The following is a 72,089-nucleotide window of genomic DNA, read 5'->3' as shown; positions in this document are numbered from 1 at the left end:
ACAGCAGGTTAGTACTTCACAACACTGCACACTAATTACAGATGAAGTTCTCATGATGTTTCATGGAAGCCAGAAAGCAAAAGTTACAGCACAGGGAAATTCATGTCATGAGTTATCTTATTCCCTCAGCACGCATTAAAGATGACAAGGGGATTTTAATAAGTGCATGTGACAAAATAGCAAAACGGATACAAATGAGCAAGTGCACTGTTTTATTTTCTCAGCAGAACTAAGAATGTGCATGTACATTAAAAGGTGCCCCATGTATGAATTTTAAGATACAGCTTGATCATATCCCTTCCTCAGCTCAGTGATCTAATTCCTATCAAATCCTTATTCAGTGTGCAGCTGGGATGGACAGGCTTCACAAATTTTATTACCTTACCAGGATGGGCAGAAGATTTAATAAATAAACACTCACACATCCCTTTCTTTTTAAAACTGGCTCCATTATAATTGATTTCTTTTTAAAGCAATACTTTCCTAGAGAACTGGTAACCAATATGTAAAACCACAGGTAACATTTATTCAGCCTCCAAGTATGGAATACTTGGTATAATGTAAGTGCTTTTACATATACAGAGGAGAGGTAAAGGCAAGAAAGTGATGAAGAAAAGGCAAGCAACCCACGCTGGCATTTACTGTTACACTGGCACATGCCATCCTCAGAAGACACCACAGATCTGCAAAGACCAGAAGCAAACAACCACATGGCTTGCTGAGGAAGTAGGAGGTCGGGGTTGCATGTGTCCATCTTCCACGTAGTCGTAGAAGTGATCTATTTTCACATTTCAGGCACATCTGCTAAAGCTTTACACACAACCATATGTATGAGATTCTACCATCAGTTCCCTATGGACCGTTCTTCCATCCCTCAAATACCCAACCTCTTCCTTCAGCTTGTGAGCTCACAACCCAGGCTTACTCATAACCTTGGTACTAGACAACTGAACAAGGTTAGACTTGGCAAGCAAGAAGAGATAGTACCTTAAAATAAGATCACAGTATCACAGTATCACAGATTTCTAGGTTGGAAGAGACCTCAAGATCATCGAGTCCAACCTTCAACCTAACACTAAGTACTCCACTAAACCATATCGCTAAGCTCTACATCTAAACGTCTTTTAAAGACCTCCAGGGATGGTGACTCCACCACCTCCCTGGGCAGCCCGTTCCAATGCTTAATAACCCTTTCGGTAAAGAAGTACTTCCTAACATCCAACCTAAAACTCCCCTGTCGCAACTTTCGCCCATTCCCCCTCGTCCTGTCACCAGGCACGTAGGAGAACAGACCAACCCCCACCTCTCTACAGCCTCCTTTAAGGTAACTGTAGAGAGCGATAAGGTCGCCCCTGAGCCTCCTCTTCTCCAGGCTGAACAAGCCCAGCTCCCTCAGCCGCTCCTCGTAAGACTTGTTCTCCAGACCCCTCACCAGCTTGGTCGCCCTTCTCTGGACTCGCTCGAGCACCTCCATGTCCTTCCTGTAGCGAGGGGCCCAAAACTGAACACAGTACTCAAGGTGCGGCCTCACCAGAGCCGAGTACAGGGGCACAATCACTTCCCTAGACCTGCTGGCCACACTGCTTCTTATACAGGCCAGGATGTTGGTTTTTTTTTTTTTTTTTTTTCTCCTTTCACGTGTCTTTAATAGAAAGAGCTCAGCACGCAGCCGCCAGCAGCCCCCGCGTACAAAAGCTGGGTGGAGGAATCGCGTATTGCATAGCCCTGAGAGCGCGAGCGGTGCCCCACTGCCGGCCGCCCTGCCAGGGAGTCGCCTCGTACAAAACAAAACCGTCTCTGCATAAAACTCTCTCCGTACAGAATAAATACTCCTAGCTCCCGACATCCCTCTGCCCCACGGCCCCCACGCCCGCTGCCTGGTGCTCGCTCCCAGGTAAGGCGTGGGTTGGGAAGGCGCTTGGGGCCGTGGTGCAGGGCATGCCCAGCATGGGGTGCCCCCGCTGCGGGGTGCCCAGGTGCAGGATGCTCCCTTGTGGGATGTTCCTGGAGTGCCAGATGTGCAGGGATGCCCCGATTTCGGGCACCCCAGTGCACGATGCCCCCAGCACCATACACCCGGGTGCGGGATGTTCATGGTGCAGAAATGCCCCAAATGATAATGCAACCTACATCACATTTTTTAATCTTATTTTTTTTCTTCTTTATTACAGTGTCTAGTTGATCCTTTGACAAATTTACCCCTTTGATTTCCAAAGTATTAAAGGATGATGCTATTTCTCAATCATTTTTATCAGTGCCTATTCCTCTAGTCCTGTATCACTCACATTGTGCAATGGGTGGAGCCACAGGTAATAAGAATCCTGCTTCTCTACTTCTTCCCTTCTTCTTTTTACTCTTGTTGTCATTTGTGAGCTTTGTTCTTTTGGGTTAATGTGGCATGTCTCCCACATAGCCTTGGAAAATAACTATAATGTGATTTGGGTTTACTGTCATTAAACCTGATTAGCAAGAAGTGCTCATGGAAATTCATAATTACCTCACAAAACAAAAAAGACATTTTTTCCAGGGAACTACAAAGAACTTCAATTTAACTATTTGGAGTACTCAAGAAAAGTTATTGTCACATTTCTTCCCTTCTGCACTTTTCTGTGCCTTGGAAATATCATAAAATACCAAAACCTGCTGAAGACATCAATCTTCTCTCAAAGCAGATTTCTTATATAAAACCAAATATACAGTCTTTATTTTAAAAATATATAAAATAAAAAGCCCTATAGAGCATAATGCATCTTGATGGATGGGCTAGCACTTTGGATACAAGCCAGACTCTGTGACTAACTTATAATAGTTTATAAAAAAAAGTTCCAGCTGGCCAATATCAGCACAGCAAACATCCACATAGCTGAACTGTTTTACCTCCCAGAATAGGAATGTTGATGTTGCAGAGGACATTGTCCAGTAGTTCAGAGTTTCACCCCAGCTTCACTAGGTTTTTTTTGGATTCTGTTTTTTTGGTTGGTTGTTTTTTTTGTTGTTGTTTGTTTGGGGTTTGTTTTTTTGTTTGTTTTTGATTTTGTATTTGTTATTTCTTGGGAAGGGGAAGATACCACTCTGAACTTTGCAAGTGGAGCCGTAAGAAACCCCAGTTGAAGACCTGATCTCAGGTCTGTTTTCAGGTGCAAAGTAAGCCGAGATCAGTCTGTACCAACCATAGCTTGAAAACCTCTGTAAGAGTAAGGAAAGTAAGAGCTTTTCTCCCCCATTGCATCTGGAAAAGGGTCTAGGGCAGCTCTACTGCTGCATTTCATGGGGAAGAATGTCCAAAAACCTGTCCCCAGAGCTTTGCTGAGTGTCGAAGTGTTCTTGCTTAATTTTTCCAGTATTGCCATCCTCCAAGAACAAGCTTACCAGTAGCTGGCACAAGCAAAAAAAAAAAAATGTTTTCCTTTGTACTACAACGTTTTACTTTGTACTCTTTGTAAGAGGTTTCCAGTCTCTGCAGTTGTGTTATATTGGCAGATTATGTGCCAACAACCCTGTTTTTAAGCTAGCGGTTTTCTCAAGCTATGAATGCCACAGATGGCTTCCCATAAAGCTCTTATATCTGTTTCCAGGGCTGTTCACCACAGGTTAAGTATTGCCCCAACTTCTACAAAAAAAAAAAAAAAAAAAAAACAGCAATGCCTGTGCATGCTTGCTGAACTCAACTCCATTCAGAGACTTGATTAAATGTCCTTTGCCTGAACAACAGTTGGGTCTGTAAGCTAGGAAGCTGCCCTTGAAGCGCTCTAACATGCAAATGTAGAGATGTAGGTGGAAATATGTACAGTAAAATAGTACTTGAGGAACTCTCCAGCCATAGGCAGTGAAGCTAAAAAACACTGACAATCTCAGTGGTAAAGTGAGAAATGTAGAAAGTGGAATAAAGTCACCTTCATGGTGTATGAGAGAAGTAAGCAAACTCTGTTGATTATATTAGCAGGTAAAATTCTGCTCACACATTTGCCCTCCACATGTAGGATGATCATGAAATCTAAATGTGAAAATAACAAGCTTACTTCAGAAGGTCTCAGCTTGCCTCTCATGCACATATATGTAGGTATATGCAAGCACAACCAATAAACTAGCTAGCTGAAGCTCTCTGCTATTCCCCCTCATTCCAATTTTGATTAACCTACTAGAGACAAAAATCTGCATCTTCCCTTCTGGCCAGTCCCTTTCTAGCTCCGTCATATCAGAGGCTTAAAACTCAGTAGCCAGTTTAAAGCTTCACAGAGCTGAAAACTCTACCATCAACCCTGAAACCGAACAAGACAGACAAAGCATTTGTGCATTTATTCACCCCCTGAACACCTTCAGCTCCAGAAGAGGTTTTAAAGACACCCAGAAAACTGTATGGAGGCTTATGCATTAAAGTACCAAATAATCAAGAGCCTCCATCTATTTTCCAGTGAAGAGACTGCAAAATGGGGGCCCAATCAGGCACTACCTTACAACATTAAGGTGTATATTACAAACCTGAAGAGCTTTATCACACAAATTGAGTTGATGGAAACATTCTTTACACTCGCCACTTCTCTGTCATCTAACACTATTAAAAACAAATGAAAAACCAACCTACTGGATTAATGATGAACACAGGCAAGGGACAATCTCTTAATTTAGTAGAAATAGAAAGTTTAAAACAACCTTCAAGTGTCATCAGCAAAGGCAGTGCAGAAATTCTCCCTCTTTCACGACACAATTCTGTCAATTAGCCAGAAACAGCAATTACCAGTTCTTTTCTTTATTATTTGTGAAGAACTAAAACTTTCTGAAGATGATAGATGGCTCCTTGGAAAATGCAATGCTCAGTTCTGCTAAATTTGCACTTCTCTTTTTTTTTTTTTTCTTTTTCTTTTTTAAACCATTCTTTCACACAGTCCATGAAGAGAAAGAAGTAGGGGCTGCTGGGGGAAACAGGAGCAACAGGACACACATCACGGAAGAAAATGCCAAGGAATAGCTTGAAGGAGATCACAGAGCTTTCTCATTTAGCTCACTGACCAGGGCAAAAACGTGTTCCTACACTTTCGTTAATTAAACAGAAAAGTTAACATTGTTAGCAACATTAGGAACAAAACCTCATTTAAATTGTTCCAAAACAAAATAAAAAAGCAGCCGATATATTCAGAGGATGACCTTTGAGAATTCTGGCTTCGTTAACATTTCAAACAGCAAAGCACAAACTTAAGACAGGAAATAGAATTACAGTGCTATTTGACTGCAGAAATGTATATCATTAGCATGTCCATAATTAACAGGATACCAATGTTTGTCCCATTGTCTCTGTTAATAATGGTGTAACATGCAAATGGGATTTCTTCCAAGAAAGTTGAAGGGGATGTTTAAGTTTATTGCACGTGTTAAGCACATGAGTAAAGCCAAACAAGCCCCTTTCTGCTCTGAAAGGAAGGGATGCCTCCGCACCTGCCTGCCCTCCCAGCCTCCTACAAACAATTGCAGAAGGTAGAGGCAGGTTGCACTTAAAACACAAAGTCGCCCTTCCCCATCACACCACAGCAAGCTAGTTGCCTAGGGAACCACCAGCAACCTGTGTAGGTGTTAGAGAAAGAAGTTCAGAGGCTAACATCACCCCTTCCACATGATGCCATGGGGGATGGCAGATCCCATTCCTCTGAAGGGGATCGTTTTCTCTAGACGTACCAGCAGTGCCTCCTCTTGGATGGATTAGTGATGATATCCATCCCCGTGAAATACACTTGGGCCCATTCCTTAGACTGCAATCAATCAACTAATGCACAAGTCACCACTTAAATAGGTTAGCAAGCTGCTCCTCCTTGAAAGGGCAGTATGCACATTTGTGGGTTTGTTTTTTAAAAATACATACACACACCACACACATAAGAGCATTCTGCTGTTTCCTCAGATGTATTCTGCAGTCAGTTAGACCTCACTGCTGGGAAACATCACTCTGATATTCTGTCTACTCTCAATTTCATTCTCTTTTCCCATGTTAGAGTTTTTCAAACAAGTCTCCACCCTCCACAGTGTTTGTATTCCCAAGCCATGGCACCTGTAGGCCGCTTGGTCATAAGCTGGCAGGTTGTAGGACTTATCTCACCTATGTCAGACCAGCCTGACAATCTGCAAAGACCCATCTAATGCCTTATGATAGAGAGGCAAGGCACGGTAATGAGTTCCTGGAAGGGTCCTGCCTCTTCTCAGGGTACAATGAAGGGCTTGGCGCAATGAAGTCATGAAGTGTCACTGCCATCCCTACAGTTCTGTGATTAAACCAAGTTAAGTATTTTCCATCCGTTCCCTTGTTATCCCTTTCCCATGCAAGGGGGCTGAAGTAGAAAGGAATTCAATTTACTCTCTTGTAAGGATTAGGGGGTGTGGGGGGGGAATTATTTACAACCTCCCTCTCCTTGAATTAAGACATCATTTAGATTATGAGTTTGCTTACAAACTCCTTAAAAAATCAGAAGGATGCTTATCTGGCCAGTTGTTTTGGTCACATAATAAACATGGACAAAAGTGTCATCATCAAGCTGTTATACAATTACTGTTGTGCTCCAGATTATGGCACAAACCTCTTCAGGGTTAAGGAAATAATTATGGTGGGGCTGAGAGACTTAGTAAACAGTGGAAGATCAAGGATGAACCAGATTTGTTGATCCCAGCAGAGAACTACAATTAAGATGTAATATTTCCTTAAATGTTTGTTTCTCCCCCCCACTCTTACTGTTTATCAGTATTAAAAAGGCAATTTATAATTTGCAGTTCTCCAGATCGGCCAGTGTATTTCACAGCAGGCAGGTAAGATTAAACTGTCTATCACAACAAGCTGTCCTTTCCCTGTTCTTATATTATCAAAGCCTACTGAGATTAGAGCCATAGGAAACTGGAGGAAATTTGCCTCAAGTTTATGAGCTTATGAAGTTAGATTCCTATACACCTGTAGTCTTCATTAATAAAAAAGCAAAATCCCTGAGGTTCCCTCAGTGGCAGGGGAAGAGTTTAAGACTGAGAAACATTATATGCATTTGCTGAACTTTTTCAGGACATCACAAAATATCTTCACAGAATGCCCTAACACAGCAGATAACTGGAAAAGAAAGCAAAATCTCTCAGAAACATAGGGCTGATCTGTTTAAAGAGGGAAACTGCTTACCCCAGTCAGCAAGACCACAAGAAAGGCTTTGAGCCACTTTCCTTTCCACAGGACTCTTATCCAACCTCTTGCCTACTGCTGTGTGTGGGAGGTGAAGGACATTTCAAAATGCTTGACTGGCTTCACACACCAGCATCAAAACCACCACCACCACCACCACCGCCACCCCCCCCAAAAAAAAAAAAAAAAGATGGTGTTTAGCACCTTTCATTAGGAGTCAATATTACAGCTTCTCTGTATCAGTTACACATGATGAGTGATACTGATCTCAATAACATGTACAAGGTGCTTCTAGATTCGTTATTAATTGATATACTTCTCACCCAGATCTGAAAACCAGGACATGTCACTGTATCACGTAGCCATCTCCTGCTTGCTCCCCAACCTGATATCTCTGTTCTCCATTCACTTCATGAACACCCTTTAAGCAGCACCTACCATGCCAACTCTAAGTAGTCTAGGATCAGAGTACCTACAGGACTCCTCCCATGATGCATCACTCCTTGCCAGTCAGTTGAGCTGATCTCTGGCAAAGGTCTGGGTGCTTTCCCTAGGGTTTGAACCAAGGCTATGAAGCAAGGGATGACCACAGATTGTCAGCTAGCTCCATGTGGCTGTCACCTTCTCACTGACAAGGCCAAGCACTCCATATCTGACCAGAAGCAAACATGACTTGTGTTGTGGTTTAACCCAGCCAGCAGCTAAGCACCACACAGCCATTCACTCACCCTCCCCCCTCCCTCTCTGGGATGGGGGAAAGAAACAAGAAAATGAAGCCTGTGGGTTGAGATAGAGACAGTTTATTAGTACAGAAAAGAAAATGCTAATAATATGTACAAAACAAGTGGTGCACAATGCAATTGCTCACCACCCGCTGACCGATGCCCAACCTATCCCCGAGCAGCCGACCCCCCCCACCCTGGCTAGCCTCCCCTATATATTGTTTAGCATGACGCCAGATGGTATGGAATACCCCTTTGGCCAGTTTGGGTCAGCTGTCCTGGGTCTGTCCCCTCCCAGCTCCTGCTGCATTCCCAGCCTGCCCGCTGGCAGGACAGGGCAAGAAGCTGGGAAGTCTTTGGCTTAGTGTTAGCACTGCTCTGCAACAATTAAAACATCAGCATGTTATCAACATTATTCTCATCCTAATCCAAAACATAGCACCCTACCAGCTACTAGGAGGAAAATTAACTCTATCCTAGCTGAAACAAGGACAACTTGGCTCCAAGTGGTGCTGAATGCCTGGGGTAAATCACAGATGTTTGTGCCACAGAGCAAGCCAGCTAGTTGTTATATTCAGGTAAACCACTCAGCATGAGCTAATTCAAACTGCAAAAGCCCCGGGACATCCCAACACCATGATGATGGGAACAGCCTAAGGGACCAAGGGAAAAATAAGTAATCACACAGAAAACTGCTGCTGGGAGCAATCCATGGAGCTCTGTGTCAGAGCCCAGGTACACCCCACAGTTTTGTTTGCAGAGTAGATAAAGTCTACCTCTTTCTTTATGGACCTCTGGTCAAAACCAGAGAAGTCGCCCTTCTAACCATAGCAGCGTAAGGAAAGAAGGCCTTCTAGGTCGCCCACATCCTTCTGTACTGTCTCCACCAAACTCTACCTTTGGATGCTCGCTGACACAAAGCCCTATTAATGCACAGTTGAAGGAATTTAGGGGACCGTATTTCTTAGAAGCCTTTACTGGATACCCTTTATCATTCCTAATCTAAAACACCTTTCTTCCCACTAAAGCCCCCTGCTACTTAAAAACCAGAACTGCCTGAGGACAGATGTGTCCCTACAGAGAAAGCACAGAACACAAACTTCCTGTCCATCCCGTGACTGATGAGTCACATTATCTGGGGTGACAGTCAAACACAGAGAAATTAAGAGCTTTCACAGCTTGGAGAACAGAATGAAAAGGCAGAAATGTGAAAGAGTGAAGGGCTGAAAATATTTGCTCCTCAAAAGGATTGATTTTTAAATCCTCTGCTTCACACATATTAAGCAGCAGCAGGAAATCTTGCATACCCAGATGTATGTTTCAGGCAAGAGGAATGGGCTCAATAAATCCAGTAAACAGGAAACTGTTGAGGACAGGTAGACATAATTCTTTTTCCAGCTCCAATCTGCTAACTGATAAAGTACATGGCTGTTCGCAGTTCATTTTTCTCATCCATTTAACAAGAATTACAGCTACACATTCTTATAAAACTCCTCAGCAGCTGTAGACTGCAGAAGAAGGGGACAGAGGGAGGGAAGCAATGCCTTCCAGCTTCATAAACAAATTAGAGCTGGGAGAAGATGTAATTCAGTACTGGCTTTTATTTTTGCCAGCCCTTTAGACAGGATCTAAATCTGTTTCAGAAGTGGACGAAAGTTACATCCTTTTGCTTTGCCCACCTCCCCTCAGCAGCTTCCCTCCCACCCCTAGGTCTGGTAGTTCACAGCGCAGGCTCTGTTTGAGGACATCTTTGGTGGGAATAAACAGATCTTGCAGCAATCACGTTTGGGTTTATTGCTGCTATAGTACTCAAGCACAACATTGACCTGAAGTGCCCACCGCGCTTTCCTTTGAAGCTATGCTCACTTAGAACTCAAATGAGAGGATCTATTGATGATTCACCAGCAAATAAGCAGAAGACCAAAGGTACTAAATGGGTTCCTCAGACATAATCACATTTTCTAAAGCGAGCTCTGCAAAAGCATGAAGATGAGACTAGCTTTCAGTAACAGTACAGCAAGATGTATTGGTGAAAAATATTTTCAAAGGATTAATTTTTCAGAACAAACAAGGACTGATACAACAGAAATCAACTTATACAAAAAGTTATGAAGAATAGCAGACCTTTTTTCTTGGCAGGATTCAGTAAATGATATGTTACTCACTGCAATACATATAATTGCTCATGCTAAGCACAAACAAAAACAAGGAGACAAAACCAAGGAGAGACTCCAGTGCAAGTTTATAAGGAGCTTTTTGCATAGCAGGGGGATGTGTTTGAGATGAACAGAGAAGCTGATGAACAGTAAACCACCTCTCTATACTTACAGCAATGTCAAATCTAATGCACAGAGGCAACACCACAGCAGCAATCCACAGAAAACCACAACAGCCATGGGTCCCAGCAAAGACCCCAGACCTCAAGGGACACAAGCTAAGCATGCTCTGAAGCTTACCACTAATCCCATTTGCCTATCCAACATTTTTCAGCAGTGGTAGTCACTGAAGTAGTCTATCTACCTGTTACAGTACACAGACAGCAACAAGAGAACCAAAATCTGTTTCCAGGAAGATATGTTACAAAAAGAAACAAACCCAGTAGTAAAAAAAAAAAAAAAAAAAAAAAAAACCCAACAAGCCCTGCTGAGTACCAGTCTCCCTGCATAGATATTAATGGGCAATAACAAAGAATTTTAATTCCCACAGACTTCATGTGTTTAAACTTAATCAAATATATTTACAGCAACGTAAGGAATGAGAAGGGAGAAAAAAAAACACCGTGTTGTGACAGACATCCACAACACTCTCCTGGTCAGACTAACAGCTGGACAGCCAGCAAAGAAACCACCTGGGAGGCAACCAAGCTTGTTATCCTGCAGCAAAGCTGCCGTAATTTAGCAGGCACTGAGAGAAATCAGCAAGATTTATTTGAGACACCTGAGACACCCCAGATACTTTGTGGCAAAGGAGGAAGAAAAATCCTGATTTCTCAGTGATGAATGGAAGGGGTAAGAGTGGGGCAAACACCTGCAGACATGAGCAGCTCTGCAGTCACCAGCCCTTCACACCTGTTGTAGGAGCCACAAATTAATCCACAAGGAGCTCACATGCAGGAGCAGTGGATACAACCAGAGCTCTCTAGCTCTGAAGTAAACTATAAAGGACTAATTAAAGGCCAAATAGTATTACCATTACTCATGTTGCCTGTCATCTTACGCTGTGAGTGGTCCCTTTGGCTTCAATTAGTTACTATCCTGATGGGTGCTGACTAAATAGCAGACAAATGCCCAGTCTTGGCAAGTTGAGAAATACTGCCTTTTTGAGCAAGTTTTCTTAACTAATGCCTTGTTGCTTTGCAGCTCATTACCCCACCTGAGATGAGCAATTCAGAACTCTGAAAGGTCTCAATACTACACTTCTCATTTGAGAAGTCTGCTTTTTCCTGGAGACAAATGCTGTGAGACACACCTGCATGAGTCCTCAGCAGGACCTAGAGGAGCAGCTGGCTTCGGCACATCCTCAACAGAGAGGCTGTGAAGTTCATGGAGTGCCATCCCTCACCTCCTGCTAGGTGCCCCCACTGCCACCAGGCAGTGGTGGCTGAATTATGGCTTGGGGGAGCACACTGGAGAAAACATTTTTGATGTTTCAATTTTAAAGAGAGACAGGGAGATGCTGCTATGTCAATTACAGCAGAGCCCGTGTGCTCAGAAACCTCCCAAAGAGGGATTTTAGAGCTGCTCTCATCTTACATACGCCCTCTGCAGAGGGCTATGTGGGTGTCAAACAGTCCAAAATAAAAATACCCAAAATATATATAACCCCGCAGCAAGAAAAAAAAATCATAAGAATCAGCTGTTATTTTTCATTTCATAGCTTTTTAGAAGCTCAGTAGAAGTTTGTGGGGTATTTGTTTTTAAATGGCTTCTTGTAGCACGTTAAAGACACCAGATGCCTTGTATTTATTACACAGCCATCCCAGCTTGCATGGGAACAAGACATTATTTTGTGTGAAGTTTTTCTCCTAATATCTCTATTTATATACAGCACTGATCTTGCTCCATAACAAGACCAGATTGACATTATGTTCTGGAAAGCTTCATGTCTTCCAATTTCAGGAAAAATAGGACCAATTTCTTATCAGTTTTTCCTCCTCCTCCACCCCCTCCTCAGCAGAAAAAGAGGTTTTCCTATGACCCCTGTGAGCACAGGCTAGCTGAGGGTCATCAGGAGAGCAAGCTCAGGGGCAACAACATTACAGAAAAAGTTGAAGCCTTTGATGAGAAGTTCCCTTTTTTCGTCTGTAACTTTAAGCTGTATCAATTGCTCAAACTGCTTTTGTCACCTCAGCTGACTTTGCTGAGCAAACAGGACTTGCTCAGCACCAGAGTGCCTGGAAAGATACCAAAAGCCCCTGTAAAGATCCAAGCTACATCTCCAACACCAGAGAAAGCAAAGTGTGCTCCCAGTAACACCTGCAAGGATCAGCAGGGACCAGATGGTCATGCACAGCTTGTCTCATTTCCAGCTCCTCTGCTGGGCTTACCTGACAGTTAGGTAAGAGGATTTATCTCCCCTGTGGTAAATAGGAAAGTTACATGGGAGCTCAAATTACAGAAGGTTTAAATATCTCATGAGCTTTTTCCAGCTTGAGTCTTAACCAGTTGTCAGCAAAGAAGCAGGTGCCTCCATTGGCAAAACACAGGGGGAGAAGGAAAAGGGAAAAGCATGAAAGACAGCCCAAGGGTAGTGAAAGGAAAACAGGCTTTGCATTCCACGTGCCATCTTCAGGTCTTTACTGGTTGTACCATTTGAGGCCAGGCTGGCTATGAACTGGAGACAGCAACCCAGATCACCAGCCTCACCTTGGAGCCAGTGACTTTTTAGTTTGTGTGTTTTTAATGACTGAGGTAGCAGTCAGAAGAGCTACTGGTGTAGATCTAGAAGTCATGTTAGTGACATCACCTGGGTTGAGGGAACAGCTAATATATTTGCGTGTAGGTACATCTACAAGAAATCAGCAGAAGCTGAGGGAATGAAGGAGGGGAAACACATGAGTTTTTAAAAGCATGAACCAGGCACTTCCCTTCCTGAGCAGTCAGTCATGGAAATAAATCATCTTATTTTGATTCTCAGCCATTTATAATCAAAAAGAAGTGTCCTGGTTCCAGTTAGGACAGAGTTAATTTTCCTCATAGTAGCTGGTAGGGTGCTATGTTTTGGATTAGGATGAGAAGAGCGCTGATAACATGCTGATGTGTGGCTCTGTGGTGCTTAGCTGCCAGCCAGGTTAAACCACAAGAAGAAAGGAAGTCTTGTTACCTTTGAAGCCTGTAACCATTTAATCACTCCAAATGTCATCATTCTACAAAAACCCAACTGACTGGCTCCTTTCCTCAGCTGGTCTTTCCCCAAACCCTGAATGTTGATCTACGCGCACATGCTCAGTCCAAAGCAGTAAGGCCTGAACAACCCCAGCAACAACCAAGCATCCTCCTTACTCCCATAAGACTTCGGATGACCCAGGTAAGCTCATAAAACAAGAAAAACATAGCAGAGATTTTCATAATTAAATGGAGACCATCAAAAGTAATCTAAGTTCTTAAAGAAATGTTACAGTGTTTATAAAGGGAAGATGATGCTGTTCAAACTGCTCCTGAGAGGACCATACAAGCAACAAGTTTTCAGCATCTAGAGTATGTTTGTCTACTAGATACTTAGCAATATATCTATGTACACTTATAAAAAGTGAAAATATACACAAACCTTGGCAGTGGAGATACCCGCTATAGATTTAACACATACCGCTCCCAAGTCTATTTATTTTCTCACATGCCTAGAGCACTCCCAACAAAGCCCAGAAGGCTTCAAACAAAATCTTCTACGGTGCAATACCACTGCCACAGGCAGAGGTAGAAAATAAATGACTTCAGGTGCTTTGGGAACATTAGTGGTGCTGCAGGCAGAGAGGCAGGCAGTGGAAAATAAATACAGCTAAGCAGTAGGAAGTAGATTACTTTCACTCCTTCAGGCCTCCCACAGGGGAAGTGAATGGCAAATACAAGGCTAGAAAGGACTCCCAGAGTTACCAACACCCCCAGTTTCCAACTTAGGAAGTTAGACCCTCTCCTTTTAAATTCTTCATCTGACCCTGCTAACATTATGAAAAGAAAACGGCAAGCTCCAATGAAGTCCTGCACCACTACCACTGCCCGTGCCTCAGCTGGCAGAGAACAGCCACCTCCAACTTGGGACAACTTGGTCAGCAGGAGAAGACGACGACCTCAGGTGAAGACCCCTTGACTTACAAAGATGACACAAAGCATCATCTGACCCTTTGACTAGCTTGAACACAGCTAGACTATGACTTGACTATGACAGCTAGACAATGACTAGCTTGAACACAACAAGCAGGCAAACACCAGCCATGCAGCGAGTATAATGCAAACCCCAATACAAGACTCACATGAAGGGGTGACACATGATTAACTTTTGCCAGCCAGGCCAGGGCTAGTACAGAACCAGGTACGCACCAAAACATCATTTAAACACACACCTGCAGCAACAGAAATCAGCCACCCATAAAGGCAGGCTCTGAGAGGAGCTGAAATGGAGCTGCTGGGGCATGGGCAGGGATGGGGAAAGGCTGTAGGTGTGACCCTTCAGGGCCATTAAGGGCTGGAGAGGCCTTGTCTTCACCTAGTGCTCCTCCTTTGCTGGCCGTGATCTTCAACCAGCAGGGCCCTAAAACAAGGCTCATGGCCTTTTGAAGTTAAACATCAGAGAAACTGCAATCTTCTTGGTGTGTCCATGAAAACTGCCCTGTGTTGGCCTGTCCCTAGAGAGGCATTTGGAGAAGCAGGAGCCATGTTGACCACAAGCGCTGTTGGGAACCATTTTGTTTCCTCAGTGAAAGCTGGATCCCTACAGTCTGCTTTCCTCAGGAATTAAAATTCAAGACCCCAAAACTGGCTTGGTACTTCTAACTGCTCTGACACTTAAAATGCTCAAATCCTGTTTGTGAAACTTTTTCCACCTATTTTTACTTTGAAAATTAAAAATATCTTAATGATATTGGAAATGTTTTCCTTTCTTTCATGTATGTTCTGCCAAGTATTTCCAGCTCGTTGAATGTAAGGCACATAAGAACTGTTAAACATTCAACATCAATGTTAATCTGTGCAATTGCCCCAAATCAAAGGCTCTATGCATTTGTTAAATACCACTAAATGAAGAAAAGCTTTTGAACTACTCTAGCACTACAAAAATTCATGAAGACAAATCTTCCTGCACTGACAGCCATCCTATGTACCTGTCTGCTCATCCAGCACTGTGCGGGGCCTTAAGTCTTCCCTCTCTTAAGGCTTTTTAAGTCAGGTAATCTCACAGGAAATCTAGCTATTTTTTCAAAAAGAAATGGAGAGAACATCGTGCAAACATCCATCCCTCCAGGCCTTAAAAATACTCCCACATACACTTCAAAACCCAAGGAGAGGCCAAGAAGAAACAATTTGTGTTTTATTTTTTACATCTCATGCTAGAACAGCTTTTGGAGTTGGCAGCATGCTCACAACTCAGATAACAGCTGTGTTGCAGGCAAGAGAAAGACAAAAAGAAATGCATAAACTCCCCTTAACTTCTTCCTGTGCTCCTAAGATCTGTGGGTGAATCATTAAACCAGTGGCTTCTCTATTAAAGTCACATTTGACTTTTAGCCTTCTTAATGGAGACATTTCTGAAAGAACACTGTAAAAACACACAAAAGAATTTTTAAAAGTAGCAGTTTGCATTATTAACATTAATGAATTTTAAAACTCCCAATTTACTTTTAACTTCCTTGCATTTTCATTATTAACTTTCCCATATGCTCTACTCAGCATAGCCCTATGTAGAAATATGCTGAAGTAATTTAATATGAAGATGGAAAAGGCTTGGATAGCTAAGGCAAGTTCACATCCATCCGTAGAAAAAACGGTCTTGTCTTTTTGACAACGAGGAATGAAAAGAACACCCTGGCATCTATTCTTATCTGAAGATCTGGGAGTAATTGAGGGTCTTGCAAGACTGAAGAGGGAATCATTGGGCATGATGCTAAGTCAGAAGACTAGAAAGCAGCACAGTCTGTCCTCCCAGGAGCTGCTGAGCCATCTTCACGCAGAACAAGGCACATCATCCTGTGCAACAGGATGGGCCTGAAAAATGAGGCTCTGCAAAGGAGAAGTGTTCGGTATGGAAAGCTTATTTGAGGTTACTGCCCTACTGAGAGCACCCAGAGGTCACCTGTTGCTCCCAAATGGGCCCTGACTCCAGCTGCCCAGCACCAGTCAGAAGTGCTGGTTCAAAGGCTGGAAGGTCACATCAGCACAGAGGTACAAGCCCCAGGGTGAACCAGCTTGGGCACAATAGTATCAGTGCCCACATCTTCCAGTTCAAAAGCTGCCCTCAGCTCTGGAGAAAATTTGGCTGCAAGCTGGGGCTTCCCACATGTGACACCACACAGCGTAGGCAGGTGTGGAGAGAGAACAGGTGGAAACTTGGCAGTGTAATGGCCTCCTGCCTGGTGGGGTCTGTGCTTCCTTCAGGTCTGATGGCCAACTCCGTCTGAGGCACCTGATGAACTGGCTTTTTATTTTGTTATGAGAAGGAGAGGAAATAGACAATTTAACAAAATTCTACTTTTAAAACTGCCTCTCCCTTGGAAGTAGAATATCTAGCAATCCAATTGATGTCTTTATTGAAATGCCAGATCATGCTGAATTCCTCTGCAGCAGCCAGAAATTGTTTGTTTTCTGCGTAAGAGAAGGCTAAAAAATCCACCATATGGAAGCAGAATGATGTTACGGCATTTGCAGAATTAGCACAGAGGAGATATCTATGGTTTGGGATATTTCCAGGACTGACCGCAGCAGAACTGCAGCAAAAAAGAGAAAGGGGGAAAAAAAGGCATTAAAATATATATATTGACACGCTACCTAAACAGTGAAAAAAAATATTTGGGAGAACTCTCAACATTGCTATGGTTAAAATAAATAGCTAAATAAAGATTTGATACTGGGTACTATGCCAAAATAGAGCAAACATGAATTAGTGGCCATTCAGAATGGTAACCTGAAGATATTAACTAGAAAGGGCTTTCAAGTAACAGAACACATTTTGCAGGAAGATGCTCAGGAAAAAGATTAAGCCTTTGGTTTATCAAAACAGACCTGAGGTCTGAAGTCTAGAAGCTGTAACCTCACTATATTGCTTAATCCCACTACACTGCAGCTCCCTTGGAGAAAAAACGTGATCCAAGCCTTCCAAAACTGAAGAGCTTTTGAAGATCACTGTTACCAGAAATCAGATGCTACTGAGCTAAACTTGTAGCCTCAAGAGAATCGCAGAGGTGATGCATCAGCATTTTCTAGTCAGAGCAGAAGTGTTGTTTGCTTCACAAGGGGCTGACTCCAATCTGAAATACAATGCTACCATTCTGCAAAACATGTTCCTCCCTTCAGTCCTGACATGACTGCAGCATTGTGAAATTCAGATACTACGACACTTATTTTAAAAGAGAGTCCATTTGATGGGATGTCATTTGAGGAGCTGCACTCTGCTGTTGGCAAGGAGTTAAAGAAAAATACATTGCAGAGCTAAGTTCAGGCACTATGAGCATGCTGTAGCAGTAATATGAAGGAAAACAGGGCAGAGGAAGAGAGCATCTCCTCTCAGGGGAAGAGCAGTCTCACTGATAAATGAGATAAGACAAAAAATAGCTAGAGGAGAGCAGATCAAAGGATGAAAACTAAAATCAAATTATTAATACAAGCTGTCCACACAAGTGACAAAAGCACAGATCACGGTAGAAAGACCAAAGCAGGTAGGAAAGAAGGCAGAAAGCTAACTTGCTTTTCGCATCACTTTAAGATGGGAGAAGAAAGAAGCCTAAATGTCTGGCTGGCATGCAGAGGGATGCAGGAGGACTCACAAGCCATAAAGTCCAACCCGAGCATGTTGCATACAGTTAGCAGTAAGGATCCGACTTTTCACAATCTCTCCTGAGGACAAAAACCATTTGAACATCAGGACACTCGTACACACGTATGAACCACCTTGTGCCTAAGACATGGTCATCTCCCAAGGACAGGCTTTAGGAAGCTTACTGGGAAAGAGCAGAAAGTCTGATTTCAAACCTGTCAACAGACCCTACAGTGGAGGACATGAAGCACAAATGCCCTTTAAACAATAATGGTGACATGCTCTGATCTGCTAATAACAAATGTAGACCAGATAGGAAAAACACATTTTCTCAACGCTGCTGGGGCATAAAGCTCTATAAATGTTATCAGATCAACAATGTGGGTTACAATGACGCATGCACCTCAGCAAAGATGAAAAACAGAGGTGTCATCAAAGGAGAAAAAAAGTCACATATGAAACATAAAATTCACATACATCTTAGTACTGAAGTTTAATAGTGCTGTTTGAGCCAGATGCAGCTGTTCATTGGCCTTGGATTTTGTACTTAAGAGACACAAAAGCTAAAGAATTGTTTTGCCAGGTAAGCATCCTTGCTAAGTAACCCTGATTAAGATATCATATTATGACAGTATTCTGAAAGGATGAGCAATGCTGCAAACTTCGTGGTTCAAGGCTTCACAGTTGAATGAAATCATCTCTTGTCAGCTGTCCACAGGCTCCATCAGCTCCACAGATACTGCATCGCACAGGTTGAAATTGTGTTTCAGTTAACAAATGCCTTTGCTATCTGCACCTAGAAGAGTGCCTGGAAAGTTTATGAATGAGGTATTGTGTGCTAAATGATGCCCTCGCGCACAGAGATGCATGGTGTAAGCACGGAAAATGTACAAACAGCTGGAGAAACAGATTAGACTGAAAGCTCTGAAATGCAATCCAAGGTGTGTGACATAGAAATCAAAATGTCTACTCAGAGGATCAGAAAACAGAGCAACACAGCACATGGGATGGGCTTGCAGAGAAACCACCAAGAGCCAACACAGTCATTGCAGGATTTCCTCACCACTGCCAGCGCAGCACTGAGCAGCAGAACCATCATACAGGTTGGTGACTTGTGACTGGACATGGATACCCACTGCTGCCAGAGCAGATTTAGAAAAAAAAAAAAAAATGTCAACAGGGAAAGATATGAACAGAGACAATCTAGCTGGACTGTACAGAGTTTTGAAGCTGCTGATAAAGTCAGAAATAAAATCTGTATTGGTTTCACCTCCCCTCTAGCCTACAAGCAGATGTTTTTGTTAAGGCATTAGGTACAGCTCATTATAACAGCATCAGGATGTTTGATTGAGCATTACTGTTTACAGCAAGGGAAGAGCATTAGCTAACAGGGAAATTAGAGGTTCTTTTTCAAACATGCAGTGACAAATTGTAGTCACCCTCAGGAGGTTGTCAGGCAAACAGACACCAAACTAATGGACAGGATGTCCACCGCCCATCAGAGGGCTATGCAAGATGCTTGGGTGGTGTCCGGAGAGAGGCATGTTGGCTGAGGAGGCAATCTTAGAAAAAAGCTGTGTTTTAAAAAGATTTTTAAAAACTCTTATAAAAAGAAGGTGAGAGATCTGAGAAGTACAGAAAACAAGCTGTAATGAGAAGCCTAGGTAAAAAAGAAAGGGATACCAGGGAACAGAGAGATTGTGTAAGCTCGTTGGTGGCTGGTTTTCTTACCACACGTGAGCCTTGCATGTTCTGTCAGTAGAGCCCCTACCCACAAGCAAGCACAAAGCAAACCCCCATAAACCCACTGTAGTGCCACTGGGTAACCTCATCACCTGTGCTTGGGTTAGAAGAAGCTTCATATTAAAAAAAAAAAAAAAAAAAGAGAGAGAGAGAGAGAAAAAAAAATGGTTTTGGCACAGCACACCAGTGCACTTACATGTCTTGCCTGCAGCCAAAATGTCAAGCAAATCTGTGGTAGGCAACCTCTAAGGCTACCTTGTTTTGAGATTTGGTTTCCCAAAAGGGACCCATGGTGCTCTGGAGGGGACAAAATTTACAAGCAACTTCGTCAGATATTTGCTAAAAAAAAAAAAAAAACATCATCTCATGCAACTGTTACATGCATGAGATCAAAAAGGTGAGAAGCAAACCAGCATCGAGGCTACTCGACGGAGCCACCAGGACCCGGCAGCCCTCGCGAGGGAGGCTGACGAGGCATGGGCAGAGCCAGCAGCGCCCCCTCCCTGGCCGTACAAAGGCAGCCCCTAGGGAGCGCGGCGACCAGGGTGTGGCACGGTAGTTTGCTTGGCAGTTTGCTAGGGCAGGACGGGGCGGGGCGGGGCGGGGCAGGGCAGGGTAAGGTAAGGCAGGCTCAGAAGAACAGCTGATGTACCTCCCTGCTGAGAAGAACAGCTCATGTACCTGCTGTCTACCTAGAGCTAGACCGCCATGGTCTGCACTAGGCAGAAAGCTCTTTCTAGAAAGTCTATGGCGACCCAGACTGAGTGCCCACAGTTCATGTTTCTGGATGCAGGGAGTGCCTGAGCCTGTTGCTACCATCTGAGCATGGCAAAAACACCGTGTGTGTGAGGTGTGAGTGGGAATGGAAGCAGGTCCCTGCTCGACGTCACAGACAACCCCTGTCCCTACCGGCCTTGCCTTCCCAGGTGCCCTTACGCAACAGATTTGAGGCCTTGGAGCATGAGAGACCGGTGGGTGAGGATGAGGTAGAAAGTCTACCCAGGAGGATGCCTAGGGCGAGGAAGTCGACTCCACGCCTCAAGACTGCCTCCACTAAGAAAAAAAAAAAAGAAGGGTGATCGTTGTAGGCGACTCCCTTCTCAGGGGAGCAGAGGGCCCTATTTGTCGGCCTGGCCCTACCCGTAGGGAAGTCTGCTGCCTCCCTGGGGCCAGGGTCAGGGACACTGCCAGAAAGCTTCCTAACCTGGTTTGCCCCTCTGACTACTACCATCTCTTGATAGTCCAGGCTGGCAGTGATAATATTGAAGAGAGAAGTCTGAAGGCTATCAAACGGGACTTTAGGGGACTGGGACAGTTAGTGGATGGAGCAGGAGTTCAGGTGGTGTTTTCATCTATCCCTACAGTGGCAGGGAGGGGTACGGAGAGGACACGGAAAGCCCACCTGATTAACACGTGGCTCAGAGGCTGGTGCCAACACAGAAATCTTGTTTTTTTGACCATGGGGCGCTTTACTCGGCACCCAGCCTGATAACTGCAGATGGGTCCCACCTATCTCTAAGGGGAAACCGGATCCTAGCCCAGGAGCTGGCAGGGCTCATTGAGAGGGCCCTAAACTAGGTAAGAAGGGGGACGGGGATGAAATAAGGCTCGTTAGAGGTGTGCCGGGGGAACAGTGTCAGGGCTGGGGCAGAAGGCAATGGCCCAAATGAAGTGCATCTACAGTAATGCACACAGTGTGAGCAACAAACAAGAGGAGCTGGAAGCCATCGTGCAGCAGGCAAGCTATGACTTGGTTGCCATCACGGAAATGTGGTGGGACCACTCCCGTGACTGGAGTGCTGCAATGACTGGCTATAGGCTCTTCAGAAGGGACAGGCAGCACGGAAGGGGTGGTGGTGTGGCTCTCTATATTAGAGAGCGTTTTGATGTTGTGGAACTCGAGACCGAGTCTGGGAATGATAAGGTTGAGTCCCTATGGGTTAGGATCAGCGGGAAGGCCAACAAGGCAAGCGTCCTGGTGGGGGTCTGTTATAGACTGCCGAACCAGGATGAGGAGACAGATGAGGAGTTCTAAAGGCAGCTGGCAGAAGTTGCGAAATCACCAGCACTTACTCTCGTGGGGGACTTCAACTTCCCAGACATATCCTGGAAGCACAACACAGCCCAGAGAAAGCAGTCTAGGAGGTTTCTGGAGAGCGTGGAAGATAGCTTCCTGATGCAGCTGGTTAGTGAGTCTACCAGGGGAGGTGCCCCGCTAGACCTTCTGTTCACAAACAGAGAAGGACTGGTGGGAGATGTGGTGGTCGGGAGCTGCCTTGGGCAGAGTGACCAGGAAATGGTAGAGTTCTCTATTCTCGGCGAAGTCAGGAAGGGGACCAGTAAAACCGCTGTCTTGGACTTCCGGAGGGCAGACTTTGAGCTGTTCAGGACACTGGTTGGCAGAGTCCCTTGGGAGGTGGTTCTGAAGGGCAGAGGAGTCCAGGAAGGCTGTGTACTCTTCAAGAAGGAAATCTTAATGGCTCAGGAGCGGTCTGTCCCCACGTGCCCAAAGACAAGCAAGCGCAGAAGAAGACCGGCCTGGCTGAACAGAGAGCTGTGGCTAGAGCTAAGGAAAAAAAAGAGAGTTTATGAGCTTTGGAAAAGAGGGTGGGCCACTCAGGAGGACTATAAAGATGTTGTATAATGTTGTTTTTTGATGTATAAGGATGTTTTAAGGTTGTGCAGGGACAAAATTAGAAAGGCCAAAGCTCATGTGGAGATCAATCTGGCTACTGCTGTTAAAGATAACAGAAAATGTTTTTATAAATACATTAACACGAAAAGGAGGACTAAGGAGAATCTCCATCCTTTACTGGATGCGGGGGAAACTTAGTGACAAGAGATGAGGAAAAGGCTGAGGTACTTAATGCCTTCTTTGCCTCAGTCTTTAGCAGCAAGACCAGTTGTTCTCTGGATACCCAGTACCCTGAGCTGGTGGAAGGGGATGGGGAGCAGAACGTGGCCCTCACTATCCACGAGGAAATGGTTGGCGACCTACTACAGCACTTGGATATATGAAAGTCAATGGGGACAGATGGGATCCACCCGAGGGTACTGAGAGAACTGGCAGAAGAGCTGACCAAGCCGCTTTCCATCATTTATCAGCTGTCTTGGCTATGGGGAGGTCCCAGTCGACTGGCGGCTAGCAAATGTGACGCCCATCTACAAAAGGGCCGGAGGGTACACCCGGGAAACTATAGGCCTGTTAATTTGACTTCAGTACCAGGGAAGCTCATGGAGCAGATTATTTTGAGTGTCATCACGCAGCACTTGCAGGGCAAGCAGGAGATCAGGCCCAGTCAGCATGGGTTTATGAAGGCCAGGTCCTGCTTGACGAACCTGATCTCCTTCTGTGACGAAGTAATGCACTTGGTGGATGAGGGAAAGGCTGTGGATGTGGTCTGCCTTGACTTCAGTAAGGCTTTTGACACTGTTTCCCACAGCAATCTCCTGAAGAAACTGGCTGCTCATGGCTTGGACTGGTGTACGCTTCGTTGGGTTAAAAACTGGCTGGGTAGCCGGGCCCAAAGAGTCATGGTGAATGGAGTTAAATCCATTTGGAGGCTGGTCACTAGTGGAGTCCCCCAGGGCTCAGTACTGCGGCCAATCCTCTTTAATATCTTTATTGATGATCTGGATGAGGGGATTGAGTGCACCCTCAGTAAGTTTGCAGAGGACACCAAGTTAAGTGCGTGTGTCGATCTGCTTGAGGGTAGGAAGGCTCTGCGGGAGGATCTGGATAGGCTGGACCAATGGGCTGAGGCCAACTGTATGAAGTTCAACAAGGCCAAGTGCTGGGTCCTGCACCAGGGGCACAACAACCCCAACCAGCGCTACAGGCTGGGAGATGAGTGGTTAGAAAGCTGCCTGGCAGAGAAGGACCTGGGAGTACTGGTTGATAGTTGGCTGAATATGAGCCAGCAGTGTGCTCAGGCGGCCAAGAAGGCCAACAGCATCCTGGCCTGTATAAGAAACAGTGTGGCCAGCAGGTCTAGGGAAGCGATTGTCCCCCTGTACTCGGCTCTGGTGAGGCCGCACCTCGAGTACTGTGTTCAGTCTTGGGCCCCTCGCTACAAGAAGGACATGGAGGTGCTTGAGAGAGTCCAGAGAAGGTCAGCGAAGCTGGTGAGGGGTCTGGAGAACAAGTCTTATGAGGAGCGGCTGAGGGAGCTGGGCTTGTTCAGCCTGGAGAAGAGGAGGCTCAGGGGTGACCTTATCGCACTCTACAGGTACCTTAAAGGAGGCTGTAGAAGGTAGGGGTTGGTCTATTCTCCCACGTGTCTGGTCACGGGATGAGGGGGAATGGGCTAAAGTTGTGTCAGGGGAGGTTTAGGTTGGATATTAGGAAGAACTTCTTTACCAAAAGGGTTGTTAGGCATTGGAATGGGCTGCCCAGGGAAGTGGTTGAGTCACCATCCCTGGAGGTCTTTAAAAGATGTTTAGACGTAGAACTTAGTGATATGGTTTAGTGGAGGACTTGTCAGTGTTAGGTCAGAGGTTGGACTAGGTGATCTTGGAGGTCTCTTCCAACCTAGAAGATTCTATGATTCTGAAACTCAGCTGGCTATACTGAGGATTTTACTGATTTTTGCATGACTTTGTCCTACTGGAATTAGGGCTTTAGTTACACTTGGAAGGGAGTGAAGAGATTGTTCTGTTTCTGTGTTTCATGTAGAAGTGGCATACCCAGTGACAGCGCATTTTACTTACCTTTAAACTCTGAATCTACCTTTGGGGACCATAAAGTTCATGCTGAGAAACAAAAACAGCAGAAGTAAAGCTTCTGAGCCAACATCAAAATATTTGAAACACCCGATGGTGAATTAGAGAGCACAGGAGCTTGCACTGCAGTCCTCTTGTCAGGGGTCTTTCAGAGAGGGCTGGATCTGGGAAATTAACGTTACTGGGATGATAAAATTTATATCACACTGGGAAGGAAAGGGAAATAACCCAGCAGCAAAAACAGAGATGGTAAAAGATGTTAAGAGTTCTTCACTGCAGTACTTTGCTTCTTGTAATGTTTTCCCCACATCTCTGCACTGGTGTCTTTTGATCTATGTGTCCTCCTTTGTGCCAGTTCCCAGAGGGCTGCAAGGAGACACACAGAGCTGAGCAAACCAGCTGGCTTGTATTGAGACTGGGAGGAGATGGGGATTTGGACTCCAAGGACTGGTGCAGTAAGAGAAAAAGTTTCCTTGGCCTTTCTCTATTGGCATCCCAATGCTGTCCATAGCACAAAAACTTTGAACCAAAAAGTGTTTCTACCTGCATTTCAACAATGCCCATGCTGTTGATTTGGCCAGCTTGGAAAGGGCCAAGTAGGCTGACTGGATATTTGTGCCAGTTACTGGAAGACACGCTTGCCAAAACAGTAACACAGAACCTAAAATCGGTGAAACTTGAGAAAAGAGAGAGCAGCAACAACTTACCAACACTAAAAGGCCATCTGGAGTGAGGAAGGGGTGCAGACACAGTGTTTACACTCAGTGACTACACCATGCTCAGAAACCTCTTTTCTTTTCCCTTTTCATTTCACTTTTTCTTTATCTGTGATGGTAAGAAACCTATTAAATTAAGTAATCAGCACAGCCTAACTTTACTTGTCAAGGAGCTCTGTTGCTTGTGCACTTCAACACCAAAGTTCTCTTGAACCCGAACTCCTACCTGACACCTTGCTGGCTAAATATTTAATAGTATCTAGCCCAGATGGCAGCTACCATCACGTATTTGGGAAGGATGAGGAAAGCCAGAAATTAAGGTTCATCGTTCATTTCTCCCCTGATCCAGGGTGGTAGAGAGCCTCAGTTAAAGAAACACCTTAGAAATTACGGAGCTGATGGAAAAATTGCTGTGTGGCAAGTATCTCAGCAGCTCACAGCCTGCCCAAGCCTGCTCTTCTGAGGAGCGAGCTACAGCTGCTTCTCCATGCATCAACTCTGCCTTCAGAGTTCTGCCGAACGGCACCCTAAATGCTGCTAAAGCTGATATAACAAAGCAAAGGGGAAACTTATTATTCGTCAGCCCCAGGTTCTCCACAAAGGGAGAAGGAAGGAGGGCCGAGTTGCCGCTGCTCTCCCAGAGGAGGAAGGCTGCTGCTGCATTCACCAGCCTCCCCCTGCAGCCCAGCCCTGCGAGCCTTGTCCCTTACCTCCATGCTGCAGAGGGAAGAAAAACCTTTTCCAATGTGAATATTTTTTAAAAAAACGTTTTTAGGAATAAACTAGCAGCTTCTACCAAGGCATACTGCACTTCTTTGATAGTCAATAAGAAAAGCATTTGAAATCTCATTGCAGCTTCGAGCATTTAACACCCTGAGGGTTAGCTCAGTGCATTCCCCTGAAGGCTTCCTGGCACAGAATTAACCGGAACATACATCATCACTTTTACAGGCAGCATCATTTCTGATATCTTCAAAGATAACCACATGGATCAGGGGGATTATTGTGGCATTAACTGCTCTGATTACATTCCATCCAGTTTAATAACAAGAGCACTGAGACTGTAGGTGTATCAACAGAGTTTTAGATTTGCGAGCAAGGAAAGTTGGGGGTTATTAGCAGAATGTGAGAAAAGAAAAGGTCACGCACTAAAACGTGCCTCTCAGGATGCAGCTGACATTCAGTGGGGCAAGAAAAGTGATTTCTCAATATAGCGTCATGAGTTTTCTGATGAGAAGCAATAGGGATTTTGTTAGGAAAGCTGTAGATCCATCTTGTTGCATCCAGACTGCTTTGGCTGTGAACTTAACTCATTAAGAAGTCAGAAAACCTCATTTTGCAGCACCTATCATCAGCCTTTAAAAAATATTAGCTATGCTCTGTGCATGGTTTGTTATGTTCCTGTTTATCTGCCAGGGTCTGCAGTGAAAACTGCAATAGCTCCTGAATTTTATTTTATTTTTTAATCAGTAAAAAGAAAATTACCTTAATGGAAACAAAAAGCCAGAAAATGGGGTCTCTGCAAAATGGTGGCTGCTAGCTGCACTATTGTTCCTCCTGCCTGATGTTTTCCCCAAGGAGATATGCTCCTCTCTCCATCGGAAGTTTTTGGTTGGTACTTTATTGAGTAAAGCATAGAGGTAGCTGAAGAACCTTACAGCTAAAATTACAAGCTACCAATGAGATTAAACATTTTTCTCAGGCACATTTACTGAAGATAATGCAGAATAAGTTTACAATTCTATTGTTCTATCTCTCTCTGCTTGTTAAAGTGCAGAAGACAATCTGTAGTTGCTTATTTTGTATCTAAGCAACTGTCAGACTCTGTATCTACTAATAAGAAAGGGTATAATTATATGCTGCTACTTTAATTAGCTGCAGATGCCTATGTTTATGAAATAAAATGTAAGATTTTTCTGTGCAGAGTCTTGCTTTTATGCAAATAGCAAGAGTATTTTTGTAGGTTTTTCAAGGCTTTGTTTGTCCCACACAGCTCGTTTGGGGCAGGGCACAGGGCACATGCAGACAGTTGCCAGCATGTCTTAGACCACGGGCTCAGAGCCCAGCTGCCCCAAATGCCCATCTGGGAGAGCTGATGGGCATGGATAGGTCAATGCCTAATAGGCCTTTCCAACACGCCCAATGCTGGAGCAAAGCAGGTGCTTGCCCCTGATCCAAAGACCAAGAGCCACCAGCATGCAGCCTGCTTTGGGACACCTCTTGCAGTGCCCAAGGGACGTGATTGCAAAGTGACTGAGTTGGGGAAGAATGCTTAATGTGAATTTCTGATCTCATCAAGGTGCTTCCACAGCACGTAGTGATGCAATGCAGCATTTTTCTTCAGAAGAAGTTAGAGCAGGGCTAGTGCTGAGCGGCCTTTTCTGTGTGTAAGAGCAGAAGGGAGTGCCAATAAAACAAAAATAAAATCCAGTCTCTTTCAGAAACCTACAAAAACACAGGCACCACAGTATATAGATTAGGATAACCTTGTTCAGGATAGAAAATACTTGTTAGATGAGTCTCTAATTTCCATTATTCAGTATTTTTAGCCTTGTTTCCATGGAAACAGTACTTATGTGATGATGCTGTCCTGCAACGCAGCGAATAGATTCACACATATATGTTCATATATGTATTCTTCTCCTGGCCTCCTTCAACTTTGAACAAATTCACCAGCAAAGTTGAGGTTCCAAGGAGAATCAGATGCAACCAGTTTTATGAGAGCATCTAGGTAAGGGAGAAGTGATCTTGTGGTTTCCCAGACAAAGAGGTCTAAATAGATGGTAGATCTCCTCTCAGGCAGGCTAAGGAGAGCCAGGCCACCTCTTAACTGCTACATCTGCAGGAGCTTCAGTAGCAAATGTCATCCTTGCTTGGACATCAGCCACTCTGTGCCACATAGCATAGATCCATGGGAAATTGGTTCTTGTGTTTGGAAATCAAGTGTCCTGTTCAGAAACTTGTAAAATGCAAGAGTTCTGCTTGAAGCCTCAGGGTGCTAACAAAACAACCAAAGTCTGTTTTTCCCTGTTTATCCATATTTTGGGGGTATCTTGGCCTGCCACCTGAACACTTCAGAGAAAGAAGATGAACCAGTCAACCAACTTCATCTCATTTTGAAGAAATGAGCTACAACACTGCCTCTCATGGTAATGCATGCAAGAAAAAGGACAGGTTGGATTATCAGTCTAAATTAGGAAGAAACACTGAGCATCTGTCACCATGTTTCTCATTTCAGAAAGATACAAAATCATTTAGCATACCTTTGTATTCAGAGATTTTATGCCCCTCCGTTACTGTTGTTATCCAATTGCAAGAATAAAGTTATACAAGACTGCACCCTAGTAGGCTGCAAGGGCTTGCAAGCATATAGCCCCTGCCTTTGTCCTCTTTTACTACACTTCCTAATCTCTAATCAGCTCTCTGCAAGAACTGGCAGCCATTTCTCTGCTTGCTGCAGCACAAACCATCAGCAGAGATGCACACCAGATTCCACAGAGCCCAATTTTTCTCTTGCTCTTATCGCACAGTTGTCAGTCTGAATTCAAGGTCATCCCCACAGAAAAATCTCTGTATTTGGTCTCCCTCATGCATGATGTTAATGTACAGGATGCCAAGCAGTTCTCCTGTACCAGGTACTGCTGAGTATATATACAGGCAGAGGAACCTGGCTGAACGAGACACCTGCTGGCTGGAGCACTGGCATTTATTCAAAAGCTTCAGTGGCTAGCTTATCACATAGGATATCTGTCACAAAGCCCAATCAGCCTTACCTCAAACAGGATTGGAAAAAAAAAAATCAGTGCCTAAGGTTAGCCACATAAAACCACTACAACTGTATTAACTGATGTGCTACAGGTTGAAAAACACTTTATTTGCTCCCATGGTGATTTTAGCAGAAATTCAGGATTATCCCCTTTGCAATAGCAGCTTCATGCCTTCTGATGGGTTTTATAACCTGTGCATAAATAACATTCAGTAACAGGTAAAGTCTACTGCCAGCCCATTTTTGCCACACTGATGTATGATGTGGTAGGAATATCGCCCTCTCCTGATCCCAAAACACAGCAAGTACAACTCAAGGGAATAGCACACAAAGGCACAGGTTTCAACTTCTATTACCCCGAGCTTCCAGCTCATCTCGTCACGCTCCTCTCCACAGGAGATAGATCACACAAAGTGAAGCCGCAGGAGGTAAAAAGCCCAGAGTGGTACAATCTAAGTTCACCCTGACCACATGCTCTTCCTTTGCTGTAACTGTGATGCTGAGGCTTCTCCTGGCAGCTCTGCATCACTGCACAAACCAGTACACAGCCAGTAGTATGGGCACTTGCAGCACACTTTGCTTTGGGTACCTTCCAGCATAAGCAGTTATCCAAGTGGTGGCTCTTGTCTAGAGGGGGAAAGGAGATGATACACATTCTTTATCACCTCCTCTTTAGAGATTTGGGGAAATTTTTTATACTACTCTATGCATCAAGATTATTAACTGATGATGGAGGCCATTGCCATCAGTACATCAAACAACTTACTGCCCTTCTACCCCTTAATTGAGAATAAGGGGCATGAGGTGTCCTTTTAGGGAAAACTGGGTGGCTCCGTTGTTATCACCACTGGCAACCCGAGGGTCAAATACCACGTGCTTAGCATAACCAAAAATGAGACAGAAGGAAAAAAAAAACCTCTAAATTCAGTAAACTGTCTTCTTACAGGTGCTGTTTAGCTTTCTCTGATATCTTCACAACAATCTTTTTATAGCATAACAAAACATTTTCTTCCATAAGCCTGTATCATTTCATCTTGAGCCTTAACAACGCTGTTCAAAATTTTCCACACAAAACTGATGATTCCATCGAGAGACAAGGATTTAACAGCAGTGCAGTATGCATTGGATCATCTGATGCCTTTCCATATAACGCCACCTAGCGGTAAGAAATTGCCAGCCTCGCTTGATTTCTTAGTTATATTTGGGGATTGGAAGTGCACTGCAAAGTTTTGTTGACTTCAGTGCAACAAGAAAAAAAATATTTCAACACGGCCATATAACAACATTGGAAAACAGTTGTGTCTTTGGACACTGGAAGATGCAGTGTCTTTGCTGGATTTACACCTGCGTTGGTGCTAAGTTACATATTCCTTTTCTGATTCTGGAAATCACCTTACCACCTTTCCTTGACACAACTTCTCTCCCTGTCGAAGGAGTATGAGAAAAATTAGTTTCCTTCACATTTAAAACCTTTACTGGAACCTCTCCCACCCCGCAGAGCTACAGCACCACCCCTTTTCTCCTTCCCTTTACTACAATTGCTCTGCATTTTCTTCTGTTTCAAGTAATTCTGAAGCCCTTTCAACCTGAACTCTGTTTTCCTCACATCACCCCAAATGATGAGATTTACATCATCTTCCTGCCAAAATGCCAGGCCTTCTCCTAGCTCTTGTCTGACCACCTTGACACCTTTCCTCACCATGTTTTTCTCTCCCCCCTCCCTGATGCAACATCTGCTGTTCCTGTTGTGGCTGCCCCGCAGTGCCAGAGCTGCTGCTGCACCTTTCTCCTGCCATAACACGCTCTCCTATTTTCTGCTCCCAGTCTCAGATGGGTCATGGTAAAACTCTTCAGCTACTTTACTCCAGCATTGCTTCCTTGCAGCAGTGATTTAAGCCTGACCAGATAACACAGCACTGCATCAGACAGTGAACACACACACCATCTTTTACACTGGGGAGATTAAGAAAAGACACTGTCCAGGTATGCAGACTAAAGGTATGAAATAGAAAAAAAAAGCCATGTATCTCTTGCAAAGCAATAAGAAAGGTAAGGGTGAAATAGAAAAAAAAAGCCATGTATCTCTTGCAAAGCAATAAGAAAGGTAAGGGTGACCATGAGATCTTGGCTTTCCTTTTCCCTTCCCAGCAGAGCACCCTAAATTCAGCTTAGTGGGGTCAGGCTGCTGGACATGGGCAGTCAACATAGTTATCTCTGCACTACGCTGGCTCTACAATTCAGGCTCTAGGTCATCAGTCAAGGCTTTTTCTTGGTATCTACATTCACTTAAAATTGGCAGTGCTTCATTAAAAGCAACTCACCTGTTCTTCTACCAAAGTGAGCTCGGGAATCTCCTCTCGCCTACAGCCACACCAAGAGGAGGTGTTGGCAACGTGGAGGACATGTGTGGTTAAGTGAGGGCTGGCTGCCCTCTGCTGCAGGCCTAGCACACAGTGCCAAGCCCACAAACCCACCATTGTGATGTTTTCTAAGATTGCTGACACTGTGGTCTGGCTCTTCCTTACCTGTATGTTTAACCCAGGGAAGCTTTAAGATGACAAAAATTAAGAGGTCCAACAAGGTGTGATAACGAGTAGGGTGGAAATCCTCAATAGGAAATACAAAACAGAGCAACAAGGGAGCTTGAGCCATCTGCAGACATCTTCATGCAGATAATGCTCTTGGTAGTTCTCCAGAGAAAAAGGACCTGACAGTTACATAACAGCTTCTGCTCACGGTGTGCTATACACACACCATCACATGCTGAAAAGCAGGCAGGCTGTCAGTAGATCACAATTAAGCACAATAAGCCATAAACACCGTGCTGGCCGAGATACCAGCTTCCAGTGAGACTGCCCTATATAGTCCAGGCCCATACAACATAACTCACATGAACAGGTGGCCGCCCTCCTTTCGTCCTCCTCTGCCACTTGTTTTAGCTCCGCAGGGGAGCTTGCAGTCAAAATTGAGACCAGAGGATGTGGTCATTGCTAGAAGTGTCTGCAGTGGGACAAGGGAAGTCCCAGTTTGGCCAGGCTCAGGCTGTAACTGAGCAGTAACACAGTACAGGCATGCTACATGCTCTCACTCCAAGATGTATTGAGAGGAAGATAAACGTGTGGATTTAAGAGTGCAAATTCAGTCAGTACCGCCATATGAGATGGTTGAGCTGGTTTAAGGTGAGAGAGCTGAAAGAGCTCATAGCAGTTGTCTTGTGATAATTATGGCCTGGTACTGATTTCACAACAGTAAAGCCTCTTCCCTTTCACACTTGACTGCAGAAACTTTTCCCTACAACCTAGTTAATAAAACTGATGGCCAACTTTCGCCAAGATTTAGAAACACCATTTTATTTTTCAAAAGGTACGACTGAGATAACAGTTGTTACCATCAATGGTTATTATACCCAATATAGGGGAATTGGATGCAAGGCCAAAGCTATCATTAGGAATTAACAGCAAATACTTGCTAATGAAGGTAATAGTTCCAAATTTAAGTCCAAAACTTGAGTCCAAAACAAAAATTTTGACCATTTTTCATTATTTGTCAGAGAATAAGAGTATAAGACTAAAGTGTTTTGGTGAAAATAATATTCAAATAGATTCTGTGATCTGCCAGTGTTTAAACTATAGTGACAAACAATGAAAACATGGTAAAAATAATAAACCCTGACCACTTTAAATACAACTTTCAATGGTCATTACTAAATCTAAAAAGCTAGCAGGTGTTTAATGCTATCCAGAAGTGACAATAACAAAAAATATCCCAAATCCTCCCATGTCCCCCCCCGAATGACTACACAAGTAAGAACCTCTCAGTGTTACTCTGCCATAACTCATTTTTCAAAAGCTAGAATTTTAAAAAAAAATAAACAAAGTTCTGAAAATGCAAATAACTTCATTTAATAGTAACAGAACCAAAACTTAAAATTCAATTTGCCGTGTTCCATCACTAACACTATTTCAGTGTTCTATTAAGATAAATACATGCCAGAGAACAGGTGATGAGTTGCAAGTCACTTCAGAACCGTGTACATTTTAATATCCAACAAGTATATGACTCAGCTAATAGAAAAAACATTTGCTTCCTAAAGAGGTGTTTTTGGTTTTCCCTCCAATTTTCAGCTACCTAGCAATTTGTAATGTTATTTCAGAATATCCAGGCCCAAATACTGGCCTCAGGGTACCCTGAAGTAGCAAGGGACTACTTTCAACATAATTCAGGCTAAATCCCATGGATCAGCCCTGAAAGCAGTCAGAGTAATTCCTATATCCTACTCCAGACTATAGCAAAAGAACCAGCATAGGGTGGCAATGTAGAAATTGGTGGTCAGGAAATGAATATTTTCATATGACCTGAAAGCACATAAAAAAAAATGAGGAAAGACCTACTAAGCCTCCAATAGTTTGGTATTTCACTGATGATCCATTATTAGCTTGCTTTGTAAGACTTGCTTTTCAGATGATTTGCTTTGAAAGCTTTTATACAAATGTTCAACTTCAAAACCTCTGAAGAGCATAAAGTAAACTTTTGTCTCCATATAACAACTACAATATAGATATTATAATCTCTTAAAAAATAAAAATGTTCTTGGAGCATTCATGTGGGCCACCTAACTGCTGGAGTAAGTTAAAGGCTTGTAAGGGTGAAGTTAACACCTTTGCCCAGTAAAAACATGCTGCTACAAATCATATGAAACCCAGCCTAACACAAGACAATGAAAACATACTTTAATCTGAAGGCAGAAGGGCATTACCATTTCCTCCTCATATAACCAAAGGGAAATATTTTCAATCAGCCTTGAAAATCAGTACGACTACAAAGATTTAAGTACAGCTGTTATTACAGAACAGCTGCTGTACTGTAAAGCACCTGCTTTACAGGTGCAGGACACAGGACACTGTTTCACACAGTAGCTGATACGCTAAGTGCATTCACCACAACAGAAACTCATTTGGGGACCCAATGATTTATTTCCATCCTTTGCAAAGTAAAGACTTGTCTGAAGCCATAGTACTCGAGAGAGAAGCCATGAAATCAGGTTTTCTAACTGATTTGTTTTTAATAAACTACGGAAGAACAAGATAACATTTCAACTGAAGTCAAGACAGCTGCATGCTTAAAAGCAGATACATACATGTCTCTGGATTTTTGGTGGTTTTTTTTAGAAAAAAGAAAAATGGTCATGTGAAAGCTGGAAATAATGTACAGATTTCTATACATATTTAACTAATAGCAAACTAAAACAAACAGTAACAATTGGAAAAATGTTTTAACAATGATTTCAAATCTAGGAAGCCTTAAAATTTCAGTTCTAGGAACCCTTATGCTGAACAAGTTACATTTTTATACAACATTGAAATAAGATCTATAAATTGAGGCACTAGAAACAAAACTTACACAATAGCTCAAATGCATCTAATGTGCAAACAGAACAATCTACAGGCAATAGTGTGCTAGAAATATAGAACTAAAATGGCTGAGTTAAACTTGCACTTGCTCACATCGACACAGTGATATTAGTGGAAAACTGCTATTTTTTCCAGTTAAGAGTAAAATCAGATTCTGATTGTTGATTCAAAACAGTTCCCTTCCTAGCCTTTTCTCATTGTCCTTGCTTGCCTCTTAAGTATTATTATTATGAAAAACATTGGAGATGTCCCTGTGCCACCCCATTCAGCTGTGGTTATAATGAAATGCAAAGCACATCTCTTTGTGCACTGTTGCATCTATGGTGTTCGATTCACCTATTCCATCCTTCTCCCCTACATGATTGAGCTTCTACAGAGCTGGTAAATCTGTTTAGAATTAGATACTCATGTTCTGAGAGATGTTTACTTTTCACTTTTTGATTTACATTTTCTGTGGGGGACACGGAGCATTAAAGATTAGTAGCCTTCACAAAGTAATTGGAGTGATCACATAGCAAGAACTTCAGACAAAGAAAGAAGCTCACATGGATACGTATGTCGCTTTCTTTAAGCGGAAGAGTATTCAAGATACAGTAAGGTTCACACCCAGATGCTACAGTAACTAGCACCCTCCAAACCCCCCTACAGTAAAGTATACCTTGCTATTTTAATCAGGCACTTAAAAAGAACAAAAAACAAAGAAAAACAAAAGTAGTGACATTTAACATAGGTATTGTGATAGCTATTCTATATGGCCAGAACATCTTGTATGAAGCACTCAAATTAACTGTCCCACAGAACTAAGGGCTACAGGAGGAGTGACTCCCCCACTACACAGCATGTTTAAAAAAATATGAAAAGTTTAGCAAATATTTGGTAGAAGCCACAAGTTCATATTCTTCACTATCTTAATGCAAAACATAATGCAAGGTAGTCCCTTAAGAAAATGGATCCAAAAGTAAATATTCAGTGTGCTTTAATTTACAAGGTAATTTTTTCTACCATAAAAAAATCTCTCCACAGATAATAAGCTCCCTGAGGGAATGCATAAAGTTTTGAGCTCTTTACTGGGGAAAAAATATCATATAAGACAATTTGAAACACTCCAACAATTAACAGTTGCCCTATGTTAATCAATTACACATTTTTGATTAACTTCTTTGAAAAACATGGGTTAAACCAACCAACCACTGGTCCTCTAAAATGGATCTTGATCTCTCTTCTTTTAAAAAGTTTTCTTGAGATCAGAGTAACTGTTCTTTTAAAGTGATAATGAAAATTTTTTAGTCCAATACACTTCAAAAGGTACAGGATTCTACTCACAAGACTTCATCTACCAGTATCAAAATGGTTAGTTATAGACTCAAAAAAAATAGAGGTTCAAGGAGAAGAGATGTAAATTCAGTTGTAAGGCTAAGCATTTGAGACATTATTTTGGCATTACAGCCAAGTGTAAATCAAGGGACAAATGAAAACATCTAAAAACACACAAAATACAATTTAATGGTAAGGAAATGCCAAGTGTTTAAACCATTCTTATGTAATTTATTTTTTACTGATGATTTACAAGGCCTTGATTATTAGACAAAATAGCTTATTTTAATTAAACTCAAAAGATACAAACCAGTAAGAGTACAGAAGGAAATGCTATGTAGTTCCATAGAATATATAACACCCAGTGCAAGCACTGTTCCATTTTTCTCATCTAATCCATTTTTATAGAATTTTTGCGAAGAAAGAAACATTTTGGTCTAGCCAACATGTAGTGTACAATTTCAAACCACTGAATTAGGTTCTAGTTCTGGCATTACTCTACAGTCTGTACTGCTGCCACAGATTTTTGAGTGTTTCATGTAATCAAAAACTGATCTAGATATTTTTGAGCAGTTAACAATGAACAAGAGTTATAGACTGCCTACAGTTCAGTATCGTACATTAACTGAAGCTGAAGTTTTAGTATCCTTATTGCAATTTTCTCCCAAATTTTTAACAAGCAGAGCTTCTATGCAGATCTATTATTGCTGAGGGTAATAAGGCTGTTGAGGAAACGGGTATCCAGGTTGTTGAGGTGTTGGATATGGTGGTTGTCCAGGGTTCTGAAAGACAGGTGATGGCACATATGGCAGATTATACTGGCCATACATGTATGGATTATAGCCTACTGGCATCGGCATCTGGCAATACCTGTGTGAAGAAAAAAAAGCATGCTTTAGTTGCCAAACACTGGTGACACTAGTTTGCAAGTAATTTAACTCATCGGTAAGACAAAAAAAATGCAATCACTGCAAACGTTTTCTTTTCATACTACTCTGTGCAACAGATAGTGTGGCAACTTTTAAGGACCAAAGTATAATGCATGGAACATAAATGGAGACCGAAGGTAGAGCAAAGTAACTTGCCAGAACTAGAAGAACTGATGCAAACTGATTCTCTTATGCTTAACATCATTGTACATATATTAACATTTTCATTGCCTGCTACTGAAAAAGATAGCAGCTGCCTCCAAATCCTTGTCCCGACTCCAAAAAAATGAAAAAGCATCATAAGAAAGTACATTATTCAAATGCAATTTGTTCTGTATACTTCAGCATCTTCAGCGAGATACCAGGATCTAAAAAATGATATGCCAACACTTAGCAGACAAACACCAACTAATTATGCAAGGGATGGCAACAGTCCACAAACCATGGTTAAGGAACTGCAGTCCTATCTCCTCCTTTTGAAAGGGGAAATGGAAAAAAAGGAAAAACCCTGCAACCAAAATGAACCCCCCCACAAATACTGTCAGCAAATGATTCCAACAGGAATTACATAATTAAAACTAAGAAATCACCACACCTCAAGAACACTAAACATATGTTCAATGATAAAAAACGATTTAAATATGTCACAAGTAACAAATAAGTGCTTTTAGATTATGGGATAACACAACAGCATAAGTACTCCAATAGCATACCCTGGGAAACCTGGATAAGTTGGGTAAGGAGGTCCCTGTGCCTGTGATGGTGCAGTGCTTGATGCACCAACTCCCGGAGCAGAAGCAACAGCAGGAGCTGCAGCAGGTCCAGATGGTGCTGATGCAGAAGGAGAACTGCTTGCCACAGAAATCACCGGTGGCGGCGGCCGTGCTGGTGGCTGTGGTTTAGCACCCTAACAAGAGACAGTGAATTAAGTTGGAGCTTCTTTCAGGAAGTCACGGAATTAAAAGCTATGGTTATATGATTCACCTTTTTTTTAAAAAAAAAAAAGAGACATTCTATATTCCCCTTATATAGATAATAATGCATAGCATCTGGAAAGCAATGAACTTTCCATTTCAGATATACAATTATGAAAACCACTAACTCTCCATAAAGTTTTGAGACTTCTCCCTCTATTTCACTTCTACACTTTTCTAAATACACCAATACGTTAAGGAATTATAAACAAGGTATAGATCAGAGTTCCAGCGTACCTGAACCTTCTATTTCCAACCCACCAATTCTGTAGCATTTACTTACCACCATGGTTCTGGGTGCTGGAGTGGGAGTTGATGATGCAGCAGGCTTACTTCCTCCAGCCGGTGTGGTCTGATATGTAGGCAGAGGAATAGAGGGTGCACTGGGCTCCCTAGCAATGCTTTGCTGCAAATCTCTATTAAAAACGGACAAGCAAACATACAGCTTTATTTACAAATTGTTATACACTTCAGCAAACTATATTAAGAAAATGTGACAAACTAAATTTAATATTTAAAGCATAATCAGTGAGCTAGCTCAAACAATTTAGAGTACAAATCACTTTCATTACAGAAAACCCTCCAGCCAATCTTTGATTAAATGTTACATTTATTTTTCTAATAACATCTTTAAGTTCCAGCTCAATACTAGGTATAGATCACTACTCTTGGATATTACTTTGGTAAGATACAAGGAGGCTTTGGTGTCATGTGTTAGCTTCCATTAAATGGTGAACAGATTTTACAGTCAGCTTGTCATGAAAATTCTGAGGAAGCAGTTCTAAGTTACATATTCAGATGGATGGAGTATATTTCTTGATGCAAGAGATTTAAAACTTGAGATTTGACAGATTCCTCCAAAACACTTCAGGAAGCAGTTAAAGTTTCAAAAAACTTCGCATAAAAATATAGTAGACAAGATACATAGCAACATATAACAGCTGGAACTTCATACCTGGTATTCTGAAACGGAAGACAAGGGAGACTGACAAAGGCATACAGTCTAGTTAGCAACAAACTACAGGCTCCTATTATATAGCATGCAAAGGTGAGCTCCAGAGAAGAACAAAACTAGCAACTTTACTGTTAGGAAAAAAGTGAAGAGACAAACAAGAGCTCCAAGAAAACTGTCTTCGCAGTTATCCCTGCTGTATCACTAGGAAAAAGGAATGGTGAGAAAAAGCTGGAAATATTGTCTTCTCTCACTGTTACATACACGTATATCAAACTACTTGTTGCAGACAGTGGAATAACTATTCAATGCTGTTATTATCCTGAAACTATCAAAAACAGTATCTACCGTCTTAGAAAAATAACTAAGAGAAGGAATTAGCAATTTTCTTCTTAAAACTAAGCTGCAAAGATTGGTGGCTTTCAGAATGAAGTCTATTTTGGCCAGCCAGCAACCAAGCACATCAAATGTAGAGCTTAAAACACTATTAAAACCGGTCATCCAGTGGGCAATCATGAAACAAGGTCTCCAGCGCTACATGAGATACCAGTTCACCAAATTCATTTTTGCTATATCAAGACAGAAACCACAGCCAGTATTTTGATTTTAATGGGGCGGAAGGGCAGGTAGGACACAGTGCACAACACATATTTCAGTCACTCAAGAACCATAGGCTGAGCATACTGAGAAATACATTTGGTAGACATACTACAAATATCCCAAATCCGATCATTTCTGCAAACCTTGAGAGTTTCATGTCAGTGAACAGTTAACACGTGAGAAGTAAAAGAGAGTATCATTGCAAGATTCAGCTGAATGTTATATCAACACTAAATCTACATGTTTAACACTGAATTTTAACATATTAGAGACGTGAAATATTCATACCTAAGCCTCAGTTCAGGAGCTTACAGCTTCCAAACTTCATGTATGTAGGAAGGGAGGGGAAAAAAAGAGGCAGAAGGGGTTGTATATGGTTGCAAAGTATTTAAAAACACAATAACCAAGTGATAAAAAGCAAATCCAAGGATGAGGTTAGAAGAGGTAAAATTTGAGGGCTGAGCATTCACAACAAGGTACATGCACAGAACAGCTTCAGTTTCACCAATTGTAATTTTACTAAAAACTAGCCCTTTTTATTAAAGGCTATGTGCTTTGCTGAAGGAAAGCTGAAAATTGGAAAATGCAAGCCTTTTCAGTTATCCGTTCTTCTTACACCAAGTGCATAAAAATTACATTTGAAGCATACTACACTAACTTGATCACATGCAAGGGACAACAGCAACACAACTGTTCCCTTCAGAGGAAGGATAAGAACTACTTCCCTTTCTTCAGTAGCACAGGCAACCCACATAATCCAAATAATAACATAACAGACCAGATCAGACTACAGAGCAGAGACCAGTGTTTTTCCCTCCACCACACTGGGGGACACAGAAGACAATTATATGCTGAAGCACTTAGATAACTTCTCAAACCAAGATGACAGCAAGGGCAAGGTACAGAAATCAAAAGCTCCTCAAACAAAAGAATAAAATAAAATTACCACCAGACGCACACCAAAAAAATGCAGTAGAGTAAAATCATGGTAAGATGAAATGTGTTCATGCTAAACTGTATATGGGAACAGGAGAACAGACTTCTAGGTAGCATTCACTATTTACGTCTATTATTTTTGTAGGTTTTCAAGGGAAGGGAGAGTAGGGTTAACACACAAGGCAAAGAGGAAATAGTCAACACATTCTTCCTTTCTTGTGTCATCAAGTACCATAATAAACTTGTCCAAGGATTACCTTCTGATAAATACTTAATTTCTACAATGCGTAAAGTATTTAAATCTTACTTGAGCAGTTCATCTCTTTCAGTCTTGCGAGCAAAGACAATGTCACTGCATTTGTTTTGGAATTTCAGAAGGATTTCTGTCAGCTCATTGTAAAACTAGTAAAGAAAAAATTAACATGCTCAATCAATACTTTCAGACTCCATGCTAGTGTATTTCTACATACTGACCCAGTTACAGGCATTACATTAATGCATTGCCCAGAACCTGCCATTCCAGTAAAATTTGCTAGTGCCTTTGTATTCTTTTCCGAAGCAGATACTAGTCAGCTCTTGTCCTTACCTCTAATATTGTACAACTGCACATATTTATAAGATTAAAAACTACATACATAGTTCAAGACTGGAAAGTCTATTTAAAAACAGAACAAAACTAGGTCACTTAGTGAGGAACTGTACGGATATTTTTTGATTTTTTTGTAATTGTTTTACTGCCTTCAGTCAGTTCCATGCATTCAATTTTCATTGACATTTCAAAGTTTTGTTTTCTTTTTTTCCTCTAGCAGACTACCAATTCAATAAATCAGTAAAAGCATTTAGTACTGAAGCAATAAGACACATTCCAGAAGCCCAGATCAAAAAAGCAAGTTAAATAAAACCCTCCTCATCTTTCCTCATGTATGCAGTAGCAGTATATAAAACACAGATTTGATAAACTGATTAATTATTATGAGAGAACAAATGAAAGAATTCTTCAGATAATATGGCTTTTCTGGGTACTTCAGCATTAGTTACTCAGCTGTAATCAATACCTGTTCCAATTTTAATATAAATCAACACTCAGAAAAGCTTGATTTTCAGAGAGGAACAAAGTGTTTCACAGCTGTCAAAACAATCAAAATTCAAGCAACTCACTGTCCTCACTTCAGCAGTACAATCTTCAAAAACGTACCTCCTATCTAGCATTGACTATGATGTTTATTATGACTTTAGATTCACATCTCACTGTGTAAATAAAACATTCTTCCAATTCTTTAAGAATTACTGTACCTTTGTGCCTTCTTTTAAATTGGCTACAAGTTCCACAAATTTGTCATTTGCCACAGCTAAGTTCTTCAAAACTTCTTCTCTTAAATTAGATTCATTGTTTGACTGTTTCATCTTTGAAAAATCTTGATGCGCATTCTTAAAAGGAAGAAGGGAAAAATGAGCAGTGATAATAATGCAGCCTGGTTCCATGTAAGATTCTGTATCTCCTGTTCTTAATTTTACTCATGGCTTCTACCCCCCTTTTCCCAATGCCTACCTTTATCACCTTCCAGCCACACACTGTACTTCCTGATACTTGTTAACTGCCAAGTGCAGTGGCTATTTCAGAATTAAACGTGTATTAATTGACAGGCAGGAGGTATCAACTAATTATCTGTTCTCTTTTGTTGACCTCCAGCTAATTCTTCAGTTCTACTGTAGAGATTCCTTCAGAGAATATACTAATTAGGCTCTCTGCTGCACTATACTCCACTGATATTCATAAAATCATCTCAAAAGTTACAATCTTTTTTAGAAGCTCTACCTCAAATTTGGTTGATATAGGCAAGCTATTAAGAGGACAGAGAAGCAGAAAACTGACAAGAGGCTCACTTGCATCTCATTTCTTTAGGAAAAAACTTAAAAGACTATTTCAGCTGCCAGAAGCAGCAATCAAACTTGTATTCCAGGACACACAAACATCAAAGTAATATCCATCAAGATTTTAGAAGTATCTATGTTAAGAAACGTGTGAATATAAGATCCCTGATAGAAGCAGTGTCCATATTGTCATCTAGAAACAACAACTCTTCAGAAAGGGAAAAATTAAGTGCAAGTTGTAGTCAGAAGTCACAAGTAACCTTGCACACAAATAGGCCCCCTCATCACTCAAACAATTATTCTTATTTGTCTAAGCACTAGGACCTACTCTTTTGCCAGACATTTCGGGTACCTGTCCCTAGTGTTACTGACAAATTAAGACTGAGATAAGTCACAGTTTAAGAAATTTTCAATAATTTTTACTTTGAGCATTACAGATGCTGGAAGTCAAGCACACTGTAAATAACAATAAGAAATAAACCAAAATGTTCTTCAGAGACAGTAAATGTCTAACAGACAAAGACAGGTCGCTTGTTATCCCACAAATAACTATCAAGATGGGATGACAGGAGGAGGAAAAAAAGATTAAACCAAACCAAACCTTCTTATGCACAGTTAAGTTTCTTCAAGGGCAAAACCATCTGCAGAATTGGGCCAAGAGAACTGACACTGTAGCTCTGGCAGAGTCTGCTAGAAATCTGCATTTCTTTCCAGTGAATACTAAACCAAAACCCTCTATTTTTCCGTGATCAGAAGAATAAAGGAGTATCAATTGTTCTATGACAGTCATAAGCAAAATGGAGTAGAAAGCATATCTACAGAAAAAAAAGCTGTAGATTTCTACTGCACTGGAAATGCTGAGGAATTGCTGATAGTTAGTTTGAGAGCAAAGACAACATACAGACGGGTTGTTGTACCTGAATGTTTTTGAGAAGTTCTTCCTGCTTTTTCAAGGACTCCTGCACTTTCTGTGTGTAACTTCCATAAATTCTGTCCAACTCAGTCACAGAGATAGCCTCCTCATTTATAGCACCGTCTTGTGCAAGTGCAGCCAGGAATTTGCTCGTCATGTCAAAATTTACAGTTTTCATGTCATCTTCCAGTTGTTCTCTCTCCTTTTTAACTTCATCCAAACCAGCCAGCAAAGTTCTTAAGACATTAACAACCTAGGTAATAAAATTGTCAAGTTAATGAGTTCTGAAGAATTACTGCAAAAGTAAAAAATCCATTATTAGTTTCTATCTTGCACTCCTCACAGATACTAGCAATAATACTGCATGCACTTCTGTTTACAAATGTTATTTAAGATGACATATTTTAAGGATTCATGACTAAAGACAAAATGCAAAGTAGCAAAGACCTTCAAGCATTCCTCAAGCTATATTCTCCTCTACAATATCTGCTTCCACTAATAACACTGAATTACTACAAACACAATGTTGTTGTTTTTTGTTTTTGTTTTTCCAAAAAGAGATCAGGCATCTCATAATACTGTAAACATGGAAATCAAATACATTTACTTCAAACCAATTCCCATGAGAAAAGTTACAATATGAGCCAGGACTTCCTCAGAAAGCAAATTGGTGTAATTGCCTAATATTTTAAAATCCTGGAAAACATTTATTTTTATTTTTTTAAATCTAATTGCCCCAAGAGCCTGAGCACTACTTTCTACCACCCTATACAAAGTATTAATCAAATACTGCTCCTTTTACAGCTGTTTGTTACCCAGTCTTGCTGTACTTAGCAACTGAACTTGCTTACATTAAGCATAACAAAATATACTCTAGCAGACTTTAAGCAGAACAAGCAAGCAAGTTTTTTGGAAGTTCTAGTCACCCCCCTGCATCAATTGGGATAGAAACAATAGCAGTTAAGAATCAGCCTCCACATCGGTCAACTTGAGTCTACTTTGTTAGATGAGTAGCCCTTCTATCCAAAACGGAGAATAATTTCCATGCTTTACCTCACTTCCTTGTAATGTTTTTGCTGGGTTAGCAGAAGGAATAGCTGCATTGAGCTCTGCCTCTGGCTTACACAGAAGTGCAATTGTATCCCGGTGGGACTGATAGCATTCTCTAACTTGCCCATCTGCTTGCACAGCTTTATTCAAGATACAATGGAAATTGGCTCCCTCTGGTGGTGGGAAGAGAAAATAGGCGTTAACATTTCAAAACCCGTCTCCCACCAGACCCGTTTTCAATGTTCTTCAGCAAGTCTTCATACATTTTTATGGACCAGCACATTAAATGTTTGTGTTAAGTCTTAACACCATAAGTTTCCTATACAAGCAGTGCTTAAGCAAAGCATCTCTATTATCCAGAGAGGCATATGACAGCATATTAATACACACTACTTTGAGCCACTCAGATTTTAAAGCCTGTGCCTTCACTTTACTAAGGCACTGGTACCAGTCCCTCGCTAGCTTCAAAACTAAAAAAACTAAAAAAAATAAAAAATATTAAGTACACAGAAGGCCTGATATTGTGATGATCGTGAGTAGTTTAACTAACCGTTGGAAAAAAGAAAAATCAATGACAAAAGAACACCTTAGGAAATACAAAAAAAAGATGTTAACTCACAAAGACACACTAAACTAAAAGACCCACATAAGTGGTAATTGAAACCAAGTTCTTAGGAGGGCAGCTATCTTTCATTATATACCATCTCTGAAACTTTAGCATTCACACGCGCTCCATGGGTGCAAAAGCAGGAAACTCTCCACTACTGTAACAACCCTCAACTCCAAGTAATAGCACAGATAGCAACAAAGATGTTTTACCACACCCTCTCCTAAACTGTGATTTGTATCTTTAAAGACAGCATCACAACACTGAACGCTACTTCAATTTACACAATGAACATTTTTAGAACATTCCTAAGATCCAAGCCAAGAAATATTAACTTTACCTGCCCTTAAAGGCTTATAGAGTTCAATGGATGGCGTTCGCTGCCAGCGTTCTTTGAATTTTGTTCGGAGTTCATTGTCTGTAGTTTCTTCTTCATCTAACAACCGTAGGGACTGCAAGAGTTAAAAGTGTTACATGCATTATAACCCCTTGTAAACATGAAATAGCTAGTATAGAAAATACCACCAACACAAATATCTTGTATAAATTTAATTCGGCAAATAAAAGATATAGAAGACAAATGATTAAAATCTGTACGGCATGTTTCCCTGCCTCCCCCAACTTAATCTTAAAAAAGAAAATACTCATAAGTGAACATTCATACATGACAGCCTGGTTTTGGCATGTGTGGACTAAACACTTAAACAGCATGTTTTTATTACAAGCACTGCGGTTTTAAAACGCTATTAAAGTCTCAAGCGTTTTGTATAACCGTGCACCTTTTCTATTGCCACTTAGAGAAAACAAGTTGAGTGGTAGTGTGTTTTTTTTTTCCCCAAAGAATGTCTTGAGTGTTAGCAGTTGCTGAGCTTACTTCATCTAAGATTTCTTTGTTCCTTTGTAGCAGCTCAGGCAAATCTTTGATCAGCTGATCAACAGTCTGAATTCCTCCCTGTTCAATCACAGACTTGGACTTGTTCAAAATGGACTGAGGAACAGTATCACCAGAAACATCTTCAATAGCAGCCGGAAGATTGAGGGAAGCCAACACACTGAAAAAGTCAACATGTTATACAGCAACTTGTGTGATGTGTTAGATACCTGTAATATACCCTGTAATAACATTGCTATCCAAATAAATGATCACACAGTCCATTATCAGAATGGACGCATTGTACAACATACACTTGGACAGAAAGGTCAAACTGAATACTTTAAACTTATTCCTAGAGTACACCTCTCCAAAAGCAAGTTTCAAAGCTCTTAAAAGCTAAACAAATCCTAGTCTTCTAGCTTCCACAAAAGTGGCAAACATTTTCAGTAACAACTATCTGGTAAATAAATAACCAACTGCCTTGAGTTACGTTCCTATCTTTCAGGTTGATAAGATTTTATTATTATTAAAGAACAAAATCTTGGGGGAAGAATACCATGTAGTGTAGTGGATCACTGGCTCAATCAAGCTGACCACTGAAACATGAAAATCCCTGTAGATTAATGGTAGTGGAACTCTTTCTGAGCAAATGTCAGATCCCTAAAAACTGACGAAAGGCTGAAGAAAATGGAATACTGTTTGTTCTTTAGATGCATTCAAGTAGTTCTAAATACCACTATAGACCTCAAATTTGCCAGCCTACTACACAGGAATAAAAAACTTTACTGTAATCTGGATGCTGACAGGCTGCAAGGGAACTAGTATTGAGAGGCTGTTCCATAACTCATCTTGATAAAGTTAACTAGAAGCCATACTTACCCATTTGCCAAAGTTGTGGCTTCTCTCATCTGGGCTATTAGCCTGTTTACTAGATCTGCCTTTCTCTGGTTATAGACACTCACAGATTGCTGAACTTGCAATGGAACCATCTTCTCAAACAGGTCTACAAGGGAAGGAGCATAAATTACTGCAATTGCACTGTGAAAGTAAAAGGATACAAACATCTTCATGGCTCTTTAGTACAGGTTGCAATACAGAGACCGATCTACACAGTGTAAGATACTTCTCCTCTGCTCCCCAGGATGTGTTAAAAATAAATCTATTTCTACAGTTCTCTAGCTTAATATAGTGAATATTTCTACAGGTCTTTACCTAATATATTTAGATTTCTATCTAAGGCAGAAATTGAGTTGAAGTAATTTAAAAGCATTACATTGAGAACATCTGTATGACTACAAGTCATATCTTCCTTAAGGCTCTTTTTAAAAGGAAGAAAAGGAGAAAGACAAGAGCAGATCATTTTTCAGAACTTTCCTGTTCAGACAACGAACTGATATTTTGGAGCTTTACGAAGGCCAGCAACTAGATTAGTGAAGATTATATGATATGATACTTACCCCTACATTAGTGTTCTTTCTGAAGTTAAAAAGATTGGTTTAATATAGAAGAACAGCAGCTGAGAAAAATCTGAGAATATCTTAAAAGTAACATTGCAGATAATGACCTGTGGTTTAATCTCCTAGTATATTGGTCATCAAGCAGTAAAAGAACAAATTAGAAAAAAAAGACACTTTCAAAACTGTGGTAAACTTCATAGATTCAGAAGTAAACATTTGCATTTTCATGGCACAGAGGAGCATTGGTGACCATGTGCGTTTCACAAGATAGCAATTACGCCAAGCTTCACACACTTTGCTTACCCATGAATTTCTGACTGAGGGGAACAACAACTGGAGTAGACTTCACAAGGCTAGCTTTTCCAATGGGCTCCAAGTCTTTCAGGTCAGGAACACGGTCATGATAAATGAAGTCATTGTCTTTTTTGGCAGCTGTAAGTGCACGGTTGATTTTGTCAACCAAATCTTTAACATTTATGTATTCATCATAACGAGATGCCACTGTTTTAACCAAGTCTGCTGCATGCTAGAAAATAAAAAACACAGTTAAAATTAAAACAGTGTTTTCTCTCTCTCTCCATTATATTTATTTAGGAAAACAGAGGAGTATCCCAGTTAGCCAAGTGACTTTACTTCCAAAGCATTTGGTTGATATTCTTCTTTTCCATAAATGATGGGGAAGATATTTTTTTGGGTATCAAAATTGAAAAAATAATTTACTAATTATAATAGTTTCGTGGAAAAAAAGACAGTGGGCAAGGGCAAGTTAATATCCCACAACAGTTTCACTATGTGTCCCCAAAACAAAAAAGAAGCAAACATGGGTTAGAGGCAGTAACACCACGAAAACCCATTCTCAAAAAAAGTCACGTCATTTTCATGTTAATTTATGAAACCAACAGCTCGTTTTTGCAGATAAGGTTCAAATCTTGCTCGCTTGCTCACATGCATAGAAGACACAAGAACAGAGTCCTGGTTTTCACACCTGCTACCAACACCTAATCTCAAACTCAAAAGCTGCAGAAGTGTTGTTGAAATCCTACTGCACATTAAAATAAAATACAAGGTCCGATGTTTCTTCACTCCCATTTGCTGCATCTACATACAACTCTGATGTATCTGGCTTTCCTACACCCAATTTATTTTCAGAGTGATGCAGGACAACACACCATCTTTAGATTGTATCTGTTTCATCCTAATCACATTTGTGTTCCAAATACATAAAAACAAAACATGTAAGAGGCAATTTTAGTCAAAATTTATGTAAACTCACACCAGTTCAAGAACTCAAGGTTCTGAGGATTGAGAAGTGGAACCTAAGAGATATTAGAAATATATTTGAAGTTCGCTGACATTTTTTCTATTTTCCATTGTGCCAAAAAGCACTCTAACAGCAGTTCTTTTCTCCCTCCTTCCCCCCTCAATACTATAAGTCTAATTAGCATTTGCAAGAAACAGGGCGACAGGAGAACATACAGGAGTGTCATATATACTTTAATTTGGAAGCCTACAACAACTGTTCTTACCCCACCCCGTACCTAACCCATCTTTGATCTAGTTGGATCTAGGAAAATAAAAAAAGTATTACTTTATTTCACCTGAATTTCTCAGAGCAGCTCATCAGGAAGGATACTAGATCTCTCGTATACTTTAATTATGGAAGCAGCACTGTGATAACTACGGAGAACAGGATTTAAGCTTTACTTTACTAAATGTATTCAAATAAAAAGAGAGGACTAACTTCTGACTACACGCCATTCATGACAGTGCTAAAATAGGTAATAATGACATATTTCTCTTCAGAATTTACTAAAAAAATCTTAACTACTCAGCATGAAGGGATACTTCCTATAACAGAGCATTATGTGGGCTGAACATAAAAAGGCATTAATAGTCCATTACAGTGATATCCTAGAGAAAAAGCTCTGCCAGACAGATTTCAAACTCGAGAGTAAACAACAGGTATATATCTTCATCCATTACCCAGTAACAGTCATAGTATTCGCTATTAGAAGTTCATATAGGCACTTAATTGTTACACGAACATTAAAAAAAAAATCAAGCTCCAGAAGCAAGCAATAAATGCCTAACAGTAACTTTTAAAATGTCAACGTGATAATCCTACATCTCAAAACTTCCCTTGTGCTTTTCAAAAATAATGAAGATTTAAATTGGGGTTACAGGAAAGGATTTAAGTACAGAATAAGAAAATTTTCATTTATTTTAATAAAATTACTTAGGAACATTTATTAGCAAATCTGTCATGTTAACTATTCTGAGATAAGCGTACATAAATACAAAAACGCAGACTTAATGTGTCAAGCAGTATCAAACTGTCCAAAAATCATTAAAGTGCAGAGATATTTATCTTGGCAGCTGCTAGTAATTTGATTCACTTGATAAACATGACTTAATTTTTTCTTCCAAAAAATGCGAGAAAACAAGTATACATTTTACACACCTGTAGCCTCCCAATCTCTTCACCAAATTTCTTCTGCTGTTTCGCCAGGATAGATTGATGGTATTCTGCATTGGCCTGCATAAGGCAGTGCTTTGCAGCCAGAACAGGAAACACCTCCTGGAAATAAAAATACTGACCAGGGGAAAGTCCAACCACATAAACCACCACAGACAACATGGGATGCAGGAAGAAAAAGGAAGAAAAGGAAATTAGAATCACCCAATTAATGGTTTAGATAGGTTAAAATATTAGAGGTAAATGTCAGAGAACATGCGACTTAGCATGGATTGAATCCAGATTTTTTTTTAAAAAATCCATTGCTGCAAAATTCTTAATGGCTATTATATTAGATGAACTACAATTTAAATTCAAGCCATGGAGTCACAACATTTACTCCAAAGATTAGAAACGCATGCACATGTTAGAAAGGATAGTTACCAGAACATACCCAAACACCCCCAAGACAAAGCCAAGACAGTGTTCTTAAAAGAAGGGAGAAAGGGGAGGGAAGAAAACAGGTATTTTTTATTTAATGAAGCGATTACACTTATAACAGCAGAAGGCCATCAAGAAAGTAACTCCAGAATCACGAAAACAAATAACAAATAAAAGGACCAAAAACATTGAGATGTAAGCCATTAAAAAGTCACTTTTAGACTTCTATATAAATGCACTTATCTTCACAGAAGTACCAACCAAGACATGAAGAAAACATAATACTGCACCCCACGGCATTAGACATGGTCTTTGATCAAGGATTTGGCCTTACTGTTTTATTTCTTAAATCAAGGAGCACTGGAAAAGCAGAGTGATGTTTTAAAGAACTCAGGACATAAAAACTTCTTCTTCACATTTGTGCAACCTCGCTGCCCCCACCAGAAATGAAAAGAGGACTAATTTTAAAGAGAAGCAGCTAGGGAGACTGGTTGCAACTGGAGTCTGACACATCAAGTCACCTTCTATTTCACACTCCTAACTAAACAGGTAAGGGCTCTCAGAGCTGATGTTAACATAATAAGGTTTGCTGTTTCTGTGAGTTATTTCAAATAATCAATTGACAAATTACTGTACAACTGGAACAGGCAGCAAATCTATTGTTTAGAGAGATTCACAAGCACAAAAGACAAAGCAATAACTTCATTCAATCTCATCACCCCTCAGAATTCAATTACAACCACAGTACCTAAGCAAGAAATTGGCCCAATCTGTAAAACGCCAGTGAATGTACAAGAGGAAATACATGCACACACAAAAGAACCCGAAGTTGCAGCCCGATAAAATATCTATTTAAAGTTAAGTTAGGCTTTATTTTTTTCCCAAAATATATGTTAAAAAAAATCACTGACTGGCCAACAGCAAAGGCATTTCTGTGGGAATTATTGCTTAAAAATAAAAATGCGTACTTTTACTTTAGTACAGTAGCACTTACAGTTTATATGGCTATCAAGATTCTATTCTACAGTACAAGAAAAAAATGACCTGATTTTTTTTCCAGAGAAAATAATTGCCAAAATATTTACTAAAGAGACTTATCCGGCTAAGAACATATATCAACTTGAAGGACCAGACCTTGACATTTTTCATTTATCCCTAGTCAAAATATTTCCACTAAGTTTTCTAGTAGGGAAGGCATTATTTTTTTGCTTTGTTTTAGTAAATCTAGTATATTCCACATTTGTAACAAGACCAACCACTAAAAGCTGGAATAGTTATTTTAGAGTTCTGAAACTATCAATGAACAAGAAATAATTGAACATCAGCAGTGTGGGATGCTTCCCACAGATATTCAACCAAAAAGCACTGTGTAAACCAATCTCCTACTTTGCTTGATATAACTGTCAATAGTCAGTATCAAAAAATAAGTACATTTTATCCAAGTTTAAAGTAACTCACTGCACAAAAGAATTTCTACTGTCTTATGATTTGAATACCATGCGTAAAGCCTTCTTCATTTGCTCATTCTTAAAGTACCGGTTATTTAGTATATACTCAAAGTATGGAAAAAAAATCTTCCTGTATCCGCCAAAATCAAAGCCACTCACAGTCAAGCCTAAACAGAGATAACTTACAAATATCAAAATTGTTTTGGGGTGGAAGAAGAGGAGATGGTAGGGAAGCAGACAGAGGACACACTTTCAGCCATATTTTACATTAACAGATAGGTGATCAATGATACCATATTCATCCTGTCACCAAAGACAACAAATTTCAAATGAAAACTTGGACACTAGAAGCTGATTAAACCCCATTAGGAAGTGTTAGTTTGAAAAACAGATTTAGTGTATTAAGAAGGCATCCCTAAACATATCAAATATCCCAAGATCCCTTTAAGCAAATGTGTCACAAGTAAACACATCACTTTTTTTTTAGTTGCTTAAGAAAGTGTATTTTTCCTCCTAGATTCTTCACTGTTTTTTAAGGTACAGGTTCAAATACAACATAAATGTAGCAACGACGGTCAACTTTTCTTGAGGATAACATTTTACGTGTTCTTCATCAAGCATGTTGTGAACAACAGCAGATCCCATGTTATTTCTATGAGGGTTACTAACCTTGGGCAGAGTATCTTTATATTGACATTGTTTGTAAGCATCGCCATAATAATCTGCAGCTTGATTAGCTAGTTTAGCTATGATACCGTCTTTCATTTTATCTGGGGTTGGAGAAGAAAAAACAAAGAACGATTACGATTATCATCAGTTTTTGAAGATGACATAATTTACCTGTTTATTTTTAAGCAGCAACTGTATTGCAAGGGTATAATTTTACAAGGGTGGGATCCCGTTCTTCTCTCAATATCCAGCTGCAGCTTCCAGATTTTTTCACTTCAGTCATGAAGCTGCAAGTTCAATCAGTCCTAAGAGAAATCTTTCAGTAGCTGCTAGCATTTATGCAGGATTAAGAGTGATGCCTCACCTTGTACCAAGGGCAGGCTGCCAGTAACATGCACAGTTCCATTCTGGCTTTGGCAGCTCCTTCTCAGACCTTTCCTTGTGCCAGCACATGCCTTTGTGCGGTCACTCACAAAGAATTTAGCCAAAATATAGCCAGCAAAAATATATTCAATTTTCAGCAGGATCTGTTCCCTAATCAAACTCAATATCAAGACTCAAAAACTTGAAATGCGGCAGAAGAGAAGAGACCGGTTCTTTCCATAGCAGCCCATACTGAGGTCAACTTACAGCAAATATAGAAAGCATTCTTAAACATCAGTAACCACAGTTCCTCCAACTGGCGCCCACTGCTTCACAGTAGAGCCACATCCTCAGCAGCATTCCCTGCCTCTTGTTCTCACCCTGTTCCTAAAACTAGAACTGTTAAAATGGGAACACACTATCTATTTTCATCTCCTTTCATAATGGCCTCTGGCCTACACTAGCAATTCAGCCTCCACAGACAAGGCAGGCAATCAATGCAAGTGTTGGCCATCTAAATAGCTGCTCTTACAAACAAGCATTCACTGATTCAGGTGATTTTTATATACTGCCAGACTGATAGGCATTAGTAGGATGTATGGGAGGGGGGATTAAGAAGCCTGAAGGGCATACTTACTCACTAAAATCAAATCCCAAGTGGGCTGCTCATTCCAGCCCACGCACACATCTACAACACTGCAGATATGAGCTATGATGTATCTATGTTCTATGACAGAAATGTACTTAAGATATGCCAAACAGATCTTTTCACCGTGGAACACGATTCAGACATATGGAGAGAAAGGAATTGGCAACTAACTTTTTTGTTAAAGTGTTTCTCTCCAGTACACTAAATATTTAATAAAAACAAAACACCTAAATAGAACATCCTTGTAGCCCCATCTAGTGTGTGTGTGTGTGCTAGTTACATATTCTTTCACAGAGCCTCAGCTTAAACAGAAAAAAATATTAGTACATTAGCCACATTAACAACAGAAACATTAGAGATTCATTTGTCCATGTAAACAGTTTGGAATAGATCCTTCACCATTAGAGGCTTTTGTTTTCACTCACATATCCTTAAAATATCAAAGCTGCTATGCAAGCCTAGAGATGGAAGAGCAAACATTCAGACTTCAAGACACTTAAAACATTAAGTTCTTCAGAAACTCTGGAACTAATCTGTAGTTCTGCAATGAAGTTTGACTTTGCAGACCAATTTGTTTTTTGTCAAACAATTTTGCTTTCAATTTGTGAATAAACTCAGTTCCATCAGAACCAACAAGATCAGCTGGGTAAGGCTGCTAAACAGACTGTCTCATGCTAGACAAAAAACAAAAATTGCATGTAATGCAAATCATCAGTGCAGCAAGAAACTGAATTTGAGTTTTGAGACCAAGTTGTGGACTTATGTAAAAGCAATGTCCAAATATCCAGAGACCAAAATACTGCTAAACAGCCTAACAAAGAACATAATCATGGTTTATCATTTAGTTGAAGGACATTCATTTCTGGTTAAGATTCTTTTAAGATTAAGGCAGTATGGCTATGAGGCTTTTGAGAAATCTTCCCTGTGAAGAAGCATACAAGATAAGAAACATCGCCTTCCTCCACTGTACTGCAAACAATAGGGTGGAGAGCAGGGGTAGGGGGTGTGAGCATCACATCTGACCTTTAGGTCCTTAGTTTTACTTTTGGATACCTTTAAGTTCTAGATGTACAGCTTGTTGCAAGAGAGAGGAGCAGAAAAGCAAGAAAATCTAGTACTGAAGATGGTCCTGTTCCACAGGAAAGTTCCTGGAAGCATATGTTCTTCAATAACTGCATGAAAATATGCTGCTGCTGAATGAGTATTTCATAATCAGCCTTTAACGGTTAGGGACATAATTTTTGTTCTGCCTTCAGAATTTCACTTTCAGAGACAAACTGGGCATTCTCAAATTTAAACAAGGTCAAAGAGTTCCCCTCTTAAAAATGAGGGGCAATGGAACAATTTAATTCCACTAAACTCCTAGGAAATGTCCTTTGCTTCCCTGTACAGTCATTTCTCTAAGTTCTCATGAAATCATTCCCCATGTATAGGAGGGGAGTAGTGGTAAAGCTCCTGTGCACTATTTCTAGTACTCTTGGTTCTTTTAGATGATTTTAGTTTTCAACAAGGAAAAATATGTAAACCAACAAAATCCTTTCTAAAGCAAGGCTAATTGTTTTGAACACAAGAAGAAAGGAAAAACAAATGGAACAAATGCACTGTCAAATGAACCTTAGACAAATTCTAAAATGACATCTGTAGTTTGTTTAATGACCTGCATTTGCAGGTGGGCATGGTGTGGAAATACGTAATGGGAAAAATAAAAACATTTGAAAGGCCATTTACCAGCTCTTAGTAACATAATATGCTTTTAAATTTTTATGGAAGTTGCAATGAGCACTTAAATATTTAACCCAACCATTAAAGTATACCTCTTGTTGCTTTCAAAAAAAACACTTCTTGGGCTTGAGCCAACATAATAAGACTGAGAGTTCCAACTGTGTCTGGAGAGATGTCCACTGTAGGTTCTCGATTCAATGTTGACAGAACAGTGTCTTTAATGTGTTGGAAAGCACCACTTGCAAACTAAACAAAAGAAAACAATATATTATCCTTCACATTCTCAAACAGATTTTTACCTTTGCAAATATAATACATAAAATAATTTCAAAAAATAGAACTTGTTCGGTATCCCGTTTACTGTTTAGCTACCAAAAAAAACCCTTGCAATTTCTTGTTCTTGAAGTTAACTTGCATTGACACATTTATCAAGACAGACTACAAGTAAAAGCATTCTGGCTACGGCTAATCGCATAAGAACGGGAAAAACGTATTGCATTTTACCAAGAAGAATACAAGAGATTATTGCTGTAGAACTTGTTAAGAATATTAGCCAGTCACCAAATCTTAAGCTGAAGGTTGTTAGTTACCAACACTCCTGGGGGGAAGGGGCAGAGGGGAGCTAATATGCAATTAAATCCTTCAAAACTAGCAAATATGCACAAGCCAACACCAGGCAATTAGTCAACCTACCTTTGTAGGTAAGGGAAAAAAAAACACATGCAGCTATAAAATTGATGTTCTAAGATTAATAATAGAATTCAAAAGCATAAGCAGGGGTCCTCTGTACCTGATAGTGTTTGGCTGCAGCTTTCAGTCCCTCATCATTATCTAGATTCTGTTCTGCTGCAATCTGGCTTGCCAATGCTCCACAGTTGAACAAAACACAAGTCTTCTCATACCCCAAACTCGCCAGAGCTGCAATCAAGAGAGACAGTTACCCACACTGTTAAGAAAATAATCCTCAGTACTTTAGCGTCCTGCAGAGGAAACCACAGTTTCAAACCAAAAAATAAAGCAAATCATAATGAAGTTTTAAAGTTGAAGTCCTCTTTAGTCTGAAGGCTGAACAGAGCCTTGTTTAATACTTCCACTAAATGTTTCTAAGTGAGGAACTATAAAGACCATAGTATAAAGATCTACACAGTACATGAAATAATCTGAAAATCTCTTTTGAAGTGTGTTTTCCAATTTTTTTCTGAAAAAAACATCTTGTAGAGGTTACACATCGTTCAAAAGACTAAAACAAAAAATATTATTTCAAGTTTCTGAAGTGCAAAAATACTTTATTTCTAGAATTATTTTATACTTTGGACTGCTTTTCAAGTGTGATTTACTACAGTGAGAACAGCTGTTTAGCAATATTGCTTTTCCTCAGACTCATCTGTTTATGGTTCTACCTATTAACTTAAGCCAACATATTTCAGATTACATGCCATGATGTGAACTGGGTCACTTTTCAAGCAGTCACAGCATTTGTGATGGGCTGGATGGGCTTTAAGGTCCCTTCCAACCCAAACCATTTTATGATTATCCAGAAGAACCTTCTGGAAGAGTTAAGAAAATAGAGCAAGGAAATACATGCAGCATTTGCTTACATATAGGGATGTGGTATATTGTTCTGCATACAGTTCACCCAAGAATGGCTGTAGCACCTGTATTCAGAACACGGCAGTTGCATAGATTTTCAGTAGTTGCTAACAGAAAACTATATGCAGGATACAAAAAAAAATTTTTTTTTAAAAAAGAAGTATTGCAACAGATTTTTCAGGCTTTGTCTACAGCTTCAAAATTGCAATGGTCATCTTGCAACATCAGCCATGATGAACACTTAGGTATAAATAGAAACATCAGAGAATTATGACAGCTGGGCAGCTTTACACTTAATTCAAAAGCATTTAGTCTTCGTTTCTGCATTGGCAAGTGTTCCAAATCCATTTTATGACCCAAAAATTGCAGTGCAGAATTGTCCCTATGCAAGTAAAATGAAACAGACAAACTCCTTACATTTGCAGAAAACAAATATAATTTATTTTTTTAAGTGTTCAAATCTGTTTGAAAACATTTTATAAATTAATAGAAGAATCATTTCAGTGCATTGGCAGGCAGGTCCTTCTAGTCTCTTGAAGATCATGTGACATCCAATTATGTTACTGAAGCCAGATAAATGCTCTTCTTCTGCAGGGGACTTGCTTCTCTTAAAGATTGCACTTTTCAAGAGGATCTGACTCATATAAAGCAATTAAAAGATGGCTTACCAAAAGCCTACCTTTGAAACTTAATGTCATCTTGAATCGTTTTCACTAAAGTCAGCTGGGGGTGTGCAAGGAACAGAAGTGATTTATCTCTTAGTAACGTAGCTGGACTCGTGGAAAGTTATACTGATAATACTAGAAAGACTGTTAACCTTTCAGCTATAAAAAAACACTCTCAAATTTTATCATTAACTCTTGCATTCTCAGTGTGATTACATACCCAGTTTGACAGAGCCTCCAAAAAGCGATCCTTTATCAAAAGCATCTTTCCACGTAAACGTTACACAGACCTGAAAGTTGTGAAAAACATCTTTATTTCTAAAATAAACAATGGAGTCTTCAGAAAATATCCCAAATTTACATACTTATCTTTTTTAATTCTAACAATATAAAACATTTAATTCACCTGTGACATTACAAACACTGGAAGTGTCAGAAAATCATCAAGAGTTACTTAAAAAAATTATTATATTTTTTCCTTCCTGTTAGTTTTTTTCAAATCTTTTTTTAAAGCAAGCAAGATAAATTCTCAAAATAGACCTTCAGCTCCATTCCTCCTCTGAGTGACAGACAAATTTATTTCCAAACTAAGATATTCTTCTCACATGAAGTCTGACAGACAGGTATGGTGGTCACAGTTAAAGGAAACTACCCAACCAGGCAGTTGGGTACTAGCATATTCGGAACTTCTTTTTAATACAATATTTATAACATGATATTAAGAGTGAATTCAATAGCAGCATTGCCAGGAAATGCACTCAGGGAAGAGAAAGCAGGTAAAAAGTGTTTTATATTACACTTCTAGCATACATTCCATAGACAATGCAAATACTTCACAGAACCTGCTTTGAAGTTCCGCAATTTGATTCAGCTGATAAAATTGATTGTAGGCCACAGGTATCAGCCCAGGAAAGATAACAAAATCCCTCATTTTAAAATGCCCTCGGAGAATAACTTGAGAACACACAGTACTGTTCAGTAATATTTTCCTCCAGAAGAAATGCCGGTTCAGGAATTTCTGGTCCCAACTGTTCATTCCTGCTTCCACTGACTACTTCAATTTGATAGAACAGTTTACAGATCTGCAAATCTTGTTCCTGAAGTTTCCCAGTTCTCCACCTCCCAGAGTTAGCAGAGCACCACATCAAAACATTTGCACATTAAAACCAAAGTGTAGGTGGGCTTTACTTCACAAACAAGTGAAGGCAGCTACACAGAAGACTCAAATCAGTTTGAATTGCATCAAAACCACCCCCTTGTAATCCCCTAAATCTGAAAGAAATGTTTAAATTATAACCTTGCCATTCAAATATCATCTGCCAAAGAAACTGAAATTCTGTCCTACTTGTAAATGCCTCCAAAGAAAATCTACATCTCCCCCCGCCACCCACCCCCCACCCCCCCCAAAAAAAAAATATAGGAGCCTAAAGATCTATTTCAGTCTCCACTTGAGGAAAGAAGTTTTCTTAAGCTGAATTCATCCTCAAAACCATAGAATTCTAAAGAAATGTGTTAATTTTTTTTTCTTCCTCTAACACAGCTATAGAGGAACTACGTAATTTATAGATGCAGAGGCAGAAAAATAGTAGTAAACCAGTGGGTTTACTGTTATTGCTATGAATGAAACATCTGTTCTACCTCAAAAAACAAACATCATATTCCATCCATTACTAACTAAAGCTTTTCCCATATAAATTACGTTTTTAAAAAAGCATTTATAACATAGCCTGAAATAGACTTCTTGGGAAAAGGAAAGGAGTTGAAGAAGAATATTATGGCAAAGCACACTATCTAATTTAGACCACAATAACCACCAGCCAACAGCAGAACTTTTCTGAATCTTTAATATGAAGGCAATCCTGGCCACTAGAGGTGAAATTTCAGTGTAGACTATTTGTGAGTACAGACTGAAAATCAACAGAGGTTGGGAAAATAAGGCTCATAGTTTAAATGTCTTGCCTGAGAGAAGTACTGTTTTGTGGATTAGGTACAGGCTTGGCAGTCATATCCTAGTTGCCATGATCACAATTCAGTTTAATGGTTTGACACATCATCTTACCTGATTTTCAGAGAACGGAAACTTTGGTTCAATTGAACACAGCTGATCATAATATCTACAAAAAAAGGAAGAGATCCATGAGCTAAATCAAATTAAGAGTTTTGTTTCTTACGCTGGCAAGTAAAGAAGAGGGTACAACAACCTCCCCACCACCACCAATTATGGGGTTCACTCATAGCTATGAAGGATCTGCAGGACAGACAAATCCTGTCTAGAGGGATCTTTTCAGTAGATGAAAAAGTTCAAAGGGAATGATAATGTGGGAACCCTGTCACAATCCAAAGTAGAAGAAGAGTGTAACAGAATAAGCTGTCACCTTCTGATGAACAATAGGTGAGAAAAATGTTATGGAAAGGAGTCCCTGCATACCTAAACATAGAGGAGTACATCATCTTTGGAGCATGACTTAATGTCTAAAGTACATTTAACAGGCTACTCTATGGTCCCTTGATCTGAATATTATAACCTAGTCTCCTACAATTTGACACCTGTTTAAAGTTCAATGTATTTGAAATAGATGACATTTGCCTTGCAACATATCAATTGAAGAGCTTAATCCTTGATAAAATCTTTCAAGTTCCAAGTTTAGTTTGCATTACAGCATATTATAGCAATCACTGAATTAAAACCAGAAGTTTCCCTGCACCCGTATTTTGTCTACTGGGTGTAAGATGTTTAGGAAAGAGTGTCAGAAAGAGAGCAAGTACAGCACAGTCCCCCACACAATCAATCCAAGCAATAATTAGCAGTTCAAAGTTCTCCCACGTTATACACTAGACCTACACCACTTATTAAACATGATAGGCTACATGCAGAACAACACCCACTAAACTGCCAAATGAAAACACTTAACATATGAAGCCTGTTTTCTATATGCCCCCTGCAACAACTGCCATACGTAATGTTGGCTGTATGGCCATTGGTCAAGTTCTGTTTCTTTAAAAAAGATTTAATATTCCCAATATCCAAGACACCTAGTAGCAGCAAGTTTCACAACCTGTGAAACAGTTAACATTGTTCCTGTTTCCTCAGATTACTTTATTAAATATTAGCCGCTGTTGATAAACATGAAGCAGATGTACAAGTCCCACATGCAAGGAATGTTCGTTTAAAAATTCAGGAAGCATTTTTAATATACAATAAAAATAGTGTTAGCATTTTCTTCAGTAAATTACATCTGAAGATGTACAGGTTTATGGCTTCAGATGAAGCACTGCAATTTAAGGCTTTTTAAAGACACTTAACATGGATTTTAAAGCTTGTGGCAATTTTTCTGTTGTCTACACAAATCTATAAAACTCTATTCTACCTTATCACACACTGCAGCAATGAGATTGCTACTACAAGGGCAGCCATTATGAAGTAAGACTTCAAATATGCCTCACTGAGACACCTACTCCTACTCTATAAATCAAAGGTGTTTTCCCAAAAGAACTAAAATAGTGGCAGTAAGTCTGATAAATTTATACTATGTGACCTGGTTAAAGGTAAGAACTAAGATAATTACTTATGAAGTTAGCACATGAAAGGTACTGTTTTCAAAAACATCTGCTTATTTTTTTTAGTAAAACGATTTTTATTTTTGTCTGTTTTCTTCATCTTTCATTAGATGGTCATACTTTGAAAGCACATTTAACTACTACATTTTAAATACTAACAAGTACAATTTTCTTTAAGTGACCTTACACCCCAGGCCTGATATACAAAAGTCATACAAAACTGCCTCCCTTTTTTAGGTCAAGTTCAATTTTGCATTGTTATGCTCTCATCAGTTTAAGTTTGGTCTGATTTGTCACACGACCCCTCCACACACACAGAGTTCCTAATAAATTTCACTGATATAAACTAACACAAACAGTACTAACTATCACTTCAGTAAATACCAGCGCAGAATACCACTTCAACTTATGTACTTGAACACCTTCTTCATTGTCTGCTGTCTAGACAGTCTTTTCCATTTAGTATTACACAGAAAATGGGACTTCCTATTTAATCTCCTCCTGTTACCCAATTTAATTTGCCAACCAGAAGACGCCAACAAAGCCAAGCTGTCCTTCCACATTCCACAATTACCCTGTCCCCAACTGCCATTAGGGCAACATCAAGATGCAAAGCTTGCTAAATGGCCTTGGGAAGTCAGTGTGTTGCCAACAGACTATGCTTTGTATGGCGGCAGGACCCCGAAGAAAATAAACAGGTACATGTTCCTACCAATGCACACTGCCCCATTTACTACCTATGAATGCCAACAACATGGAGATTTTTGTTTAAAAGAACACAGAACTTCCTAGATTACAATTTTCTTTATTATTTCAAGTATACAATGTTTCTTTATACTAAAGAACCTGAAATTCCATTCAAGACTAAGATTTCTTTAAAATTCTTTAGACCAAAAAAATCAATTAAAGTCATTCACTGTCCTTTAGCAGTAAGTAAACGTTAATATAATGGTAAACTCACATATTAACCATAAAAACAAAGCTAGCAAAGACAAAAATATTAAAGGAAAGGCCACATCTGCTGCATGAGTCAGTAACAAAGGTGTTACTTAAGATTTACAGTAATTTCGAAGTATCAAGACACAAAGAACAGAAGTTGCTGCACAATACGAGCATTGTGTGTTTGGCTCTGCTAACGTGGTGAACTAAGCAAAGTCACACAAACGTATCAACTGCCTGAGTTCCAACTACAGCAACAAAAAGGAGAACAGACGACAGCAACACAGATCTGGTTCTTTAACTAAGAACTCTTTCACTAAAACAGGCATTACATGCTCCCAAATGCTGACAAAAATGAGTTACAGCAGCCAAATGAGTTGGAAGTCAAGGTCTAAACTAGAATTTCATTGAAGTATATGCTTCATGCATTAAGAGCCTGAAATCCTCTTCCTCCTTTAAAGAATCACAAAGAAAAAAAAAGCTTCAAAAGAAGATAAGAGAGACCAAGATCTGTCTTCACTCTCCTAGATAAGAACTGAAGTCCTGAACTTGTAGCTGGGAACCAGAGCTGCGAATTTCAGCCCCCAGAGAATTTGACCACTCAAAATAAAGCCACACACTTCTTATTAGACCAATTAAACTCATACCACCACAGCACCACTCCAGAAGAGGGAAATGGAGTCCTGGTTATTTTCAGTATTAGGGGAGGAAGCAAGAAATCCCTTGAAGCTATAATTAGGCTAAGGGGAAAAAAAAAAAAACACTAAAACAAATTTAGTATGACAGAATTTAAGGAGAAACGTGTACCAAGCTTACCTAGTCACCTTCAGAGCAGACAAATTCTCACAAAACAAAAAAAGCTTGGAAGCGAGCAGGGTTTTTTTCCCGAATTACATTTTCCCCCTTCTGTCAGGGTATCTCAAGTACTTCTCCAAGAAGCATTTGCACTGATCAGCCAAACAACAGCCTGTCTCACACATTCGAAGTTTTACTGCTCGGTGTTTGCCTAGATAGTGGAGTTGCAACTGAGTACTTTTCTTCCCTAAAAGTTCTGCAGTAACTACTCATCAAAGCAAGACTTCTAAAAGACTGCAAAACAGTGGGCATCCCTAGACTAATTAGCAGAAGATTAAGCCCTCTTTTCTTAACAGTTAAGTAGTCTACTGTGCTCCACTAGGTATTATGGTCTATAAAAAGCCACAAAGTAGTAAATGTACGCAAAGAGTATCCACATTTTAAATCAACTCTTCCAACCTTACTTCATTAACAAACCAGATTTAAATATACCAAGTGTAAAAATCCAACTTAAACACAAATCTTGCTAAAGTTGTTAGCGAAACACAAGACTTAGTACAACCCAAATAGCAATAGGAAAATACTGAAAGTTGGAAAGGGAAATGAATTTTCAGAGGAACCACAAGGCAATCTGAAGCTTGTGCTACTGCAGTCACAAGCTCAGCTGGATACTATTCAAACTTGTCAGCAGGTGCCCTCGCTTTACAGAACATGAACAGAGAACGTAATCAGAGTATTTTTACAGAATAAGAATTTATTTTCCAACAACTGTAATTAATATAAACAGTCGGACAGGGACAAACCATAACTTTTCATTAGAGAGAAATGAAAACCTATCTGATAGTTTTCTCCCTCACTTAAGTACATTTTATGCCTATTCTATTGTTCCCATGAATGAGACTGAAGTAAAAAAGGATATTTAACTGTAAAATGAGAATTAATGACTAAGTTCAGACCACTGTATCTGTTCCCTCTACAGTGGAAGTGAATCTCAAACCACATCATTTTAAATGCAGGTGTTTTATGCTTTCTGTGTGAAGCAGCAGCCATGGCCTTTTCCACCTGTGGCACCAGTGAGAGGCCACATTCAACTTCTGACTACTGCCAACAGCACCTGGGCAAGTCGAAGCCACCTGCAGAGAGTACAGGTCTCTCTGCATATGGAACTGACTTGAAAAGTGGTTACTTACACCATTGCAAGCAGTTTCCCTTCATTATTTAGAGAGAAAACCTACAGTGAAGTTGCATACTATGACCTGAATTACTTTAATGACCTACTGACACCAAAAGAGGGAGGTCCCACTCAGCTTTGTGACACGCTTTCAGCCACGCTCCTTCGACCCTCTTTTCCTCCTGCTCTGATGTTGATCTGACCTCACACTGAACTCACTGACATTAGAAAGCCACATACATCTTTTGGTTTTCAGAAATGGACTAAGAGGACCAAAACTGAAGAGACTGGGCAGGGCTTTCTCCTTTCAGCTGTATAAAGTTGTTATTGTGAGATCATATGAATTAGGTGGGCCAAACAAGGATTACTGCTAGAAACTAATCATAAACCTGATTGGCATCATCAGGAAAGGGAGCTCAATTCCAGCATTCAAGAGAAGATAAAATTAAGCCTTCCAACATGGCTGGCTGAATCAATCTTTCAGCTCATAGATTCTCATTATTTCCCTGACCTTCACAATGCATACACAGTAATACCTTCAAAAGCATGCACAGTAATAAACAGGAATAGAACAGGAAACTACAGAGATACTGTAAAACATGATCAGCACAGTCACAGCTTTTATAGTCCAAACACCCAGTGAGGGCTTGATAAGCCCTCAAAAAATAAAAAGGAGTAACGTGTATTACAAGTCTTTTCTTCAGCGTCACTGATTTCTTCTCCATTCCTCCTAACTTTAAAATAATTATTAATCAAATTCTAGTGGCAAACATCAAACGTGTTTGTACTTGTTCGTGATGTTACAGAAGCGTGTCAAGCTTATGGTTGGCATTTCTCTCCACCCTAAGAAATCCATCTACTTTTATTTTTCTGAAAAAAAAAAAAAAAACCTTAATGCCACCTTGTAAAAACTCTTATTTTGGTACTGCAAATCTTTGATTCTAACTTTGCAAAGTGAAGTCTGTACTGGTGGTTCATTCACTAGGTTAATCACAGTGATTTCAGTGATTTGAGCTATGATGGGCTTGAAATGTTTCCTGCACAGAGAAAAAGAACAGGATTAACACAGTAAATCAAAGCTACAAACCGTTAATGTTCCAGAGACGGGAAAGAAGGAATGGTTTTGTAGATAACGGGGCAGTTAGTCCCACAGCAGCAGCCTTGGCACAGTTCAACAAGCAGAAGGCTCAGCCTCACCTTCTGCTCACCTAGCCTCTGGCAGTCCCTGCAGGAGGGAGGCACCACCCAGCCTCCCTTCACCAGGCAAAGTTTGGCGGAAAATACCAACGTGACCTCGCAAAAACATCACACTGCCGGTGCACACCGAAAGAAGGCGTGACGGCAGGGGGGACTGAAAGAAGAGCGGCTTCTACATAGAACCAAGGGTCACCGGTACGCCGGAAGCACTCGAAAGGGGAAGTCGGTGTGGCAGCCTCCTCTTCCTCCTCCCCCTCCTCTTCTTCTTCCTCCGCTTCCTCCTCCTCCCCCATCCCTCCCACTCTCCCAGCCTGGTCCCGAGGCCCGCGGGCGGCCTCGCCGAGGCGGGTCGTGCCGTGCCGTACCTGAGGAGGGTGTCGAGGCAGGCATCGTGCTTGTCGAGCGGGCGGCCCAGCGCGCTCTTGCGGAGCTTACTGAGCTCCTCGGCGGCACGGCAGTGCTCGGCCTGGGCGTCGCCGCCCGGGTAGCTCTGCTGGATGAACTTGCACAGCGGCTTGGCCAAGTCCACCTCCGAGGCCTTCTTCAGCTGCACCGAGATGAAGTTCGTCATGGCCGGGTGGCTCGGGGAGGCGGGGGGGGGAGCTGAGGGGAGGGGAGCGGAGCGCGGCCCAGGGCGGCTGCTGCTGCCGCTGCTGCGCCGTCCCGCACTTCCGGGATCGCCGCGCGCGCTCCCTACGCAGCGTGGGCACGCACGCACGTACGCAGCCCTTTTCCCTCCCCCCCTCGCCCCGCGTATCTTCCCCGCCCCCGCGGTACCAGCCGCCTCTGCGATGAGGGGCGGGATAGGGTCCTGTGGACAACTCGCGCTGAAAACTGTCTTTTTAAATAAATTAACACATTGGTTCTCTGTAGGGAGTGCTGGAATCGCTCCAAAAGGGTCGTGGGATCACTCATTAAAAAAAAAAATAATTCATCAAAGGGCGTTGGAAGCACTTGTCAAAAGGGTGGTGGAGGTGGGGAAGGGACGGGAGCACCTCTGCTGTGAGGGGAGGCTGAGAGAAGGGGGCTGCTCTGCCTGGGGGAAAGGAGGCTCAGGGGGCTCTCATACATGTCTATAAATACCTCCAAGGGGATCTCATCAATATCTGTAAATACTTGAAAGGAGGGTGCAAAGAGGATGGAGCCAGGCTCTTGTCAGTGGTGCCTAGTGCCAGGACAAGAGGCAATGGGCACAAACTGGAACAAAGAAGGTTCCTCTGAACATCAGGAAACACTTTTACTCTGTGCAGGTGACAGAGCATTGGCACAGGCTGCCCAGAGAGGTTGTGGAGCCTCTTCCTTGAAGATCTTCAAAAGCCTCTTGGACATGGTCCTGGGCAAGCAGCTCCAGGTGTCCCTGCTTGAGCAGGGAGCTTGGACCGGGTGGCCTCCAGAAGCCCCTTCCCACCTCAAACTGTCAGCAGTTCTGTGAAATCTCTCTCCTGGTGCTAAAGGGCATTTTCACGTGTCTCTGTGGCTGAGGATATGTCATGCACATTGTGCTCACTTTCTGCTGAATCAGCCCTGTGTGGCTCAAATACGCAAGGCAGGCAGACCATGAGGCTTGCTCGAATGACGGCTGAAAAGGAATGTTTGCTCTTTTTTCTTGTTCCCCATTTCTTGTTTCAGACAGGTAAAGTTGTGAGTCTGCTGTTTTCTTACTGCTTAAGCCATGAGTGATGATACCATAAAAGGGAGTGATAAAAGTATTTTTTAAATGGGGTTAAAGGTTTTGCTCTGCATCTCACATTTTGCTACAAACTGATCACAAGTTCTGCTATAAAGTCAGTGATTGTTTCCTATTTGGAGATGAACTAGGCAAAGGAAGGCAACCTCCTTTGTTATCTGATGAATGTCAGAGGAAGAGGGTAGAGCCTGGGAAGTGTGCCCTAGCTGCTGCTGTTGCCACTGGGACGGGCAGCTCCTCCAGCATTAGCAGCTGCTGTACGCAATCCAGAGCTGCAGGTCACTGGCACAGGGAAGGAGGAGATGGAGTTAACTTCCTGCTGCTGCTTGCATGGGCCCAAGTGGTGAGCCAGGTATTTACAACTTTGCCACCTTGCTTCTGCTGCAAACCTTTACTGCATTCACCAAAAAAAAAAATCAGTATGTATGTTAACATATGTTATATGTGGTGTATATTTATATATATATGTGTTGGTGCCCCACACAGAGTAAACGCTTCAATAAATTTCTCATAGCTGAATCCAAAACACATAGTAGTTAACTTGATTTTACATTAAAAAAAAAAAAAAGGAATGTTATCATACAATGAATACAGAAAGTAAGCTGTCCCACCTTAGTCATATCTTGGAATGTGACTTCCTCACTGCTTTTTTTCCCCCAGGTTTTATTGCCCCGCATGCACTTCTAAGCATTTAGTCTCTGAGCCTGTGTCAGACTTGCCCTGGCGGCATTTTCCAGTCCCAGAGAACACCTCCACCCTCACAAGCTCAGATCCTGATCAGCCTGAAGATAGAGTCAGACGGGCTTTTGCCTCCCTCTGTTTCCAGCATCAACACCTTATCAACACCTTATGGGGTATATTTAACCTACACAGCATTACATGATGCACAGCTGCCTATACATGGGAGACAGAGGCCATTAATACTTCCCAGTATAAACAGTCAGAAACACGGGAAGGGTGTGAACAGGGAAGGGCAAAAATTGCAGCCATGAGATCATAGTTTTACTTTGGAGCCCCGGTGACCTTTAGATGATGTTGCTTAACACATTTAACCACTGATATTTTGCATTCCTAAACCATCCACCAACACAGCACAGAAATTTCACTTTGTTTCTGAGTAAGTTACCAGAATTCCAAACATACAGGTAATTTGCTTCTTTTCCATGGATTTCTTGTCAGTAGTCCCCTAATGCTCTTGTTCTGATTATTACAATCATTATAAGCTTTAATGACTTGTCTCCTTGTTACCTCTGGCCAGTTAAGTACTATTTCCCAATTTAGTGTGAAGAAGCCACGTTGTTGGTAGTCAGAAGTGCAGAGTGCATAATCTACATCCTCTGACTCAGAGTCCTGTGCTTTAAACAGACCATACTTCCTTCTTCAACAGATTTATGCTAGTGTCTAAAGGAACCAGTTTAAAACGGCTTTCCCCTAAAATGTTTGAAATAATGCAGCATAAACAAGTTAGCCATATTTAAGCACTACCAAGGTCACTGATATATTTAATTTTGGTGTAGACAGATGATTAGGTGTCCCCAGTTTTCCTCTTTTTTTCCTGAACAACCACTGGGTATACATAGGCACTGCAGTTTTGCAAAAAGTATTTCTAAAAGCCAAATTTGCTTTCAGTACGCAACTGGCTTTTCTGCATGCTTCATATATTTGGTCTAGGATTTTTGGACAGAAAAGTTTTCACTGAATTCTGGTATCCTATTATGAGGGGAAGGAATTTGCAAGTAGCCTTGCGTTGTTTGACATGTCCCTGAACTAGAGATAATGAAGTAAGTGGTAGAAACAAGAACTTGAGCAAGGTCAAGATAAACAACTTGGCTGCAGTGTTAAAGATGAGCTTTGCGCAGGGGCCAGTTGCTGGCTGTCTTGAGGCGCGTGCCTAAGGCTCTCTGACCAATTGTATAACAGATACGGGCACATGAACAGCGTATGGGGCTATGAGGAAAGTGTATGTAGTGGAGAAAAATTGCAATGAAGGTCTCCTGTTCAAGAGCCATCAGGAGTCCGTGCCGTTAATCCCTCCAAATGATGACCCCGGTGTCATTGGGAGAGAGCAACACTGAGAGAAGCGTCGGGAGGGACCCCAGCCGAACGACTCAAGCTGGTGGCGGGACCGCAGTTTTAATCCCGGGACTTCACGTCAAGAGGCAGGTGAGCAGCTGGGGCATTAACTACGGGAGCTAATCTATCAGCCAAGGAGGAGGCGATAGTTAAGTTATTGACTCAACTCCTGGTAAAGAGAATGAAATATGACCCATATAAAGTGAAACTATTGCTAAAGTTCTTGCAAAAGAATGGGGCTCTGTCAACAGTTCCAGTGGTGTTTGATGTAAACACTTCGGAAAAGGTGGGGACAACTATATGGGATGCTGCCTTGTGGGGAGTTACAACAGCTGCTGAGGTGATGACAACCTGGTGCTTAGTGACTGAGACACTGAGATGATGGCAAGCGGAAAAAAAGGGTACAGACAGTGGCCGCTCATGCTACGCAGGCGGGTGAAATAAAAAGCAGTGACTGCATACCACCAGAGAAAGCAAACCTGAGACTTGGAACAGAAGCAGACCTGATAGGGGATCCACGTGTTCAGGCGCATCTAGATCCAAACATCCTCTTGCTAACTGCAACCCTAGTCCTCCAGGCAATGTTAAGAATCCCAGAGACCGGAAAGCCCACACAGCCCTTTACAAAGGTCCAGCAAGGGGTTTCTGAGCCATACATGCAGTTTATAGACCGGCTTTGCGATGCACTAGATAAGCAGATTGACAATCGGGAAGCAAAAGAGGCCTTGCTACAAAAGCTAGCAGTAGAAAACGCAAATACCGACTGTAAAAAGGTGCTACAGGCTCTGCCTGTGAATACAACAATAGTTCAGATGATAGAGGCGTGTAACCAAGTGGGCTCTATCGAACACCATACCGAATCGCTGGCATCTGCTTTTGCAGCGGCACTAACCATCAGTCAGGACCCCAAAGGTCAGAAAATAATGCTATCTGTGTGGAAACCCGAGCCACCTAATTTCCGCATGCCCCCCGCGTGGGCAAGGGGGCGGCTCGCCAGGAGTTCCGCCCACTTTATGTCCCAGATGTGGGAAAGGACGCCACGGGGCGAGCCACTGCCGCTCTAAATACAACGCGGAAGGGCAGCCTCTGTCGCCGCGGCAGGAAAACAGGAAGAGGAGCGCGGGGCGGGGCCGCACGACGATACCAGCAGCCCTGCCTCCCGGTCAAAGGAGGAGCCTCCCACAAGGGAGGGCTCCAAACGTAATGCTAAGGCAGGGTCCAGCGCTATCTGCACCCCCGCCGACACCGCCGCCACCGTGGACACCCTCTCTGCCAAAACCAGAGGGAGTGCCGGAGTGGATGTCTCCGCAGTAACCTCCCCACCTTGTGGGGTGCTCACGTTCATAAAATTCCATTGAACATCAAAGGACCAATTGGGAATGGCTGTAGTGCATTGCTGCTAGGACGATCAAGTACATCTTTGACTGGATTGTTTGTTTTGCCAGGGATAATTGATGCCAACTATAATGGACAAATCCAAGCTATGGCTTGGACACCGTCTCCACCATTGTCAATACCAAAGGGAACTAGAACTGCTCAACTGATTATTTTCTGAGCAGTAGTACCAAAGGCTGTGGATGCTATCAGGGGAGCAGTAGGATTCAGATCAACTGGATTCTCCAAGGTATTTTGGGCCGTGACACAGCCCAACATCGGCCAACGCTTACTGTTACCCTTTGGAATAACTCTGAGCACCCACACTCCAGTCGATGCAAGATGCTAGTAGACACTGGAGCGGACGTTACCGTCATTGCCATTAAAGATTGGCCCTCTGCTTGACCCATGACAACTCCCACAGGGAATTGGTTGGAGTGGGAGGAATGTCAAGCACCTTTCAGAGTGCCACGATGCTTACTATAAAAAAACAAGAAGGTACTACGTGCACAGTACGCCTGTACATTACTAATATCCTCATCAGCCTGATGGGGCGAGATGTGATGGGACAATGTAAATTCACCATCCCCTCCCCTGAAAATTTTCGGTAGCGGTCATTGATGAGCGACCGACACTCTGTCTCACATGGGAAAGGGAATCACCTGTATGGGTGGATCAATGACCACTCACAAGAGATAAGGTCACGGTGCTGCAGGAATTGCTTCAAGAACAACTCCAACAAGGACATGTTCCGACAAACAGCACATGGAATTCACCAGTGTTTGTCATCAAGAAGAAGAGTGAGAAATGGAGACTACTACATGATTTGCAAGAAATTAATGCAGTGATTGAGGACATGGGGTCCTTGCAGCCAGGATTACCCTCACCTACAATAATACCCTGTAATTGGGACATCATTGTTATGGACTTGAAAGATTGTTTTTTCACAATTCCTTTGCATCCTGACGACGCTCCTTATTTTGCCTTTTCGGTGCCAAAGATAGGGAGGAGCCTGTGGACCGATATCATTGGACCATACTACCACAGGGAAGTTAAAAACAAGCTCATTAGGACTTGATATGTGGTTAAGTGACCTAGGTTATCACGGGTTGGTTAAGGGAATTAGTCAAGATGGCAATTGTAATTCTGCTTGTGATTTTCACTCTATTGCTTATTGTACCTTGCTTATTGCAATGTCTGCGGTGCTTGATAGAAAAATCTATAAAAAGCATTCGGGTGGTTGAAAATAAAAAAGGGGGAATTGAGGGGAAGGAATTCGCAAGTAGCCTTGCGTTGTTTGACACGTCCCTGAACTAGAGATAATGAAGTAAGTGGTAGAAACAAGAACTTGAGCAAGGTCGAGATAAACAACTTGGCTGCAGTGTTAAAGATGAGCTTTGTGCAGTGGCCAGTTGCTGGCTGTCTTGAGGCGCGTGCCTAAGGCTCTCTGACCAATTGTATAACAGATACGGGTGCATGAACAGCGTATGGGGCTATGAGGAAAGTATATGTAGTGGAGAAAAGTTGCAATAAAGGTCTCCTGTTCAAGAGCCATCGGGAGTCCGTGTCGTTAATCCCTTCACTATTATAAGCTTGCTTTCTGTTAACAAGTTCTGTGTACAGGTATTTCACTGAGGCAAGATTTTATTCTGTAGATTCCGATCATGCCACTTTATCATTCAGGTTCCTCCCCATTTTGATATTCATAATCTTCTGGTGACAAAAGGTAATCCTGAAATTTTATCATCATTATCTTTGGACTATGAGTTTCAAGAGTGATGATCTTGCCAAAATGGGGGAATGCAGAAAAGATGCTGTATGAAAGAAGTTCAGAAGAATAAAAGAAGTTGCAGAAAAGGCTCTGACTGGATCCAAATAACCCATCTAGTCCTGCTGCCTGTTTAAAAGCAAATGTAAAATTCTCCTGACACAAGTGCGATGTAAGAGAGGTCAGGCACCAGCTTTATTAACCGTGACTGTGGGGAGAGTGCACCTGGGCAGCATCACCCTCTGCCCCTGCTCTCTGCCTGGCAGCTGCAGAGACCAAACTTACACACTACTTGGAAGATGGGGAAGAGGTGAGCAAAACCAGGCTGCTGTTAACAAAGCCAGTTGTGTGTTCTGGAGAAGAATGGGCTTCAGACAATCATTCATTTGTTAACAAAGCACACCTAACCACGTACCCTCTCCTGGGAGGCATGGGCTTCTCAAGTGCCTTAGTAACTGCCACAGTGCTAACACTGTGTTGGGGCCTGTGCAGGGTGCACCCGCTGATGTCTGAGCTCAGAACTGGGAGACAGACACAGACTGCTAGCTTTTTGTTGAAGGGAATGTTCCTTTTGAAAGGATAAATTTCTTAGTCAGACCTCTCAAATCTTAATAATTTTTCCACCACACTCAAGATCTGTCAATGAAATTTCTCCATAATCAGAAGGACATGGAAACATTCCTACCCTTTCCTTCAAATTCCACACTCCTTTACCTTTCATTTAAAAATGTAGAGGATCAGTCCCATTTTTCCTGAATTTTGATTTATTAGGGTTTTGTATTTCTCAGAGGTGAGGAGAGACCTGAAACAGAAGATAAATGGATAGAAACTGTCAGGCAGAGTCCATGCTTGTCGTTGTGCTTTCAGAG

At 41.3% G+C, this 72,089-nt stretch overlaps 1 protein-coding gene and 1 long non-coding RNA gene across 3 annotated transcripts; one reads left to right on the top strand and one right to left on the bottom strand.

The window, feature by feature from the left end:
• Positions 1-35,702: 35,702 nt before the first annotated feature.
• PDCD6IP (programmed cell death 6 interacting protein) lies at positions 35,703-65,010 on the bottom strand. 2 transcript variants are annotated; one of them, XM_083827545.1, is made up of 18 exons: positions 64,684-65,010; positions 58,718-58,772; positions 56,879-56,948; positions 55,194-55,321; positions 54,496-54,649; positions 51,670-51,770; positions 49,118-49,234; positions 46,960-47,182; positions 46,079-46,202; positions 45,200-45,377; positions 44,666-44,777; positions 43,722-43,891; positions 42,673-42,921; positions 41,177-41,311; positions 40,191-40,285; positions 37,679-37,811; positions 37,135-37,328; positions 35,703-36,362 (listed from the first exon to the last, which is right to left on the bottom strand). In XM_083827545.1, exons 1-18 carry the CDS (start codon positions 64,887-64,889, stop codon positions 36,194-36,196), a joined length of 2,613 nt encoding a protein of 870 aa, XP_083683671.1. In that variant the 5' UTR covers positions 64,890-65,010; the 3' UTR covers positions 35,703-36,193. The 2 variants fall into 2 exon arrangements, with proteins under 2 accessions (XP_083683671.1, XP_083683670.1); XM_083827544.1 differs by having other exon boundaries at positions 49,118-49,249; positions 64,684-65,007.
• Positions 65,011-65,142: 132 nt separating this feature from the next.
• On the top strand, positions 65,143-71,006 carry LOC310895847. Its single transcript, XR_014580992.1, has 2 exons — positions 65,143-68,168; positions 69,524-71,006. It is a non-coding gene; the product is annotated as an uncharacterized lncRNA (long non-coding RNA).
• Positions 71,007-72,089: the final 1,083 nt, after the last annotated feature.

Source organism: Anser anser (assembly GCF_964211835.1).
Source record: "Anser anser genome assembly, chromosome: 2".
In the NCBI taxonomy this organism is placed as follows: domain Eukaryota; kingdom Metazoa; phylum Chordata; class Aves; order Anseriformes; family Anatidae; genus Anser; species Anser anser.
Note: the sequence above shows the minus strand (reverse complement) of the source record. Positions and strands in the feature narration are given on the sequence as shown.

What these genes read in the sequence shown, in the direction of transcription:
- PDCD6IP (XM_083827544.1), bottom strand. Translation starts at nt 64,889, where the DNA reads ATGACGAACTTCATCTCGGTGCAGCTGAAGAAGGCCTCGGAGGTGGAC. An exon ending in TGGAGGCTCTGTCAAACTGG is followed by an intron (nt 55,322 to 56,878) that starts GTATGTAATCAC and finishes TCTTGATTGCAG; the next exon opens with CTCTGGCGAGTTTGGGGTAT. An exon ending in TTTTTTGAAAGCAACAAGAG is followed by an intron (nt 51,771 to 54,495) that starts GTATACTTTAAT and finishes CTCCAACCCCAG; the next exon opens with ATAAAATGAAAGACGGTATC.